The sequence below is a fragment of the Xenopus tropicalis genome, chromosome 4 (assembly GCF_000004195.4).
Source record: "Xenopus tropicalis strain Nigerian chromosome 4, UCB_Xtro_10.0, whole genome shotgun sequence".
Classification (NCBI taxonomy): Eukaryota; Metazoa; Chordata; class Amphibia; order Anura; family Pipidae; genus Xenopus; species Xenopus tropicalis.
The window spans coordinates 57983944-58056032 of NC_030680.2; the positions used below are offsets into that span (position 1 = coordinate 57983944).

The 72089-nt window shown below is 38.1% G+C and overlaps 3 protein-coding genes across 5 annotated transcripts in view; 1 reads left to right on the forward strand and 2 right to left on the reverse strand.

Annotated features, from left to right (window-relative positions):
- Positions 1–5805: 5805 nt before the first annotated feature.
- On the reverse strand, positions 5806–12764 carry LOC100498305. The gene is made up of 11 exons (XM_031900782.1): positions 12497–12764; positions 11683–11760; positions 11520–11567; positions 10943–10996; positions 10221–10271; positions 9516–9569; positions 9054–9107; positions 8507–8560; positions 7882–7935; positions 6909–6964; positions 5806–5979 (listed from the first exon to the last, which is right to left on the reverse strand). Exons 1-10 carry the CDS (start codon positions 12642–12644, stop codon positions 6951–6953), a joined length of 609 nt encoding a protein of 202 aa, XP_031756642.1. The 5' UTR covers positions 12645–12764; the 3' UTR covers positions 5806–5979; positions 6909–6950.
- A 14160-nt stretch (positions 12765–26924) lies between these two features.
- dync1li2 (dynein cytoplasmic 1 light intermediate chain 2) lies at positions 26925–58869 on the reverse strand. 2 transcript variants are annotated; one of them, XM_004913576.4, is made up of 13 exons: positions 58674–58869; positions 55051–55124; positions 50023–50139; positions 45728–45958; positions 42929–43098; positions 41605–41698; positions 40464–40599; positions 38462–38573; positions 37066–37125; positions 36123–36164; positions 34732–34849; positions 33721–33822; positions 26925–31300 (listed from the first exon to the last, which is right to left on the reverse strand). In XM_004913576.4, exons 1-13 carry the CDS (start codon positions 58757–58759, stop codon positions 31197–31199), a joined length of 1446 nt encoding a protein of 481 aa, XP_004913633.1. In that variant the 5' UTR covers positions 58760–58869; the 3' UTR covers positions 26925–31196. The 2 variants fall into 2 exon arrangements, with proteins under 2 accessions (XP_004913633.1, XP_002933697.1); XM_002933651.5 differs by having other exon boundaries at positions 33703–33822; positions 58674–58866.
- An 11525-nt stretch (positions 58870–70394) lies between these two features.
- Positions 70395–72089, forward strand: part of LOC100498624 (neurofilament heavy polypeptide) — a 7575-nt gene continuing 5880 nt past the window's right edge. The window contains exon 1 of one of the 2 annotated variants that reach the window (XM_002933652.5): positions 70395–70599. The gene's annotated coding sequence lies outside the window, so the exon portion shown is untranslated. Of the gene's footprint in view, positions 70600–71142; positions 71239–72089 lie in introns of those variants that run through there. The other variant, XM_002933653.5, reaches the window with a different exon arrangement.

Here is a 72089-nt window from a genome sequence, read left to right on the forward strand (position 1 = left end):
AATAAGTTGTTTTTTTATTACACTTTATTAGCAAATCCGTGCATAAAACATTGAAAAAAAAATAATTATCCAAAATAGAGTGCCCCTCTACATATAAACTAGAATCCCACTGTTATAATAACATTTAAATTGCATGTAGCAATATCGCTGCTCCTGACTAAAATTTTAAAATCTGCTCAGTTAATAGACTGGCTAAAATCCACAAAATTGGTCTGTGGCCTTCCACAATACTCTTATTTTAGTTTCATACTATTTGTTGTTACATGTATGGATAGCCTAACACTTTATAGCAAAACTCTGTAAGGATTTCAGAACAGTAACATTAGAGAGGTCCACATTGGAGTTTAGAAACCTGCTGCTGCGGCGAAAAACAAGAAGTGCCTTTAAAAAATTTAGGAATCCTGTAGACCCTATATTTGGCTGGTAGAGACAGAGAAATTGTGGACCCACAGTTTAATACTTATTGAGACCCATACATGACTGTGCACCAAGCTTTTTAAAAGGTGTAATGAAAGGGGCATAGCTAGAAGCCCACGGGGAACCAGTTGTAGCTCTATCAGCGAAAACCAAGATGACCTATAGATAATTTTTAATATACATTAGAATTTGGAATAGTAGTTTTTTAATGTCAGTATAATGGGAGCAGTGCATCAGACCAAAGTGAATAATTCTGTAATGATTTGTCTTCATCTGCAGTCCATTTCTTCTTTCTTTTTCATGTTAGGTGGCAACAAATGCAACTGATCTTCACCATGTAGCACTTAACTTACTTTAGGTTTTCAGTATGTCAGTACAGTCTAAAGCTGTGATCCCTACTTGCCACCAAGTCAGGAATTCAAAAATAACTACCTGGTTTGGGGGCACTGACAGCAACACCCAAGGGGTTGGTGAGCAACATGTTGCCCCCGAGCCACTGGTTGGGGATTACTGCCTTAGACTAAAGAAATCTATGGGGTCATGGATCCGGAATGGAAAGTACTGTATCTTGTTACTATTAACTGGTACTTATTTAGGCTTTCAATATACTGTATTATCAATATATGGTGTAAGGTCTAAGCTGTCTGTTACCTTAGTAAATCTTAATTCTTTTGACTTTACATATGATATAAATTTTCAATAAATCAATCCGGAACACAACTTTTGAAGTATTCCTTATATTTTTAAAAGAGTATAATGCACTGGCAAGTTCTTGTTTTTTATACAATATATCTCTTTTAATAAATTACTCCCCTGCTGCTATGTGAAACTGACTTAGTTTCCTTGCAGATCTGGGAAAGTTGAAATCAATGACTTAACCAGCCTAAAGGTTCAGAACCTATATAACAGTAGCAGTCCAGGTCTTTGAAATTTTGCAAAGGGGCTCCCAGTCTTGGATTTTGTTATTCAGTGACACTCATGTGTTTAGAGAACTTTGGGCAGCTGTTAAAAAGTTACGGTTAGGGGGTGTAGCAAATCATCAAGCAAAAAATGATGTGTACTTTCACTAAGGTAATGCTACAAGACTATTTATTAAATTCTGATGCAAATTGAGCTGCCATGTAATCAGAACCAGAATGAATTATAGGTATGGGATTCCTTATCTGAAAACATATTATCTAGAAAGCTCAAATTATAGGCCATCTGTCATAGAGTCTATTTTAAGCAAATAATTTTATTTTTTTAAAAAACGATTTTCTTTTTCTCTACAGTAATAAAACAGAAGCTTGTACTTGATTTTATCTATGTTGCATGAATCCATATTGGTGGCAAAATAATCCTATTAGGTTTATTTCATATTAGAATTATTCTTAGCAGACTTGAAGTTCGGTAATCCAAATTACAGAAATATCCCCTATCCAGAAAACCCCAATCCTGTATCTGTAATAATCAGCCTTGTTTTGTGACTTTAATATTCTACTTTTTTTCCCTAAAGCACACCTGGCCTTGAATTATAGGTAGACAGATGAAGCATGTGCCCCAGTCGCAACTTAGAGAAGGCAGGAAAAGTTAAGTAAAGACTGTCAGTGGAGAGCAAGGGTTGCAGACCTAGTGGGAGGTGGGGTTAACTTGCAGACATGGTGGAGTGGTTGGCATGCAAATCAAACAGGTGGGGTTTCTGGTGGCAAGTGGGTAGGTGCAATGAGGCAAAGTGCTGGAGCAAGTAGTATTGACTTGGGTGCCAGTATTACTTGGCCAAGCTCTGTTTGAGACAGGTGAACCTGTGCTTTTCAAGCACTTGATACTGGAGTTGATAATTGCTTTAAAAAAAATGTTTTATGTACCATATTTTGAACACTTTGAAAAGAGGCATTTTGTCCATTGCTGTTTTAAAGCTGCTGATGAAAGATGTAATCTAAGCTTGTGGTATAAATAAGAATAAATGTGATATTTCAGTTGGACATAATCAAAGGTATATTTAGAAATCTTGATTATTTAGAAATATTTTTTAAATGATGGCAAGTGGACTTTCAGCACAATTGTGTGGCGAATTGCATTAATTTTTGCACAACACCCCCTTGTCACCACAACAATGCTGGAATCCTGGGGAAAACACTGCATTATGGAAAAAAACATGACAATTGCACTTTGCTCACTGCAGTTGAGGATGTGCGTTTGAAGGGGCCCGACCATCATAATGTTGCATCATCAGATGGGGTAAAGAATTCCTTTGTCTTTACCTGAAGATGTGATGATTAAGTTCTTAACATTAGTAGAGTGAACATATGATCTGTCTTACCACCAATGGCCATAGGAGAGATCATAATTGTAGTGTGTATGTGGCTGACACTTGATATGGTGCTTAATGTGAACAAGACCCCAGTGTCTGGTCAAATTCACTCTTGAGTACTTAAGAACGTACTAGTTTAGTTTTAGCTTAACTACTTTTTATTTTCTCAGACAACATTCATCTGGTATCGTTCCTACGGATAGAGGTAAAGTTGATATGATTCTAAAATCTAAATAAGGATTCTGATTTCAGCATGGCAATTCTACAATTGACATCTGTGTTGAGCAAATTATTTGAAAGTTTGTTAAGGCATCACATTTAACTGTGGAACATTCTGTGGAATTGCATTACAACTATGGATCAGAATGGCTATATAAAAGACATATCTGTTGCAGTAGATGAGATCTCTTAGAGATGAACAGTCAAGCATAGCTTTTTTGTGTGTAAGCAAGTGTAATTTGTGTATTTTAAAGGCACTTCAGACTAATACATTACATTAACATTTATTTATAAAGCGCCAACATATTCCGCAGCGCTGTACAATAAGTGGGTTACATACATTGAACATACAGAGTAACATATAAAGCAATCAATAACCGATACAAGAGGTGAAGAGGGCCCTGCCCAAAAGAGCTTACAATCTGTTTTATAGGATGATTTATTGGATTACTTACCCTATTAAGTTTATAATTTTGGGTGGTGCTAAATAATTCAGAGGGCTAGAATGGGGTGGGTGAATTCAGTTTGTGCGTAGAATAGCATACAACACACAGAGACTTCAATAATAATAGAGGGGTGTTAATATAATATGCAGTCTTATACTATACTACACGCCCTGATATTATAATGTGGGCTCATACAATAGTATACAAACTATTGAGATTTTTTCACTACCAAAAGATCACAGTTTTAATGTGATGGCCAGCTTCATTTATACTGTGCTAAAACAGAAAAGCACACTGTAAAGTAGGTGCATAAGCACAGAAGCAGATGTAAAATAACAAATGAAAATTAGTTAGTAGTTTTTTTCACCAGTGCCAATGACTTCCATCAGAATCCATTATTTTACACCCATCCATATAATTTAAATATGTGGGATATTCAAGATCCTTAGTGGATGTTGAAAAGGTGGCTAGAATGGATAGGAAACACACTGGGTGGCAAACAACCCAAATGGAAGTGGTATCAAAATCACAGAATGGCAAAGACAATACACGGAAATCTATAGTTGTATAGAGAAGGGCACTATAATATGCAGAATTGCACTACATTATAAACTCAAGTACTGTAATATACAGGCTAGTAAATTAATATTTAGGTTGGTATAAGAATGTTTAGAATGGTGGTCTGGCCTGAAGGGCAATTAGGATAAGATTTTTGTAAAATACCTCTTAGCAATCTAAGAAAGCCCAGCTTGCAACTTTATTAATAAGAATTTTTAAGTGAACACTTACTTGCTGTCCTAGATGTTACTGAAACTATGGCTGAATGACAAATACGCCAGATTTTTCCTAAAGCTGTAGCCTTATGAGCTAAGGAGGGCCATGAAATAAGTTTGGCCCTGCAATGGGGGCTTGAACTCAAATAGTTCTCCAATATTTATATATACTTGCTATAAAAACAATATGTGTACTAATAAATAATATCAAATACAGGTAAGTTGTATGTTGGGTAGGTTGGTTTGAAAATGTGATCAAAAGTGATAATATCAGTTTGTGTGTTTTGTTCTATTACAGCAGACTGATAAAAAGTGCTAAGGCGCAAAAAGTGAGTTAATGAATAGCTTTGTAACTATTAAAGGCCAAACTATCCTGCTGTAGAGAGATTTTTGCAAGTAGAGACACTGGATATATATAGCAGAGTGTTCAACTTGCTTCAACCCCCACCTCTTCGCTTATGATTAGTCTCTAAGTAAGCTGACATCTCCCATGTTATTTCTGAGTGAGTGGTAATTGTATGAAGATGTTATAATTTCGAATGTATAATTTATCAGTTCTTGAAGTTGCGAGTAAAAAAAACTTAAATGCTTCAATTTCATATTCAAATTCATAATTTCCATTGGGTCTTCACACTCAAATAAATTCTAAAATATTGAAAAAACGTGGAAAAACTTTGGCCATTGACTTCTAAATCAACTCTTTTAGATACTGAAATTTTACATTCGAGTTTCTCTACTTTTTTTAATTTAAGTTTTGGAAACCATAATGTAAGCACCTCATTGGTTAATTCCTGTCCCCCCAGTCTGTGCACAGCTATCAAGGCATTTAGGGGAAGTTGGAATGTACTCTATTTAACAGTATTTTATACCCAATTACCATTTTTTACCACATTCTTAAAATAATTTATACAAAGCAATTATAAAGAACGTTTTAGGATTTTTTTTGATTTTGAAAACCCGACAATTACGAATGTGAAAATAGTGAATAAATTAGATAAAAAATATGCAGGTTTTTTAAAGTGCCAACTTTTTATAATCTCACTTAAAAAGAGTCTTTAAGTGAGATTATAAAAAATTGGCACTTAAAAAAAACCTGCATATTTTTTATCTAATTTATTCAGTCACCAATTGATGGTTTTTGATGAGAAATTGTGAGAATATAAAACTACAGGTATGGGATCCCTTATCCAGAAACCCGTTATCCAGAAAGCTCTGAATTAAGGAAAGCCCGTCTCCCATAGACTCCATTTTAATCAAATAATTCAGAATTTTTAAACTGATTTCCTTTTTCTTTGTAGCAATAAAACAGTACCTTGTAACTGATCCCAACTAAGATATAAATAATCCTTACTGGATGCAAAACAATCCAGAGATCCAAATTAGGGAAAGACCCCTTATCCGGAATACCCTTGGTCCCGAGCATTCTGGATAACAGGTCCTATACCTGAATAGCACTTTGTTGAATCGGATTGCTTTTTAGAAAAAGGCTTTTTTAAGTGACAGTATTGAAAAAGCTAGTACTTTGAAATAATTGCACTTTTGTTATTTATTTAGCACAAAACAATTTATTGAATCAATTAATGAACTCCTGATTGGTATTTGGAGCTGAATCAAACAGTGGGAAGCCCCCAAAATGGCAAAAATGAAATATCTTTTTTTCTTTGTGGTTTTTGGGGTTTCTTGATGCTGGCTTTTGTTGACAAGTTGAAAAAGTTGTTGTTTTCTTGACTTTTTTGCGACTTTTTCCCATTCATGCTTTTTCAGTTCAGATTTTTTGCTTAATGCCTGCCATGGAAATTCATTTCCATGGATAACGTCACATCACTGGAAGGACCTATAGGTAAATAAAGCACCAGAGATGTTAATGTATGGTCTCCTTATATATTTCTACATATTCCAAGTGATTGCTTCTTTTTACACCAGGCTACACAATCACCTAATATCAATACACAACTTGATAAACCAACAGTGCCAAATAGAGTGGGAGAGCAAAGCAGGCAGTTATTTGCTACCTGAATTTTAATAAGTTTCTCTGATTTTTAAGGGATTTTACACGTGAGCATTTCATCTGGTAGATCTTCCACCACTAGAGTAAATACAGTCCTGTATTTCTGATTAGTTTGTACTTTGGCACTGCTGGTTTATGCAGCAATTTCATTACTTGGTCTGGCCAACTTGCTAAATATTCAGAATTCTTTTGAAGTGGTGATGCCAGGAATTCAGATGGTGATGTGTGTTGTATGTGGGTGGTTCCAAATCATTTGGAGAAATGTGAGTGACTGGGCTGTGCTGACTACAAAATGAATGCATTTATAAAATGTATTTTTTCTTGCTGGATTTTATAGAAGAATCCTCAATTTTTCACCTATCTGGCAACCCTATATTACAGTCCACTCACCTCCCCCCCCCCTCCCCCCCCACTTAATATGACATTATAGATTTTTCTAGGTCATCAGAAAAGTTAAGTTTCCATAAATCCTAGCTGAATTTTGTAGCTGTCTGTGATTTTTAACTCAACCAATCATTAATGCTAGCCGGACCATTATTAAGGTGGCCATATGTGGGCCAATAAAAGTTGGTCCCCCCCCAGACCACAGAAACAAAATCAAGACTGATGGGACTCTGAAACTTTTTTTTACAACAATCTAGTTTATCAGTTGCTGGCAATTAAAGGGTTTGTTGTATATTCATGTATGTGCAAGTGACAATTTCCTTCTCTAAGTACATTAAAACGTTATCAACACAAATATATATTCTACTTACTTTATCTTGGGATGTCACATTCTTATCTTCATAAAAATATAATTATATTGTGTTTCCTTTAAAGAAAAAGAATAAAGTAATAATGATATAATAATTAAAAATAAACTTAACAAAATGATGAAAATGATGAAATAAACAATATCACATTAAGTCCTGAAATGATAAACTAGAAAGTTGTTTGTCCATAATTACTTAAGGGTAAAATCTCTTAGTTCTTTTTTTGTTTTGTTTTAAGGGAATGCAAATGTGTAGCATGAGCCATGTGAATACATTCTGCTATAAGAAGGCATCAGGAGGTGCACATGTGAATGATTGTGGCCTACATGCCTCCCCCACCAGCCCGTCATGGATAGAATGCTGCCTAACCCAAGTAGTGCTTAATCCAAGGGGAAATGGCAGAGTTCTGCTGCAACTTATACACTACAAGATGCAGTATTGCAGTATGCAAAAAACTGCTGTTTGCACTGTGTCCTGCGTTGTAAATGACTCCTTCTATCAAATATGTTCATTAAAGGTGCAAATTATATAGAAACAACAGCAGTAACAGCTACTCTTCCTACAATTCCTTACCCACCTCTTCCGTCTCTTACTGTTACTACTTTTAAAGAGGTATATAAATGCTGGATTATACAACTATTAATGTCTGCTAAACTCCAATTATGTCAGATATGGAGGTAGAAACAATGGGAATTTTACCCCTATCTGACTATTCAGCGCTTGCCTTCAACAGTGCCCAATTAAAAAAATGTTGTCCTGCCCAATTGACGAGATGACCAGTATCCAAAGCTTTGTCACTTTGTCAATCCACCATACATGCACCCAATATTCTACAAAACCATGTTTCATACCATAATATCGGTGCATGTATGGGTACCTTAACAAAAGGCTTGTGTTGAAAGAAAAGTGGACATGTGGAAGGGTGCATTTTAAGCCCTAAGCATAAATACAAAGTGTTTACAAGAGTTCTACTTACCAATTTTAAGTTGTGCCAAATATTTCTCAACCTCTGCACTTCCTTTATTTTTTACTAAAATAAAAAAGACAGAGAAATATCACTTTGGTGTTCCCATCAGTCACAGGAAAAAGTGTCCCACCTTCAGCTATTGGCTCACCCGCCTGGCGATTCTGCTATAGGGGCATTGTCAACAGCAGCAGTGACACAGCTAGTGTAACATGCTAACATTTATTTTCTGTTTTATATTTAATGAACTTTGTGGCTGTGACCTTGTGTTTGTGTGGTCAACTGAGGAGTGGTCAAAATGTAATTAAAATTTTATGACACCCTTAACGTATAAAACGGCTTTTGGGACCATAGAAATGTAAAAAATTAGCAACGACAGCAAATTCTATGCCTTTTCCACCATGCTTCCTCAGTAAAGCTGGAAATATAGGGACTCTTTACAAAACTAGCAAACTTTCTATGTTAATTATCCATCTTCTGTGTTAATGACATTGCCATGAAGCATCATTTTACTGGTCATTTTTACTAGTCACACCCAAATTGCTGTCTAATAATATTCCATATAAGTATAGGCATAAATACTTTTTTATTACAGATCTTTAGCTTTATAATAATATAAAAACTGCATTGTACTTACATATATCCATTTGCCCAGTAAATCTCATCTGTACTGCTGTTACTATTCTTTGTACTGAAAAGAAAAAATACATATATATATATATATATATATATATATATAAACTTAGCATAGTGAATATAGAATGAATAGCTCTGAAAACATTGGGGCAAATTTATTAAAGGTTTTTACTCCAGTCCCATTTCAACTAGAAATTGTAATTTTTCTCCATGTCAGTTTCTTTCACTTTTAAAAAAACATTGAAGTTTTTTTTACATTTTTTCATCAGTAGTATCATTTTTTTCCTGTGCATTTTTGTTAAAAGAATTTTTGTTTTTGCAGTGTACATGTATGGGTAATTTTTTTCAAGCATTTTTCTGCATTAAATAATTGTTTCTGATGAATAAAGGCTTTAAAAATAAAAATTTAGAGGCAGTGATAAGAAGGAAAAAAATGATCGATACAATTGCTCCATAGAGCAGCTTAAAACAGAACCAAAAATATTTTGCCCAATTTTGATTCTATTATTTTTTTTTTATTTACAACCATTCTGCAGGCTTTTACTTACATTTTTCTGGAAGATTTCCAACCTGGGATGGATCTGGACTTCCTGCTTTTTTGGCTAAATTCAAAAGGAGAAATTTTTCATTATATAAATAAAATGGTTTTATAACTAGATCTGAATTAGTTAAATACAGAGACTCCATTTAATAGTTGTTTGTTAAAGTTAAAAAAGTTAACATATGATTTAACCTCTCAGCATAAATGATTAATAATAACTAGACAATAGCTGTTTAGAGGAGCATTTGGTACTTTTGTATTGTGGGCTAGTGAGTATCCAATGAGTGCAAGTAGTTGCGGGGCTTTAAATATGACAATCAGTTTGAAGCAGAAAATATAATACATCAGAAATAAAAGCGCTGACACTAATAGATAAATACTATGGTGGCTTAGTTTAAGATGAAAAACATTTTTCTACCAATTTTTTGCTTTTTAAAATTGTAAAAAATAGAAAAAATACTCTATTCACCTTCCTCCATTGACTCTCTATAGTCTTCATATAGTTGAATTAGTTTTAATTGAACTGAAAAGAAAAATACAGAAAAATCAGTCTGATATCTTAACTATTAAATTGTGAAATACAAAGCTCATTAATATCATATTCTAAACAGCATTAACACAAGTGTTGCTATTAGTAATTAAAGCTGAGGGCGAATGGCAACATCACACCTTGGAATTCTGGATTTTTTAAAAATTACACTGGAGAAACTCATATAAATTGATTTATGCCAAAAACTTGTGTTAAAGGAAATATTTAAAATAAATGGCATATCTGTAAAGCTCTGCTGCTTTTCTTCAAATTCATGAATTAACCCCGTGCATCAGGATCACAGAAAGGTTTCAGGACAAAAAGCTAATGGCGGTTTTTATGAAGGTGTTTTTTTATTGTACAATATGTATAATTGTAATTAACCAATTATTTTAATCCATTTAAGTCAATGAAACAAATATAGGCAACACATGCTGCTTTTTACACACATTTCTTTAAGCTATCATCTCTTTTTACACCCGCTATACATATGTCAAAATGCTCTACAAGGCTTTATACATGCAGGGGATTTTACATAGGGCACTGTGGGGATGCTTGCTGTATTTTTACACAGCTTTATACATATAAGATATTTATATATTTATATAGAAATTATTTTGTAATGAAAGAAATGGAACAGCTTACTTCCCACTTTGGGACCTCCGTGTTCAAATTCATATTTCGCCTGGTCTTTAACTGAATACAAAAAAAAAGAAAATCAAAACATGAATTTTATTTTGTACAACAATTTTGTTAGTCTCATAAAGGGAAAATATATAAGAAACATCATAGTCTTTACAAGTCATTTACTTTTTTGCCACACAAAGGGCAATCTACCCTGCTCATATCTTGTGCTCGCTTTCTAACTTGCAGTGCTACCACCAAGCCGGGCACAGATAATAATAATATGCACATGACAGGTAATCTCTTTTGAGACTGCTCAGTTTTTTATCTGATCCATACCCACTATTCTCAGAACAGAATAAGGGAGTTAAAAAAAAAGTGTAGGGAAATTTGAGAGGTCAGGCATGGCTGACAAGGTGAGGTATTATATGAACAAATGCCCGCAGACAGTGATGGACAGATAGTCTGACTGAATTGCTTTAGATAAATACTGAGCTCAATATCTCCAGGGCTCAGTGTTGGATTTCTTTTGATAGATTCACAATAATTATTTTCTCTTTATTGAAACAAACCTGAACAATATTATTTTATTTTATACAACTATTTTTATTTCCCATTTATTCCTATTGATAAAAAAATATTTTTTACTGTATAACTTTTTTATTTCCAATGTATTCAGATTGATGATAAAAATAAGCTTTTCACTCACAAATATTTATTTAATACATAATAATTTCACTTACGTATCTCAAAATATTTCTGGCCAAGCATGTGATGCATTTTCATAGTTCTTTGCACTTAGAAGAAAAAAACAAAGGTAAATATCTATATAAAATTGTAAGTTGGTTACTTACAGAGATGTAAAACTACGACAGACGATAGGTTTAGCATTTATAACCCCGCAGTACACTGACTGTATTTAATTAATAGATGAGTAAATATTCCATATACACCGATATCACACGGTCCTCCAGCAACACTAAACACAACCCATAGAATTTACTTCCTATGGGTAAGAAGGGCAGTAAGGGGCTCACTATTTGTTTGCTTGCAGTGCAGCTCTGTGCCATAACTGTATGGGAATGCAGAAGTTACCTGGAGTTTATTAGAGTCTGTACCTAACAGAAATCAATGCTGAATGCAATAAAATCAGATCAAGGCCAATTTTTATTGTGGTCAGCATTTATCTCTGTTGATTTGTGATATGCCCAATGGGAAATGAAATAATTTAAAAGCATTGCTGTGCAATGAACACATAGAACAGCAAACAAGAATTGCAAAATGAACCCTGACCACCGTGTGTACATAGTTTCTACTTACTATTTGTGGCTCTTGCACGAGAGTCCACATCATGCTGGCTTAAGGTACCTGAAACACAGATAGATATTATGTCATTAACACAGCAGATAGGAATATAGAGAGGCCTGCAGGCAGTTAATAAAATGTTTATGGACCAAATATTGAAAAAAAGATATAATCCTACCATGTTCTCTCTCTGTAACCACTGTATTGCTTATCGGTTTTATTGTTGTTGCAGGTTCTGTGCTGAAGTCTTCTATATCTAAACGAACCAACAGATAAAATTTTTGTTGAATAAGACATTTTATAAAATGTATGTTAACCATTTACCAAAAAATGCAATAAATGTATTGCAGCGCTTTTGCAATTTACAATAATTTGTTATATTTAGTGTTTTTTGAGACAGTCGCAGTTGTAGACTGCTAACAGCAACCCTGTATGTGCATTTTCTCTGCACTTCCTGTTAGGTTAGTTTACCTTACCTTTTTTTTCCAATTGATTGACCCTAATTGCTCTGGGCAATCATCCAAGGTACAAGGAGTACAAACATACTAGGCCCCGTCATTTTCTTTGGTAGTGACAAGCAATATATAAAGGGGTGGTTTACCTATGTATTTTTTAATGGGTTTTATTGCTGTTGGCATGTTGTTCTTACAGTGCCCCCACGCTAGTGCCAGTAGCAGTGGTCTTAGTACTCTTAGGAGCCTATTTATTATGCTGTGTGAAATGAAATTTGCCAGAAAAACTGTGTAAAAAGCCGTGTAAAATAAAAAGTGAAGTTCGCCCTCCAAACGCCAGATTTTACGCCATTATCTTATGTAAGTTCTGGCAGAAGAAAAAAACATATAAAAAAGTAAGTCTATTTTAAACTGTTTACATGGCGAAGCCTGGTGATATGTGCCCAATTTTGTCAATGTTTTTTACACAGCATAATAAATCTGACCCATAGTCACTTCTAACAGCCTTATACATTAGTTGGTATATTATCCTCTACTTACTCTTTAATTCAAGATTTAAGTATTTGGAAATTTCAGCTGTCCCTTCTGTTCTCACTATAATAAAAAGTAAAGGAGGGTTCAGATTACTGAGCACATTATAACAACACAATTCTACTGTGACAATAATCATTGGAGTCGTGTAAATCATTGCAATTCAGTGCATTTGGGTTTGGTATTTTCCATTGTCCAGAATAATATGATACATTGTCATGTTATATTAAAAGGTAACCACACGCTCACATTTTTTATTTTAGGGTATAAATGGCTTATGTTTGGAATGCAAAATAGAGCGTGTCCTGTACTTACATTTCTGCAGTGCTTCTTTAAATTTTACATATCTTCCCTGCACTCTTTCTTTCACTATAATAATAAAGAAATAATAAAAATTAATGACATTTCCTGAACTGAAATTAAAAATAGCATTCATATCCTCAAATATTAGAAACAAATGTGGGGTTATTAATAATAATCTAATCATCATGCACATATTGAATGTAATATATTAACAATTGCACTTATATTTTCGAGAAAGCCTTATGGGGTAGACAAAATACTCACATATTCCAGGTAAAGCCGACACTGCGTTTATGTCTGGAGCTCCTATTTTTTCCACTAAAATAAAATAATATTTTAATTACATGAAGACATATTACATTTCCAAAATTCTAAATTGCAATTGTAAGATAATGTATTTCCAAAATGTGTTAATTAAAACGTCAACTATTTTAAAGCTATTTGTAAATATAATTGTGATTAACATTAGGTTGTGCCTTTTTATTCTTTGTTCTGCTCATCCTGACTACATCTACTATTGAAACAATCTGCTATCCTTCAGCAAACACTCTGACGTGGTGGAATTCCCATTGAAAAGGAGAGTTAAACAGGGCTGGACTAGGTGCCTTGGCCCTCAATTTATCATTACCAAGTGAAAGCTATTAAACTGCTATTAAAGCTATTAAATACACCCATACATTAAGAATTCCAGCTATGCCCTTTGCTTACAATTGATAGTAAAATCCCTGTAGCCATTTGGAATAAAATAAATCCTTTGTTTGTATTCTACTAGGATTATACATAGCAATATGCCTTTAAGTTTTTAATAAAAAAAAAATATATATTATTTACCATCATCCAGACTCTCTACATAATCCATTAACAAGTTTTCTAACTTTTCATTCCCTGAAAGATAACAATGCATAAACATTATTGTTATTATTCTAAGTATAAAACTGCAGAAGTAAGATTGATTAAAATTATTCAGTGGGTTTAATTGTAAATTAGTGGCCAACTGTGTCTGGTGTGATACTCGGGGTTGTACTGGCCTATCAGGATACTGAGGAAAACCCCAGTGGGCCCAGTGGCAGCTAGGCGAATGAGTGTGGCACCTCCCCACTGTGTTACCCTTAATATAGTTCTCAGAGCCAGGATACATGGAACAGCACAGAAATAAATACATCTCTGCAATAAATTCATATTTTCTCATCGATCTTTTCACTGAAAAATTATTAAGAAATGAAAATTATATAAAAATACTTAGTATCATAAACAGATCTAATCCTGTGAACTAGAAAGTAACACAGGTTGAATGAAAATGGATAAGGGAAATATTTATTTCTGTGCTCTCCCAGTACAGCTGAGTATATGGTGGGCCCTTGAGATCAGGTTCTCTGGTGGGTCTTAGCTACCCATTGTGTACACTATTAGCAATGCATTCTATATAACATCACCCAAAAAAAAAACATGGAATTTACTTACTGGTAATTTGTGAACTCTGTTCAAGTGTCACTATAAACTCCACGTGTTTAATTACTGAAATAAAACAAAATAAAATACTTTAGATTGATTCTGACAGCAATAATAAAGTAAAAGAAACATTGTTACATTAGCAATGGATACTTTTAGAGCAGTTATCATCTAATTTAAATGCAGAAGCAGCATTTGATTGTGACCAGGGATTTATAATCATGGAGTTTATATGTTCTCCCCATGCTTGCATGTGATTGCTATAGTTTCCTCACATATGCCAAAAAAACATGCAAGTTAATGGACTATTGCTTTAACAGAAAAACTTGCTTTAAAAAAAACATTAAAAAAAATTGCTCTTCCTCCATTTATCTTTATTAATGGGAGAAGAGTTTATTTACTTTTTTTGTAGGCAAATCAGCTACTGTATGTTTAACACAGTAATGAGAAGGCTATCATTTCCCAGCACCCAATGAGCAGGTCAAGTCAAAAAAGAAACCAAAAAAAAAACCCGAAAAGATGTTTGTTCTTCGAAAGTTAAAGAATAGTAAATGCTTCTTGCTGACTGATTGCTATTGGTGATTAGTAGCAACAGCTGCACCTATAAGTTTGCTATAATTTGCTAAAAGGCAATGGCTAACAAATGCTACAGTTATGAAGCCTAGCTAGTCATATAAGTTCCCTGATGGATCGCACAATCAATGTTGCCTTAAGTATCTATTCGTTAGTATCCTACTGCAGGTCTGAATATATACCTATAAACCAATATTAACTTCACCTCAGGAGAGATCTCTAACAGCCATTTCAACCCAAACTCTCCCACTGAGTATAGCAGACCAGTTCATATACACAATCACCACTGCCCAATACTGAATTTAAACCTAACTTTTATTACCAAATCAATTTTTTAAAAACACCCACCTAGATAAACTGACTGCACTCAGCATGCAAGCCAAATCTGCATGGGGGAGGGGAAATAGTTTTTTGCCAATAGAAGAAAAAAACATAATTTCAAGCAACTTCCAATGTGAATTTGTTGAAAAGTATAAGTGCTTTAAAAGTTATTTGTAAATGTAATTGCTATTAAAAGCAGCATTTGCTGGTTGTTACTTTTTAAACTAAAACTCAGTCTTCTCCAGCAAGACAGGTCTGTCAGTCTGCTGCCTTATATAACATTGTGTCAAAAGCCAGAGCCATCAGGGCAGGGAATAGAAAAGGACAGATAAACACTACTTCTAATAGTGATTGTATATACAAATACGTCAAAAATTTGTAATCAAAATAAGTCAAATATGTAATGAATGTTGCAAAGTTGCTTAGAATTATGTTTTCTTTTATTAGGCAAAAAAAATATTTTGAGTTGACGTTCCCAAAACCCAACCACCAACTTCCCCGCCTAACTGTTAACACTGGAAAGGGCTAGTCACCAGACTCAGTCCACCTATGCCAACACATTTCACTGCTGCGCAGCTTCCCTAATGGTTAAAAAACTTTCCCTGCTTGTTTTTACTTACATTGCTCATAGTACATCTCTGCAATAAATTCATATTTTCTCATGGATCTTTTCACTGAAAAATTGAAGAAATGAAAATTATATAAAAATACTTATTAGTATCATAAACAGATCTAATCCTGTGAACTAGAAAGTAAAACAGGTTGAATGAAAATTATTTAAACATTAAATATATCCAATGGGATTGTTTTACCACCAGCATGGATAAATGCAGCCTAGGTGGGGATCCAATACCATGTGACTCAACATAAACATCATAAATACTTCACATTTTTTTTATTTTCCAATCCCTTAAAACAATTCTACTTACTGTTTCTTGCAGTTATTTTATCAGAAATTACTGTAAAAAAAAAAAAGGAAAGAAAATGTCATTAAATATATATCAACATTATTAGAAAAACCTGTGTTACATTACAATTAATCTCTGGAAAAAAGGTTCTACATCTGTAAAGTTCTAGCCCTTGTAGACAAATGATCATTAGGCTGCACTGTCATTGTGGTCACAGAAATAAAATCACCATTATGCTATCTGCATAGGTGTCACCAAGCTGTCATGCTATAAAAAGTACTTGCAGCCATGATCTTAAAGTACAGGTATGGGACCCATTATCCAGAATGCTTGGGACCTGGGTTTTCCAAATAAGGGATCTTTCCGTAATTTGGATCTCCGTACTGTAAGTGTACTAAAAGATTATTTAAACATTAAATAAACCCAATAAGGGTTTGCACCCAATAAGGATTAATTATTGGTTAGTTGGGATCAAGTAGAAGGTTCTGCTTTATTATTACAGAGAAAAAGGTAATCATCTTTAAAAATTAGAATTATTTGCTTATAATGGAGTCTCTGTAATTTGGAACTTTCTGGATAACAGGTTTCCGGATAATGTATCCCATACCTGTACTTATTGATTGAAAATAAGGGGCCCTGGGCCAGAACACTAGATTCATTTCTGAATTTGTATTTTTGTGATTTCCTTTTATACTGTATATAAATCATCAATCATCATATATAATCATCAAGCTTGCTAAATGTGTCTCTTCACTTTTAATGCATTCAAACCATAAAAGGTCAGAATATTAAAGAACACACATAAAAACTGTTATACTTACAATCAGATGTTGCAAAAGAATTAAATATAAAAAAAAGAAATATAAATATAATAAAATTCAAGAAGAGCATGGTGATGCACCAACTGCCCTCTTGCTCTGCGATGTATGTTATGTCTGCACTTAAGCATGATGACATCACTGCCTGATGGTATCATGTTACAACAGGTTCACAGCAGCATTATGACATCACAATGGAATTTGCCTGCCCTTTCTATTTATGTGGACTGTTTCTCTGCTGTTAACAGTTATAGAACATTGTTAGTTGTGGTAGTGAAATAATGGTACGGTCCAACAGCAGACTTTTACGCAATCATAAGCTGCAGGGGCCTCTTATCTCTTGTATTGGTTGTTGGTTTTCTTGTATGTTCACTTTACACATCCTTTTATTGTACATTGCTGATGAATATGTTGGTGTTTTATACATATGTGTTAATAATAACTATAAAAGTCCTCTCATTTTATAAACAAGAAAACAACCATAAGAGATGTAACCCTTTCTTGGCTGTAACCAAGCCAACAGCACGGCTAGATAGGTCTAGAGCATGGGGTACATGTGACTCAATCCTTCAGGATGGGCCTTCGCTATGTGGAAGTAACCAAACGGAGCTATGGTGTAGTGCAACTACATACCACTGTACCTGTGTGCAATGCAGAATAACAAATGGGCGCCAGAAGGTTCTTGCAAATGAACAGTAGAACTGGTTTATTGTCAGAGACAATCAATTTGCAGGGTTATGCAAGATACTCACACACATCAGTTAGCATAGCATTTCTCTGAGGACAGCACAGAGAGGGTGCACACACACTCCTCCCAACTCCTCTTGAGCCTGAGCAGGATCAGTGCCACCGGTTCAGTTGCCCACTCTCTGGAACAGTCAGCTTGGATACCCCACTCCTCAGGTTGAACACCTCTAGCCTTCAGGCCCCACGGCAACTCTGGATCAGGGTTCACACACTACCTGCCTCCTATGTCTAAACCGTGGCCCTACGCTAAGGCAACAGTGCCTGTCTGGAGGGTACTCCCACAGCTACTTTCCTCTGAGCCAAACTGCTCGTGCTCTCTTCCCTCACTATCTCACTTTCCTAGAAAGTGCTCCACAAAAATTGCTATCTAACTGGTCCTCATTCACGGGGTCCCTGTCCCCGACTTCACCAGAGTAGATGACAACACTCTGGGGCACATGGCTTACTGGGGCCTAGTCCTGCGCCCAGGCTCAGTGCTCCTTCCCCTGTGAGCAAAGGCAGCCAAAGAGGCAGACCCACCCCCCCTGCTAAGCGCTATATCTGAGTGCCAAGGGGGTGGTCTACCTGTTAACCAATGAACACACACATGAAACTCAAAACTGATACATGGGTCTTTGCCCAGTAACAGCACAAAACAAGGAAGCTACAGGGTTTAAAGCCATAGGGACTAATTAACCCTATGGGTACCTACAGAGAGTATTTTAAAATATCCATATTCTCTCGTGTTGAAAACTTCAAATGTGACTTTTCTGACAAATAACATAACAAACCAGGTGTTATTTGTAATGAACTGAAGTTTGCTAAAAAAAAATTGAAGTCGTGCATGTCTATCAAATCCTCCTTAAATCTGAGCCATCGTGCATGTCTATCAAATCCTCCTTAAATCTGAGCCGTTGGCATCTCTTCTGCTGCTGCCATGCTAGGGTGTGTAGCAGACGGGCTATATTGAGGCCCAAATAAACATTATGCTTTTCTATAGTCAATCTCAGTATTAATACATATATTTAAAAACAGCAAATTTATAAGCCACAATTTAAATCTGCTTCAAGGAGAAGGAAAGGCTAAGGCTGATGCCACACCAGGCGTAGGGCTGATTTTTTCGAATGAATGGGATACGCTCGGGTGAAGGCACAAGTAGCAGGCGTAGGGCTGAATTTTCGGCAAGCGTTTTTCCGCTTGCCGAAAAAATCAGCCCTACGCCTGGTGTGGCATCAGCCTAAGACTAATGCCTCATGGAGTGGATTCTTGGCCTGCAGATAAGCACAAGCTGAAATCTGTCCCTACACCAAATCTGATTGTTGTGCCTGCACCTGGAGCCATTGCATTAGGCCAAGTGCAGGCACATAGCATAATTCAGCTTGGAACTGCTTATACAAGCAGTTAAGTGCCAAATTATTATTTTGACTGTGTACTTTTTGAGGATATGTTGTTTGTGATGGTTTTTTGGGAAGGAACTTGCACATAACCATATAATGTCTAATTGTTTTAATAAGAGGAATAAAGGGTGCCCATTTTAAACCCACATTTTTTTCTTTTTCATGAATAGAAAGGTCTACTTGCTGGGGCAGACCCACAAAAATTGTTAATAACCAAACTATCATGCCCTATCCCAAACAAAGAAGAGGATAGAGCAGGGCTCCTCAAACTTTTTTAACAGGGGGCCAGTTCTGGGTCCCTCAGACTGGGGGCCGGACTATAGATTGAAAAAAAAATAAAAAACATGAACAAATTCCCATAACTGAGCAAATAGTGGTAACTAGGGGGCCCTGCTCTAGGCCTGGCTAGCGTGACTGCGTAGTGAGGGTGACTCGGCTTGGCATGTCCTCACCCCTGGCTGGCAGACTACCTGTTTGCCTCAGTGTGGTTCTTATGTCCAGCGTCATTAGCGTAGGCCGGTACGATGCAGTGATGTGCTGGGGCTGATGACACTGAGGTAGTAGCCAGGGGTGAGGATGCAGTGGGACGGGGGCTGGGTAAATTACCTGGGGGGCTGTAGTTTGAGGACCCCTCATATCATGAACCTGGGGGACTTGCTGTAACTCCACTGAAAGACTATTTATGGGCGGTGACCTTGGAATACTGGTGGGTTAAACTCTCCTTTTAAGAGGGGAAAGGCATTGGATAAACTCAGAAGAGTCTAGACACATATTGTACACTGGTGCCCTATGGATAAACCCTCACAATGCTACAGTTGGTTATATGAGTCAACTGACACACCTTACAACAAGAAAAAGGAATAGCACCCCCTTATTAGTAAATCATTACAAAGTTCTATTAGTGAAATCTTTGAAGGTTAGAGAGGGCAAAATATCTAGGCTTAATAATGGACATAGCCATCAGCAGTACAACTTTCACAATTGTGAATGTTTATGCTCCTAATAATGGCAACAGTTCCTTTTTGTAAAAAAAATATACAAATTCAGACATTAATGCATTCACCACCATAAAGAACTGAGAAAAGTAAAGAGGTGGCCCAGCCCCTCAGCGACCAGCTGTGAACGAAACAACAAAAAAGAGGGGCAACTCTAGAAACCCATCCTTCATTCCACTACACCAGGGGTCCCCAAACTTCTAACCCAAGGGGCCGGATCAAGGGCCCCTCAGACTGTTGGGGGGCTGGTGTTTCAGGCCCACATCCTCTTTCATATCTCCCCCCCAGCGTGTCCTACCTGTACCAGTTCCCCCGGTCCGTCCTTCTCAGCCCTATGCTGCTCCCTGCTGAGTCCTCTCTATCCACTGCCAGGTGGGAGGACGCAGCGGGGGCCAGGTAAATTGGTCTAAGGGGCCGGATCCAGCACGTGGGCCGTAGTTTGGGGACCACTGCACTACACAAACCCATTCTAAAGGGACCTTTTACTCTGGGGTGCATGCAATACATTTAGGCTATATTATATATTGATAGCCCAACAAAATATGCATAGGAAATACAGACAGCTTATGCACCGGTCAGTCTTTTCCACAACCATTTTCATGAAACTTGAGATTACTAAGTTACCTAAATAAATGAAAATAAATGTAAAACATTTCTCAAAAACACCTTGGCAAATGTTCTAGTCTAGTCTAATCCTGGAACACTGGGACCAACCCCTAATATGGCTTACAGCTAAAGTAGTCATTACAGGAATAAAATATCATATGCAAGACCACCAGAAACTTTGTGGTTCAAAAGGTTGAACTTGATGGATTTAGATGTGCGACTATGATATGAACTGACAAACTTTTTACTGAAAAGCAAAGGTAACTATATAGGAAAAAGACCCTTCAACAGCTGGGGAGCCCAGGAGGTTCAGTGGCACATTCACTAATAAACAGATGCAATATATGTTTATGGAATAGGTCTTCTTCCCACAGTTAAGGGGCCATGACTGAAAAGTTAATGTAGGAGATAGCTCACATAATTTATTAAATAGATCCCAGTATAATAGCTGAAGTTATTCTATAATAACTAGCTCATATAATAGCTCAATGAATGTACCATAAAGTCAGTCAGTGGAGTTTAAACCGTATACTCCAATCTCCCCTTGTCACACTGCTCTCTATTGTTGTGGTTTTTTTTGTTACATACATTTCTGCATTTTACATAAATTGTGTAAGTTTAGGGGACCTTTGCTGTGGGGCCCAATAACTAGTGAGTTGTAGTTCATAAAAACAGTAAGAATAAGTGCTGAAATTCAGTTCTTTGGGGTTAGTGGAATTTTAGTTTTTGATCATTGGGGGAATCAGTGGATTTGTCCTAAGTTTACAGAGACATATCCTATAAAAATTATGAATGTACCAATGAATTATACTCCTCTAGATATAGAAGGATTGTGCTTAAAAAAGTTGTGTTTCTGACTGATTTATTGAGAAATTCGCCCAAACCCCACTAGCCCCGCCCATCTGTTCCACTTCCTGCTGGCTGAATTCTCTGGATGAGCTGGGGAGCCGGCGGCCCTCCGTACCCTGCACTGTAGGATAGGAACCAATCAGCAGCTAGGCTGACCTGATAGGGAACTGAAGCCTGTCTTTGCTTGTGTGACTGCAGGGCTATGATTGGCTCTCCCCCTCCTACTGTGCTTCTGGCAGGGACCGTTAGGACACGCCCACTCTCCATTTCAAACTCGGGCAGAGAAGAGATAGGATCTATAGGGAGCTCCAATAAAGGGGCCATTGTTACAGATAGGGTTAATGTTTAGCCCAAAGGGAAACCAGCACCGTATATTATTCATAATTGCCTACAGGGTTAGGGGTTTCCCATTTATCCAATATTTCTCCTTTAAACCAACCCACCTACCTGCCCCTGTCAAGCTGCTCTTTAACATTTGTCATTGCTTTATACATAGGTTTTTTAGACAAGTTGTTTGGTTAAAACAACCAACTTACAGGAATCTAAAGATAAATATCAGGAAGTCAAAAAAACATGTTTATTACTAGCCTAAAAGCTAAAACAGGTTGGGTGAAGGAAATGGAAACTGATCTTTATGATGGCTCATATGATGACCCTCTATTCCTTTAGGAAGTGGGTCTTCCATAACTTATGTTACAAAATAAAGACATATTTGATACCCCATATCCAACCTCCAAACAGAATCAACAATTAAAAAATAAATACTAACAAAACACCTGGTTCAGTGGGATTATATTCAGAAATATATATATATATATATGTTGTCCCTCCATCTCTGTTCTACATGGCACTAGTGTTTGAATGGACTAGAGGAAGTCATATACATACATTACATACATACAATTCTTTCTATTAAGAACAAAGGAAAATTGACAACGCAGAGCTCTACAATATGTGGGTGTATAAAATGAACATACATATTGCACACAAAAAGCCCACAACATTGAAAGCCAGTGCAAGAGGTAAAGCATTTCCCCCTACAGTCCAAAACCATACATATGGCTTTACTGGATATTAACTGAATTGACCCAAGTTTTTTCTTCAGTAGTGCTGTGAATAAACCTGGTTTGGTGAATGCAGAACATTTTATTTTTTTTTTATTTTTCAAATAAACCAAGTAGAAGGTCACATCAAGCTGATGCAAACAGTTGACGTGGATGACTAGGGGTTCAATGCAAAACTACTGGCTGCAGGCCAGATTCACTGTATAACACTAGCCTGGTTGGCTGAATTTTCCATCAGATTCAGTTCATATTCAAAAAAGTACTATATATAAATTGACCTGTGATCATTATGGTGCCCATACACAGGAGAGTAGGTGGAGAATAAGCTAGCATGTTTAAAGGAAAACTAAGCTTAACTAAAGACATAGGCTAGAAATGTTGTAAATTATGTTTTGTGCTTCTGTACCAGCCCAAAGATGCCCCAGTAGCTCCCCATGTAAAACAACAACAGAGCAGCTTGACAAGGAAGGTAGGTAGGGTAAAACTTAGGGCAAACTCAACAGACCCTCAATTAATCAAATAAACTAAATCACTGACAATAAACTATTTTTTTTTATTGCGCATCAAAAATTATTAGTTACATGAACTTATATTGGGCCCCACAGCAAAATATTTGGGCCCCCTTTGTGAACTTTCCAGCGGCAGAATGACTGGTTATTGGGCCCCTAAACTTTGGGAACAAGATATTCTCCACAAACCTATATTGCAGCTGCTTATCAGTCAGTGATCCTTTTTCCTAGAAAACCCTATTTATCTGCTAGTTGTTCATTTGTGAAGTGCATACAAAAGGCACAGTTAGAAATCTCAGTACTACATGATTGTGTTCATGGGAGGCCCAGATCAATAACTTGTATGGGGCTCCAAAGTTTCTGATGGCAGCTCTGTCTTCTACCAGTTAGAATTAAGAGCAAAGTAGCAGTGTAAGCAGGAACCTTGGGGGCCACAATCTGACAGAGCACAGTTGTGTTAAAATGTATGCATCCATATTGCCATCTACTTTACCACATGGTGTCCATCATCTGCTCCCTGCTCTCTTAGTAGAGGTAGCTATACCCATTAGTGGTTGCTTCCCCATTGGATCTGCAGTCAGTACTGCCACACATCCAGTAACGGAAACCAGGGTTGGAATGCTGACCATTTCAGTTATGGGGAGTGAGATTAAAGTTATGTGCTGGGGGCCTGGCGCTGTATAAGGAAAAACCAAGGGGAAGCTACAATTTTGATTTTGCACATTTTTTTTCTTGGTGGCACTAAATGTGTAGAAACAGGGGTGTCAATTTCTGGCACAACTTTAGCAGTTTGGGATCTAAGGGCCTTGCAACTGTTCCAGAATTCAGTTTTAAATAAAAATGACAAGTATATCACAGAGCATGGAATCAATGGTTGCTGGGGAACGAGGAGAAAGCTTTAATACGGTTTCTAGTATCTAAAAATGAAGATGGTCCTTCTAGAACTATGCTGAGTGGTTGTTTGGCAGGCATTGCATTTGGTGCAAAATGATACGGCTTCAATAATCCAAGCAGCAGTTTTAGAAGGCTTCCAGATGACAGACATTTCAATTTCAGAAAATGTGTTTTTTTGTTTAATCAAAAACCGATCAAATGGGCAAAGGCAAACTGGATAACCTTGCAAAAGCAGCAGGGTAACTATTGCCCCTTAAGGGCTCTGACACACAGGGAGATTAGTCACCCGCGACAAATCTCCCTTGTCATGGGCGACTAATCTCCCCGAACTACCATCCCACCGGCGAAAATGTAAGTCGCCGGTGGGATGGCACACGCTGCGCAGTCGATCTCGGCAAATGGATGCATTCCCCATTACATTTAAGAGGCAGGGTGATCTTTTTCAAAACTTTAATCTTTCCTAAACTGATTTATTCTTTAATCAACTTACCTTTACTTATTAGACACTCAGATATTTATTTGGAATGAAAAAAAAAATCGAAAATAGCTTTGTCCAAATTAAGGGGACCTGCTAAACTTGGTGGACTAAAAATACCGAATTTTAGAACATTTAACCTGTCTGCTCTAACAAGATACCTTATTGAATGGATCTTTCAAGTAACAAATACACCAACCCAGAAATAGAATTACTCCATGAACCTTATTCTGATATATTTTCTGCATGACATAGTAAATGGAGTAATTTACCAAGAGATATTAAAAGGAATCCTCTATATCGGGACACTATTTTTGTATGGAAATATCTATTCTCTAGCCATGGCTTCAGTAACTCTCAAACTCCCTTCATGCCAGTTAAACTATTCTATATTCTATTGAAAAGCTCTGACCCATTAAGGTTTTCTTCCTTTTTACTAACATCTGAGAAAGAAAACATCATATTGATGAAAGAGCCAAACAATTATTCTTTAATTCCCTGGCCATTGTTTAAAGAAAAGTTAAAGTTACTTGAAATTGATAAATACTTTTACTTAGCCTGCCAATGTGGTTTATCAGTGACTCACAATAAAGACAATTTTGTTGTCGCTAAACATAGACTGGCAGAGGCAATATTAGAATTTAAAGACAAACCACATAATATAAAAATCAACATACGTTCTGGGATGTTTTTACCCAAGATAATCATCCCTTAGAGAATGTGTCTGCTAAGTGGTCTGTTTATCTACAACACTTTATATCCCCTGTGCAATTGGTTAAAGCTGGCCATATACGCACCGATACTATCGTACGAAACCTTGTTTCGTACAATATTCGGTGCGTGTATGGCATGTCGGCGAGTCGACCGATATCACAGGAAGCTGCTGATATTGGACGACTCGCCGATCGGCCAGGTTAGAAAATTTTGATCGGGCGCCATAGAAGGCGCCTGACCAAAATCTGCCGTCAGGGCTGAATCGGCAGAAGGAGGTAGAAATCCTATTGTTTCTACCTGCTTATCTGCTGTTTCAGCCCTGACGGTGTGTGGCGAATCTGACAATGTTTAGTGCGACCAATGGTCGCACAAAACATCGTCAGATCGCCACGTGTATGGCCAGCTTAAGTCTATACATGAATTCAACAATCTGATTTTTGCTGAAAGCTGGAGCAATTCAAACTTGTCCATCTAGGCTATGGAAAACTTTTTGTTGCTAATAAGTGCTTTATAACAAACTCTTTTTTGCTCCAAATGTAATGAAACTGGAGTTAATTTATTCCACTACCTATGTTCTTGATTAAAGATTGGTAACTTCTGGAACATGGTGGAAAGATTCTTGAATCAAAGGTTGAATTTACATATAAAGTTATCTCCTAGTTTCGCTCTATTACACATAGAGGAGGTGTTATCCAGCATTTTACCTTAGCGCAAAAAATTGATAAATTATTATTTTTGTTTATGGCTGCCTCAAAAAAAAACATTATTTTATTATTGGGTAAAAGAGGAAATATAAATATTATATTTATTTCAATAACTTATGAACATATAAGCAAAATTATCCTTGATTTTGCTCTCTATGAAACTTTTCTTTTTATAGTTTATCCACTGGGCATAGTTAGTTAATTTGTTTTGTTTTTCTCTATTTTAATTACTTATTTTGTTTCTCTGTAAGCATTCTATTTTCTTCATTTCTTATCTTTTTGAAGGACAAACTGTCGAATGTGACTATTGTTGTACAACCTATAGTTGAATAATTTGTCATTATTCATCCTACATGTTTATTGTGAAACTTCAATAAAATGTAAAATAAATAAATGAGTACAGTAAATGTACACATTCTTTTAGGATTGGGGCAGCAACCTCTGCGGCTGACAGAGGAGTAAATGCCGTTTAGTAGGCACAGAAACCAAAGCAGCCCTGATACACTTACCATTATGATACAACTGACACACAGAGAAATGCTTACTCCTCAAGGCAGAGTTTAACTCAAATACCATCACTCTCTCTATTACACATGGCTGCTTTACATATCTAATTTTGCAGACCGTTAGGTTTATGTAATCGAAGGTGCAAAGTCTGCTACAGGCCAAGTTACCTAAAGCATCCAATAAGCAGACGGCATTTACTGGTCACTTGTCTTGCTACTTGCTAGGGGTTATTGCGCTTCAGTTTGTTGCTTTTATTACATATGGGGGTAGATGTGCAAAACAAGGCTGCCAGTTTAGTAAATCCATAGGGGGCAAAGCAGACAGACGTGCCAGCAACGATAAGTAACAAAACAGATTATGGCCAGTGACACTGCTGAGCCTCATTCTTATGTTTTGCCCAATCTGGACAACTTTCCTCAAAAAATTAATTAAAAATGAACCATACTAAGAAATCATATCACTGTTTTTGGACATTTTTATGGATAATAGCTGTGTCGTCATCTTCTTTATATATTGTTTCTAGAGAAAGTTGAAATACATTTGGTTGGAACCACTGATAAAGGATATCTGCTTTTTCCTCAAATGTTTAACACTGGTTAAAAAAGAAATGAAAACCACAAAAGGACCCATTTTGCAATGATGTTTATTGAAGCCAGAAACACTTCCTCTTATTCTGCCAGCATTAAGCATTCTTCATGTGACTACTGCTCACATCTGGTTACAGCTTGCAGGACAGGACAACGTGTGCTTGGGGTATTAGTCATTTGAAGGGGCATCCAACAAAGGGTGAACAATTTCCCCCATTGGACAAACTAGTTGCACGCACTGCAATATACAAGATATGCAAGCAGTAGAAGGGGGTAAACATGTTACAAGGCAGTGAATAACATTGTTACTTGGAATGCCAATAACTTATTCCATTCAGATTAAAAAAGATGTTGCTGTCACTGTTACTTTTGCCAATATTGAGAATATTGTAAAATGCAATTAATATCACCAGATGTGTCAGTGCTTCCATTCTCCATGTTAAAACAGACTTGCCCTTATGCAACATTTTTGTCCTTCTAAAAATAAAACACAGGGATCCGTAAGAGAATAGCCACAGTTCACTTACAGCAGTGATCCCCAAACAGTGGCTCGTAAGCAACATGTTGCTCCCCAACCCCTTGGATGTTGCTCCCAGTGGCCTCAAACAGGTGCTTATTTTTGTATTCCTGACTTGGAGGCAAGTTTTGGTTGCATAACAACCAGGTATACTGCAAAACAGAGCCTCATTTGGGCTGCTAATCCATATTGGGGCTACCGAACAGCCAATAACAGCCCATATCTGGCATCCTCATGAACATTTTTCATGCTTGTGTTGCTCCCAATGAGTGTGGCTCATGGGTAAGCAAGGTTGGGGATCCATGACTTACAGTGATATAGGATTAGTTTTACCCAATTAGTCAAATCTGTACCAATTAATAAAGGCAGTGATGCTAACTTTGCAGTTTCACGCCAATCTTGCCTCTGCTGCTAAAGGGGGATCATTTTTTAAGAATAAGTTAGTGTTTCTGGATGCAGCCCACCTTATGCCTTGAATTACTTGGGGGGGGGGGGGTTGAACAGCAAAGGGAGAACTGATGTTTCTGGAGTAAAGGAATAATAAAGACTTATAAAATTCAGTAGTTATAAAAGGATAATAAGTACAAGGGAAACCAGATGGTGCTAGGTATAAGCAGACCTAAAGGGTAAATTATGCACCAGTTATTGAAAGCAAAAGTTAGAAAATCTCTCCCACACATTGTGCGCAGGAGATATTCAGCTACTACCAGCTGCATGACAACACACAGCACATACCAAGAGTCCTTCATTTGGATTAAACAAGTAGAATAAAGGCCGCCTGCAGTAATGGGTTTGGTTGCACTGCTAAAAACACTTGCAAATTACAACTTAACTAAATAAGAACATGATTGTAGTTGGAACATTATGAAAGGCAATGCAATAAATCCTAATATAAAAATAAAACAAAACAATGCCTGAGGAATCTCATCAGATAGGTATCATATTTAACTAACATATAATTCCCTTTATTCTGGCAAACTTTGGGTACACGTATAATTCCTCAGCCCTGCTTATGGCAACTGAGAAGAAACGTTTTTAGGCTACCTGGCTCCATAGCATTGCACACAGGAGCTGCCTTAGAATGCATGCCTAGTCTATAGATGTATATGCTGCAACGGGCTAACTATTTAGTTTAATGCAAATACAATTAAATACATATGTTTACTTATGCTTTAAGTAATGTACATTATAGCATAGCAGCTTAGGGCTAGTTAGCTAGGAATTGCAGGCAATGTAGTTAGGAAGCAAGTGTTTCTGTGTCCCACCAGTAGGCAGATCTCTTCAGGTTTAGCATATTTCAATAAGACAATCTTATAAGCAATCCCAACGCTGTAATAAGGTGCGTAATAATTACAGAGTTTTCAGTCCTGTGGGGAAGCAAATGCTTTGTAATGTAGGCAAGAACAATGTAAAAATAATAAATACAAATCCACATGTCAAGGTGGAATGGGCACAGACCAGCTGGAGTGCGAGTATCCCAGGGATGGCTATCCTGTGGATCAGTGGCTGAGAAAGCAAGTTAGCCATCATTGCCCTATGCACTGCAGCATATACATTACTAAGTGTGGGCTGCTGCCTTCAAACCACTTGCTTGCAAACCTTCCTCTGTGCATATGTACATTACTTATTTACATACAAAACCATCCAGTAAGAGTATCAGTAAACTAGTCAGAAACACAGGTATTTCTTAGAGGTAAGTACATTTTGCAGCACATTAGATGTGTTAGATAGTGTTTTAAATACATTAAAATTGGACTTCTTACAAAAACGTAGGCTGTAAATTATATTAATATATAGTGGTCAACTGCTCTTTGTACAAAGTATTAATATGTTTTACATTCAAATCAATACACTTTCAGCACAATATTGTTTGTCATTTGAATGTAAGGACATTACAAAAAAAACAAAAGTTCATAGACTGGGTTCATAAGGGCAGATAACACTTAAGATGACAGCGCTGGCCACGTATCGAGGGAAAGGTAATAATATAACAACACTGACTAACATGAAGGCAACCTCAACAATGCAAGAGAAGACTGGTATAATGAAAATGTGGCAAGAGCTGATCTATGGTGACAGATAGTCCTCATTACCACAAAGTCATGAGGGTTATAGAGTAACGTGGGCAAAGTTTTCCCCTGGTCCATTAATCGGAAGGTATCAATCAGCAGTTACTTATACAGTCAATTCAGTTAAGAAAATGTAGCCATATACAGGCAGATAAAAGCTTCCGACTGTGCCCCTCCAAACCAAGTCAGTAGCTTAGTGACCCATATATGAGGTCCTTCCAACCTGAAAGAAAACTGGCCAGACATATCCACTGGACAGATTTAAAAATGAAGTCAATCAAGAAGCGCCATCAGTGTGTTGATACGCTTCTCTTCTGACATGTCTTCCAAGGCCCCCATTATGATCCAATTATTGGCCCAGAGGCCCCCTTTATCCTAATTTGTCCAAGCCAAAAAAGAGAAAACTGCTCATGTCATTTATGCCTAGCTTTAGATAAAGAGGCAATTGGCTGCTATGGGTTTCTGCCCATGGGTAAACACTGATCATGATACTATCAAAAACCCCCATAAAGAAAGCAGAATAATATCACAGCCTTCTGTTTCAGGTGGCAAAGGCTGGTAAATAAAAGTCCAGTATCAGACATGCTCTCTTAAATTTAAAATAAAATAATCTATAGGTAATTTGTAGGGCAAAGTAGTGTATTTAAAATGACCCAGTGTTACTCCTACTCCCTTTTTGAAAAATGTGTGTATAGATGGCACTGACATACAAAGATTCTAACTAGCCATGTAATGTGCAGAAATACCTGCAAAGGCTGACAATTTAACCGCAAATAAAATTCAGTCTGTGATTTAAAAAAAAAAAAAAATCCTAAAAACAAGTCTTTGATGTGCGGTTACCTACTAACTCCATGGAGGCGGTTTCAAGCACATCCCTCTTATCCTCCTTACACAAGCTTGTATTTTTGGAAATAAAAATATATTTAAAAAAAAACAAAAAACCCTACCTAAGTACAGAAAGGCTGTTGGTAGAGCTCTTGCAAATAATATATATGTAAAAAGTGACTGCAATTACAGTGCATAATTACTCCAAGGACCTGCGATGGCACTTTCTCACTACAGTACCAGGCACTTGGAACTGACCAAACATACTATGCTTTGCCCAGCGTTATTTCCATCAAACTTTCATATAAAATGATTTTCTTTTATCTCCAATATTTCCATATTTGCTTGGGGTGAATTCCCCCCAAACATGGTTCGGTAAATGGTCCGGCAAAGCACGTTAAAACATGAATAGCACAGAGTCTGGCTAACTGCTTCTCTAACTCTTAACAACATACGGTTATCCTCAGGGAACACTTTCAACTCACTTTCTAAAATCCCATTCTGGATTGCATATGGTTGCCTTCAAGGGCAGTGCTTACTATGTAACAAGACAGCAGGTTCATAACCAAATGGGGAATGCTGTCTAAAATACAATTTACCTTTTAGCCTCCATCAGGATGGACTAGTATGTAAGTACAACACGTTAAGTGCTTTTAGGTGCAGAAAAGTGCAGTGCTAGCCCAACCCCTGCACTTAAGGAAAAAATCATGTGGCAATTCAAGGCAAACTTCCCATAAGGGTATGTAACGCTTAAGACAAGTGAATTTGCTTGTCTCTTTCCACAAGAAAAACTACAGTATCTGCTGTGTCAGAGCAGCCTTGGTATCATCAGTTCTGTATACAATAATATTATTTGGTCATTTACATAAGTGTTGGTATTCTTTAGCTTAATAAGATGGTCAGGCCTCATTCTCCGTTAGGGAAGAATTGGCTAACACAGTGTCTGGCTGGCGGGTCATTCTGTCTAGCTCCTCTTGGACATTGGTTAATACCGGCTTCTGGCCTAAGAAAACAAAAAAGCACATAAATTAAGTCAGTACTGCAGTTTAGAACAACTACATTGTATTTTATTTTGTATTACAACTATTTACTTTTTTATCTTACAAATAGCTTTCGTTAAGAGACTCTGCTTCATATTTAGTGCACAGATGTTCGACTCAATGGCACACTAAGCTTTAAAACTGGGATGTTCTGAAAACTGGGTCAACAGAATGAGCAGCCGCAAGCATTGCCCTTCAAATGTAACACCGGTTTGTCTGCTTCTGAGTGTAGTGTAGTCTTATTTAACCATTCATTGTTTGCAGCAGTACAGTGGGGTATCTTTCAACAGTGAGTACCTGAACACTAGTGGTTGAGGGTCTTGGGTGAGTGGGAGTATAGTTCTAGGTGGTGGCCTCTATCCAATTGCTCCACACCATATCAAATTTATGGAGACAACCTCTAGGCAGATATGTAATCTGTACCAGAGGTAGCAGAGATTTGATTCTGCCAGGCAGCCAGTGTCAGGGGAGATTGTGCCATCTAGTGCAGCAATATGCAATTCCTGGCTTGAAAAAAGGAGGGTGTAATACAGTGTTTGTAATGTGGATGCGGTTGTCCCCAAACACACTGTTTTCTCTTCCCAGTCGTTATCTAGTTTGGGTATGTCCCTCTGCCTGGTGGTATGGGCTGCCCTAAACTGGGCTCTAATTAAGCATATTACAAAGGTGTACAGGGTTGTGATGGCAATGAGTTTTTTAGTGGAGGCCCCCTCAGGGCAACTTCCATATCGGTGGTTACTGTGGTTCCCTTAGAATTGTTTTGAGAAAGTTTGTGATAGTTGGAGATAGGAAAACCACGGGATTACCCTTCGGGTTAAATAGTCTGTTATCTGGTCACTAGACACCAGTCCCTTCGCTGATTATGTCCCTAATGTAAGTAGACCCCACTGGGGCCATATTCGAAATGTCACTATAGACTGGAAGTGAGGAAGATGTGGATTTCCCAAGAGTGGTAAGCTGGGGCATAAAAGTGGGGGTTTAGGATCTATTATTGGGAACTGGGGCTTTCTGGATAAGAGATCCTTCTGTAATTTGGATAGCCATACCACCATTAAGTCTGCTAAAAATAATTTAAACATTAAATAAACCCCATGAAATTGGTTTGCTTACAATAAGGATTCATTATATCTCAACTGGCAACAAGTTTTGTTTTATTACAAAGAAAAAGGAAACCATTTTAACATTTTGGAATTATTTAATTAAAATGGACAATAATGGAGATAGCTTTCCCATAATTCAGACCATTCTGGATTACAGGCTTTTAGATAATGGATCTGCATATGGAAATATTCATAACCGACAGCCCAGGACACTAAAGGAGGAGTGATCCAAGCAGCAATTTAGAGCAGAATATAGAGCTTCCATGTGCCAGTGTAGAGGCTTTTTCTAATATGAAATCTGAGTGCAGATAAGTTTTGCTCTCATGACAATGGCACTAAACTGCTAATTAGATCTCTTTCCACTAAAATGTAGATATGGTAACAACTGCTTGGTTTAGTTCTCACCTCCCCTTAGCTGGTCTTATTATGGGCCAGGCATTTCTAGTATGCACCGGGGTTAATCCTCATCTCTCATCACATTTTTAAAATTATAATGACATTATTATTTTATTTGGTTCTTGCCACTCATCTTTTTATTCCTTTGATTTTTTTGATCAATTTATTAATACAAATGACCATAAGTGAAGTATTGTATAAGAATCCTACGGTAGCCATGTTCTTGGTATTAAAGGCTCTGTGCTATGATAAAATGAACAGCATCCAGGCTTATTGGTAAAAAAAAAAAACCCAGATGGGGAACATTCCTTCACACAGGTAAAAGAAGGACAGGCAAATCTGATGTGAGCAGGACAGTCAGACTTAGGGCTCTGGCACACGGGGAGATTAGTCGCCCACGACTTGTTTGCCTTGAGAGGAAACTTCCGCAATTTCACTGAAATCGCGCCCCCGCGTATGCCATTCCACCGGTGATTTACATTTTCGCTGGTGGGATGGCATTTCGGGGAGATTAGTCGCCCGCGAACAGGGAGATTTGTCGAGGGCGACTAATCTCCCCGTGTGCCAGAGCCCTTGAGAGGAAGAAGATGTGCATACACACATACACTGGGGAAAGGAGGGGGTTTATTTACTAACACTGGGCAAACTTGCTTTGTACTGTTATCTACAGTATAGCAACACATTAGCAATTAGCTAAATACAGAACAGTAGGTACATTAAAAAGAGCCGAGTGCTAAAGAAGAAATAGCTAATACATTTATGTTCAATTCAGTCGTTTAACAATGTTAATGTTTATTCCCTATTACTGGCTTATAAGAAAGGTCTGTGACATAAGTTTGGATATACCACTCAGGAAGGCTGCTTCCTACCTGGCTTTTTGGCCACACCTTGTGTCGTGCCTCCTCCACCTGGGCTTCCAGGTGATCCTGTCTTTTTACTCAGCAGGCTGTTAAAGAAACTGGCAAGGACACCTTCACTGGCAGCAGCATCTGCAATAAAACAGCTGATGTGTAAATCTATTTTTTACAGATGGGTCGCATATAGTTATCAAGTCTAATGTATTATTATTAATATTAGCACATTATCTAAATTAATTAACTTATTCAATAAAAATAAATGATCAGATGTTACACACACAAAACTAAAGTAGGCTGATCTGACAGAACATTGCTCTTTTACCATACATACGTGATCAAAAATTTAATTACATGAACGAGATAATGAATGCTGCCCTTTGTGTGCCAAGCTGTGTTGTGTCATAGCTAAGTGGAGCATTTTATTCCTGAAAGATCATTTGGTTGAAGAAAATAAGATGAATTTGGAGAACTGTTTAAAAGTTTAGATTAGTGATAAGCTGGTCACAAAATCAGTGATCTGCAGCTGACCCAACCCCATCTTACCCCCTAGAAGGAAGTATGTATTAATTTATCTCGGGATCCCTAGGTGGCACAGAAGAGTTAACTGCTTTCCTCCAACAAGTTGAAATTTATGTTATTTTTCTCCAGTATTTGTAAAATGTTTTCTTTAAAGCAAATGACTCATTATGTAAGGATTCTTTAGCACAGTTTTAAATAAGCAACAGAAAATACACAAATATGGCATGGGCAGAAAGCCCTATAAAATGAGTAAAATAAATTCTAAAAAAAAAAAAGCTTGATAAAGAGCAATGCTGGCTTGAAACATTGATACTCTGTGCCCTAAAACTGCTGAATAAAAATCACTTTAATAATTGCAGTGCTGTCACATGGAATGTCAGAAAGCCATATACAATCATAACACAAACAAGCGCATTTTGCTACTGTTCCACCTTTTTATTTCAACTACATGAGATGGATAAATGAAAAGGGGAAACAGGGAAATGCATTTGAATGACTGTACTGGACTGAAGCACAACCTACTTTTAATGTTGGGGTCTGGCTTCTTGACAGCTGCCATAGGTGAAGAACTGGGTACAGCAGTTGGACCTGTTCTACCAGAAGTGCGGGGCGATCCTGTGGGAGCTCGAGCTGGGGACTCCTGGTAAAAAGCAAAACAGGTAAAAATAATTATGTACACACCACAACACAGCTTGTTATGTTGTGTATACCAGAACTTGTGGGATTCAGAAGATTACATTCAACAAATACAGTATACCAAGAGGTTTTCAGTTTTTGTATTAATAAAGTAGAAATTAAGCAGTATGATTACTGCACTCAAAAAAATATTTCATTAACTGGAAATATTTTTTACATCCTAAAAGTAGGTTTAAACAAACGGTTTAGACCTTTAAAATTGTGATTGTCACGCTACTTTTAGTATTCAGTGGAATTTTCCTTTACTTAACTAAACTAATCACCGAATTCAATTAAATGCTTGACTTCTCTATCATTATTGTAATCTTGTATAGTATATACATTCCGTTTTAACAGATACTTTTCTGTGGTCATAATTTTTGGCAATTGTTTCATGAGACTTCCAACTTCTATACATGACAGCTCTGCATAGCAAGGTGCAAATATTTCCCAAAATAGTACCAGGTAAATATAAGGCTTTGTACTGTTTGCGACATTAAAGAATAAGGCCATCGACACACAGAGCATTGGCTCCACAGCTCAGTTTATCTGTGCTGAAAAGTACAGCTTCCGCTTGAGTGCAGGTACATGGAGCAGAGCAGAGGTCGGCCTATAATGCCTGCTTTTGCATTTTTCAGGCTGACTACTGCTCCATGTAGCTGCAGAAAGGAGCAGATCTGCTTTCTCTCAGCCTAAAGAAAAAATGCAGGCTGAAAGCTCTGTGTACCCTTGGCCTAAATGGGTTATCCAAGACCTGGAATTGTTTTGTTGCATAGATCTTGTTTACAACACTAATCAGTAAACATAAATGCTATTCAATATGAAAGTTTTAAACTAGGGATATATTAAATCCACGTTTTTCGGATTCAGCTGAACCCCCGAATGCTTCATAAAGGATTTGGCCAAATACAGAACTGAATTCAAATTAGCATATGCTATGCAAGCCAAATATTTTCAACTTCGGTGTTTACTTGACAAAAAGTCACATGATTTTTAGGCTACTTTGTGCTACTGACAACCACACTTTCCCTATTTTGTCAAAGAATTTTAATATCTAGTTACTACTAAGAAAAGTCGTATGTCTATACAGGTCCCTAAATATAAAATTCAACAAATTAAACAGTTTAGGGTCTTGCCACATTATTTAACATCTAGTTTAACTTAAGCAAAGGCTATCAATACCAATAAATTTATTATACCAAGATAGATTCAGATAAAACATTAACAGAGTTACTCACCGAGGCTCGTGTGGGAGTGGCTGGCTGCTTTGCCAAATATGACTATATGGAAGGGAAAAAAAAAGCATTAGAAACAAGAATCGTCCACCCTTTTACATATAAAGCACAATAACGTTTAAACAGTTTATGCTGTGATCTGTGCCTGAATGCCTATTTCATTAAGAAAACACAATTGGCAGGATTACTGGCTTTTCGGTTCCTTGTGCCAAATTCTATAGTAGTTCGCTACAAAAGCCAAAATGTGGGACAGTTATTACTGCAAATATAAATCCAAACTGTTATAGGTGCAAATTAATAATATAATATAAATCCGCAACAAAACCAACAAGGTAAAAAATATTCTTCCTGTCATTTAATGGCAATGCCACATGTTTTTATTTAATGTGGAATTTAAATTGGATTAAGACAAAATTACAGTCAATACCTCAACTTCCTAAACTCTCAGCCTACCAAAAGCTATGTGAACATGACCATATAATGAAGAACTAAAGTCTGAAAATTAATATGGCTACAAATTCTGTAATATATAAGGAAGAGGTGTTATCAGCCCTATAACAATCATAATCCATAACTTTTTAAGTTGTTCAGAAGTTCCCCATCTTTTGAATGTCAGTGACACAGTGTGATCTGGGCAGCTGCAGACAAGCTAAGCTTAGAGGTTGTAGGAAATTATCAGCAAAAAAACAAGGTTTGTCCATTGTAGAAGCTGAGGCTACAGTAGCAGACACAGAAGCACAGAACTGCTTAAAAACAAATGCATTCTGCATTTGAATTTAATAAAATCCCATTAATGTGATGCTGAATTTATCACTAACTAGCTGTCTTTAATTAAAACTTTAAAGGCTAGTACCATGTTTTCTTTTATATATCTTGATATATTGAAAAAGGGGGAAGCTGAAAAGAAAATGACATATATTAACCAGGAAGTTTTGATATTTTCTACCTGTTGTTTCATTAAAAAGACTTGCTCATCCTCAGCAACAACTTCTTTGTCATGAACCAGCTGAAAATAAAGAAATAAAGAAATGAGACAACAATGTTATCTTAATGTACTTTTGGATACTGCCACTGTGTTTATTTCTAACAAGAAGCTACCTTAGATCTTTTGGGACCACTGCCACTGCAAAACAGAGCAAATGGCATAAAAGAAATATTTCAATGCAATTTGGATGGTTATCTGTGCCATACATGATATCGGTCAGTACTCCACTGTACAGAATTGTGTAGAATTTATGTTCTCTGTAATACCATAAAGGCAGGCAAAAGTGTATCTTACTCTGAAACAAATAATTCTTAATCAGCTTTCTGCTGATGGAATCATTTAGAGTGACACATTCTATTTTAGAGAGGGACAGAACTGATGTTGGCCTGTGTAATCTACTAAACATCTTTCTCCTTTTTGTTAAGTGCACACTGCCTAAACCTATCACGCCCATGGTGTTTCCTCCACTGGAGGTGCAGCCCGCACTCCGGTTGGGGGTAACAATAGTTTTTCTTAATAAATTAGCCCTGCCAGTGCTAGGTTACATACCCTGGGAGGGACCTCCTGGTGCAGGCAGCGATGTTGTGACACAAGGATGCGCATAATGAGCAAGTGCCAACACTTGTTTATTATGCCCATGTGTGTGATGTAGGAGGGGGAGTCATATCCACCGCTATGTCAGGTGCATGTACATAATGAGCGAGTGGGGGAGATTCACTCATTACGTAATTCACTAATGCATTCACTGAATTGTAGTAATTTGTGCAGGGTTTTGTATTTGACTAAATCCTTTGCAACCGGAGGACTGCAAACCCTGAACGCCACATGGCAACCTTTAGGTTACAAATTTTGTTTGCAGATAAAGCAGTTTTATCACATTAAGGTTAAGATACAGTTATGTATTCTTACAAATATTTTACGTCTCCTTTTTTAACTTATACAACTCTACGGTAAGATGTTACAAATTTAGTCCCTATACTATTTCCTTGTCTATATAACTGAAGTGTATTAAATATATCCCTATAAACTGTGCTTGGTGATGCCATCATTTATAACCAGTGCTTAGTAGTGTAGTTTGACACATGACTCACTGAAACTTGTGTATTTAATAAATAATGTACCTCATTTTGTAAAATATGAGGATATTAGAAGTCACCTTGGAGTTCCATGACCTGTATAAAAGAACTTGGCCTTCCACCCTGTGCTTTTATATGGCCATGAATGCCTTGGTAACACTGGTAATATTTTTATATTTTACAATACAGGGTACATTATTCACTATATATATATATATATTGCTTTATATTTTGTGTAGATCAATAACATAACAGATCACTAACATAGGTGGATTATTTACCTTTCTAACAGGAGGTTTAACAATAAAATCTTCATAGGCATCTTCAGGTTTTACTGTTGAAAAGTTTTCGTGCAAAATTCCTATTTTTTTATCATTGTCCCAGCCAGCAGGACTGAAATGAAACAAATGAAAGAAAATATAATACAGGCAGAATCCAATTGTACATAATACGCTCCATATTTGTACAGTGTTGGGAATAATCAGTGGCGGAAGCTCAAGATAATTATGTGAAAGGAAATTTTAAGATTTGCGGAACAATAGCCTGCAGTGGAGATTACATATGATATTACTGGCATAACTTTTCCTTCATGAAGTAATATATAGCAGACATGTATAATAGCAATATAGATAACTTTCTGAGACCTGATGCTGATGCCTAATGTTCACCAATGGGTTACAAATGCAGTCCTATACTAAATGCGAAGCCTGTTCAATATAAAGAAACCTCAGATTTTAAAGTCTAGATAACAGTAACAATTTAAAAGGCACTAAACTGAAGTTCTCCTGTAGTCTTTTTGGTGACCCCTTAGAGCTACAAAGCCACAAATGTACACTTGGGTCAAGTTGGCTTAGGGCTCTGGCACACGGGGAGATTAGTCGCCTGCAACAAAACTCCCTGTTCGCGGGCGACTAATCTCCCCGATTTGCCATCACCTGCCATCCCACCGGCGAAAATGTAAGTCGCCGTGGGATGGCACACGCGGCGGCGCGATTTCGGGAAATCCCCGAAAAAGCCTCGCGAGTTTTGTCACGGTCGACTAATCTCCCCGTGTGCCAGAGCCCTTAAACCTTGACTGCACAAAGACCATTTGTAATAATCAGCAATGCATTATCTAAAACACAGAGGTGCTGATATAGGCTCTACTGATTACTCTAGATCAGTGCTGTCCAACTTCTGTGGTACCGAGGGCCGGAATTTTTCCGACCTACGTGGTGGAGGGCCGATAATGGAAGACAGTTTTGACCACTCCCGTGTTATCACATGACCATACCCATATTAATGGTTGTAGTACAGCAAAAAACCTGCCATACTCTGCCTTCCCTACCCTGCCTGTGTGTGTGCCATACTCTGCCTTCCCTACCCTGCCTGTTTGTGCCATACTCTGCCTTCCCTACCCTGCCTGTGTGTGCCATACTCTGCCTTCCCTACCCTGCCTGTGTGTGCCATACTCTGCCTTCCCTACCCTGCCTGTGTGTGCCATACTCTGCCTTCCCTACCCTGCCTGCGTGTGCCATACTCTGCCTGCCCTATGCTGCCTGCGTGTGCCATACTCTGCCTTCCCTACTCTGCCTGCGTGTGCCATACTTTGACTGTGTGTGCCATACTTTGACTGTGTGTGCCATTCTTGGCTGGTTTGTGCCATACTTCGCCTGTGTGTGCCATACTCTGCCTGCTCTACCCTGCCTGTGTGTGCCATACTCGGCCTGTCCTACCCTACCCTGCCTGTGTGTGCCATACTCTGCCTGCCCTACCCTGCCTGTGTGTACCATACTCTTCCTGCCCTATGGCACACACAGGCAGCATACAGTAACACAATGCTGGCACTGCTCCTACAGTCTGCACAATAACTATATATTAAAAAACTTTTTAATTGCAGTACCACCTTAGTATATGTTCTTTTTGTAGTGTGCAGAGATTACTTGTGGGTTTCTACTGCTCCTACAGTCTGAGGTGTGAACAGGGGAACAATGGGGGTGATTACAGCCTGAGCCTGAGGTGTGAACACTGCAGGGGGTGAACAATGCAGAGATTAAAAGGTGTGAACAACACAGGGGATTACATATTTACACAATACAGCCTGATTACAGCCTGAATCTGAGGTGAGAACCATGCAGGGGGGGCAGTTAATCACAGTACTGATACCATTTAAAGCTTACACAAGAGTAAACCATCAAAGCAGCCAGATAGGTGGGGGGCCACACAGAGGGGGGTCACGGGCCGCCAGTTGGACAGCACTGCTCTAGATACAGAGAGCCTAAGAAGGGAATAAAACAGACTTACATAAACACGGCATCTTTCTCCACCACCACGGCAGCACAATTAAAGTGAAAACTGTATGTTTTGTGTACAATGTACTTATACAGCAAATCCAGGTTTTTTTCTTCTTTAACAGATGTATAAATTAAGGCAGCTCCATCTAAAGTTTTCATCAGGAAAAATTTTGTTTTTAGTTAAAAAATGCATTCACTGAATTGTAGTAATTGTAGTAAGTGCAGGGTTTGTATTTGACTAAATCCTTTGCAACCCTGAACGCCACATGGCAACCTTTAGGTTACAAATTTTGTTTGCAGATAAAGCAGTTTTATCACATTAAGGTTCAGATGCAGTTATGTATTCTTACAAATATTTTGTGATCTAAACATCCTATAAAACCCAGATACAAGCTAATGCATCAATATGCCTGTTAAAGGAGTTGTTCACCTATGAATTAACTTTTAGCATGTTGTAGAGAGTGCTATTCTAAGGCAATTGGTCTTTATTTTTTTTTGTGGTTTTTGTATTATTTAGCTTTTTGTTCAGCAGCTCTCCAGGAATTCCAGCAGTCTGAAATAGAGAAAGAAATATGAATAACAATTGGACTAAATTAAAAAAAAAAAAAAAAATAATAAAATTGTAGCTTCACAGAGCAATCGTTTTTTGGCTGTTGGAGTCAGTGACCCCCATTTGAAACCTGAAAAGAGTCATAACAGGAAGGCAAAAAAAAAAAACTATACAAAGTAAAAAATAAAGACCAATTGAAAAGTGGCTAAGAATCATCCATTCTATAACAAAAGTTAACCTGAAGGTAAATTACCCCTTTAACTATATGCTTGTTTTGGCTACGTCCATTAAAATTTTACCAAATGCATTCTTGTGTGTAATACATTTAAAAAATGTTTTCTAACAATGTATTTCATTTTCAATTGTCTAGACAAGATTCAGGCCTACAGCAGGCCAGGCTTATGTAAGAATGTATACTGTCATCGGGGAAATTGATAGTCAGGCTTAAAATGATGCAGGATCTGAAAGGTATAGGTTTTCAGAAACCTCAAGTATTGTAAGGACACCTTTTACTTTAAATTTGGTCAACTGTATTCATAGTGCCATTTTGCCTAGCATTTGCATGTTTGGCATGTTGCAAATGAAAATAAGAAAAGGATACACTGTAAGCAGAATCTCCGGATGTGAGACTGGATGAAGTCAAAATGCTCGTCTTTGTAGTCATGCTCCTTTTCCAAAACACTAACTGCATCACACTGAAAAGGAAGCATTACACAAGTGTTACTGTGCTGCAGACTCCTTAACGTGTTATTAGCACATATCTTTATGTCTAACAGTCTACAGTTCTTTAATTTTCTTGCTTACCTGCAACTGTAAAATCTATAGTGCCAGCTGTGAAGAGCAGACTGTCAGCTTTGTAGACTTTAGTTTTCAGGAACCTCTTTGATCAAGATTAAAATGCTCCCAAAGAATAATATCACACACAGTTTTTTTTTTCTGCTGGAGGAAAAATGCCAGCACATAAAAATGCCAATCCAGCTCACTACCAATATGGTTGTAGTAACAGGCATAAATAAGCTCTACCTGGACTGGCTTTAGAAAAACAAATTTACATGCAAGCATTTTTTGTCCAAGAGCCAACCAATCTCTAGGCATTGATAGCATAGCAACCAATCAAGATTGATTGTTCGCTACTAAATGTACACAACGTAAGACTTTTCTCAGTATTTAATAATAAAGAATGTCTGATATTACACTGCAGTTTTAAGACTGGAATGTTCTGCTTTTAAACACAAAACAATAAAAGCATAACAAAAAAACTACACTGCTGATCTCCTAGGTCAGACAACCCCCAACTACAAAAAGCAGTGTGGTACTACTTAAGTTTTTATAAATACCCAGTAGTAAATATCATATAACAGCAGTGTAACTTTATATACATCTTTTCATTACCTGTTCGTTGTGTTTAACAAGGCAAACAATTAGGATTTGGTGGAATGCAGGACTGCTGATCTAAAATAAATTTCTAAATATTAGAAATCTACTGAACAAGGTGGTTTTATTCATTTTTTTGGGAGTGCACAAATTTTTTTTAGTTGGTATGAAACTGCATTTGTGGCTTTGAAAGAGGTTTATGTTATGCATAATATATTCCTCCATTCATGACTGAGAGTAAGGACCCACGGAGAGCTTTAATCGCACACAAAAAATCACTGCTATCGCACACAACTAACCACTACGGAATGGCTTCCTATCGTATTGCTTCACCGTGACTGGGTCAGATTTAGAGCATCAACCTCACCAGCACTAAAGAGCACTATATCATCATTTTTTATTTTGCTAATAGATTTGTCTAAAATTTGCCGCAGTTTAAAGAGGCAGCATAGCCCTTCTTAAACATAAGCTTCATTAATGGATCATGGCATGACAGGCTGCCCTCTACCTTTGGTCTGACTCTTTTTTCTATTCAGTACAGAAGATCATACCTTAGTGCAAACAACCAACACAGGAATTCCAAGGTTGTGTGTTAGAATATTATCCCCAAGAGGCAAGACAATATTTTCATCCTCTATCCCAGATGATGTAGGAGCTCTTCTCTGCGGCGATCCTGAGAGTGCTTCTTCAGGTTCAATATACTCTTGAAAGTCCTTAATAACTGAAAGAGAGATTACTCTAATTGTTAGTGTTTTCAAATTGTCAACTAATTAATGAGTAGCAATGATCTATAGACTATATCCTATTTAGTGGTGGGCTGCTGTTTGATCCATTCCATTCATTGCATGGCATAGGTCAAAAAGATGGACTGGCACTTGGTCTTTTTAATGCAGAAGCTAAAGATTTATCAAGGGGGGAAGGGGTCTACACTGTGCATTTGCAAACACGAGTGACAAGGCTTGCAGGAGTGGGAAAAGGGCTGAAAGTCTGTTGCAGAATTTAAAATCATTAAGGTGGGTCACCAAGCTGTAATTTATGTGATCATTCATCCAAGTACCATGTACAATTGCTCTTAAAAAAGTGACACCTTTACTTTCCTTGAAGAATCTTTTCAATTTCTGAGGTGAGCTTACATAGAAAATAAGAATACAAATATTTTTGCAACATGCAATAAAGACTTAATAAACAGACAACAAGGTTAGGCTACATCAGCAATCCAGTGTGCCTGCAGGTGTGGGCTCCTAAATTAGATGTCAGGAAAAACACATTTGTACTCTAATATATAATATCTTGCGTCATGTCATCATAAATGATTGGGTTGTTCCTTCACAAAGCCTGTCAGTTAGGGCTCTGGCACACAGGGAGATTAGTTGCCCGCGACAAATCTCCCTTGTCGCAGGCAACTAACCTCCCCGAAATGCCTTCCCACAGGCGAAAATGTAAATCGCCGGTGGGATGGCATACGCGGCGGAAAGTTTACTCTCAAGGCAACGCATGCAATCCCACCGGCGATTTACATTTTCGCCGGTGGAATGGCATTTTGGGGAGATTAGTCGCCCGCGACAAATCTCCCCGTGTGCCAGAGCCCTTAGAATTAGGTAATGAAAAGTACACACTACCATATTAATCATTGTAATGAAGAATAACACAACTATATTAAGCTATTTAAAAGTACCAAATCTGACCCAATTGCTTCCAGTTGGACAGCCCTGTCCTAAAGCAACAGTAAAGCTATGTTACTACCAATGTTGCAAACTATTTACAAATGAAATGCTCACATATTACAGGAATCAGGAAGTAAATACACTCTGCAAATAAGTTATTGTTTTCACGAGAGAAACATGAGAATTTCTTATTGTAGTCATTGGGGACTCTGCAGTACTGAACATACCACACAAACCTTTGCTTGCACAGACTAGGTACACCAACAAAATGTGTAATAATGTTTACTTAGCTGATTGAGCAGTTCATGTTTAAACATTTTTAAAAGTTTATAAGTTCTGCCAAGATGATATTTGCACCCTCTGTTAGATGTATTGTGAAGTTTATGTGGTTTGGCTGACTTTCTGTTTTAGTTTATGAAAGCATAGCCATTATTTACCAACATGGGTGCAACTCATGCTCAATGCAATCGATACTATACCAGCCAATCACGTTTGCTTTAATTAATCTAGTGAGCTCCTTAACTTATGACAGTGTTTTAATACAGCAATAGTATGTACCTGTAAGCTTTTTATGTCACTTTCTGATGTAGTTGCTGAAAATATCTACGTAATGGTTAGCCTGGATTTCATTAATTTTCTAGATCATACTTACATGCACACCAAATCTCAGCCCATTTGGCTTTTGTGTGGGACCACACAATTGCTTTAGGCACCCATGTGGGGGCTGCCTAGTGAGTGTTCCTCTGCACATCACAGTTAAAAGTTTTTAAATTAGACACAACTAAACCAAGTTTTCACCTAAGGTAATATTATACTAGCTCTTGGTCAACAACAAAGCAGGGCAGATTACATATAAATGACTATTAGTGGCACGTTATAAAAGATGGTGCTGTAAAGCAGACACAATTAGGTAGGAAAAGGGCAGTATTTTTTATTATTAATATTAACAGCAAACTATTACTTAACCACCATTCCTAACTGCTTATTATATGTATTACTTAAGGTTAAGGGCACTCTTTCAAGCATGTGTGCAAAATGAGTGAAAAGCCAAACTTTAAACTTAGTAAAAAAAAAAGCCAAGAGTTTTTTTCACACTAAAAAGTGCATGGGTCGGCTAGGGGCCATTGCAAAACATAGAAGCGGAAGAAGAGGATCACTAAGTGGTGCTCGCTGAAAAGTACAGACTCTACGTAATCTATTAATGGAAGTTAATGGAAAAAATAAAAGGGCATGTAAGTTACAGCATGACAAAAATGTGATGGATGACTGCCATATTTTTACAAAACATTTTCAAGAGGCTGCTTTCATCTAAAGTAGATTTTTACACAGAGGTACACCATTGATAAAAATCAATAAACAACTTAATAAGTACACAGTTTTTTTTACAATGGGGTGTGTATTTGGTAGCTGTTTGCGTTTCCCTAACAGAATTGTAAATGTCTTTAATTTAATGAGAACATCATAAAAACAGAGGTACAATTTTTTTTGACAAAATGCTTTTTGCCATTAAATTATCCAAGAGACTAAAATAAGAGAAGCAAATATGGTTCTCTATGACTGGGCTGATGCAAAACATTTTTACATAATCATTGTTTTATGTCCCTTTGCTAGTATGAAAGAAAGCAAACAAAGGTAAAGCTCTCCTAAGGCTCTTGCATTGATGTAGAAAGCTCACACCCAACTTACTCTTTTGTTCTAACTCTCGCATTTCCTCTGGAGGAATTTTCAGTTTATCTATGTGCTCTCGCAGAACACTTGCCCACTTTAACAATGATTCCATAATAGTCCAGGGTCTGGACATGTCCCCAACAAACACTGCCACGGTCTCACTGATAGATTCTGCAGGCAGCGCAAATTTTAGAAGGCCTTTGTGGTACAAGTCTCCATCCAAAATCCACACATTGCAACGTGTGAGATCTGCAAAAGAAAAGGAAAAACTTATTTTGAAATCCACTGTTTACATCACTGCAGTATTTTGAGTCTTTTTTAGGATTATTTATGGCAATTAAAATGAGCAAAAAGAAAAAACAGCAGTCATTTTTTAAAAATACTCAAAATTAACACAAATATCCTGACAAATTAAAGTACAATTAATAATATATTGTTATTCCAGATTGATGACAGTTTGGCTTTCATCCATGACACTTTGCTGACAATCCACAGACTCATACAGTTGCTCAAACAGCTTTGGTTAAGGTACTGTCTTGCCAGATGAAAATGACTGAACCCATTCAAAGATCATGGCTGAAGAATCTATTTGCCAAAACAAAAGATCAGTACAGGCAAATATAGGCCCTGCAATCACACAAAACCCCAAAACAGTCAATTATAGGTGAAGTATAGCCTGTAAGCCTCCTCTGCCAGTTTACTTTACATTTTAGTGTTAGGCAAGAGTGCTGACTGTTGTGAATTAGAAACAGGTTGTTAAAAGTGGATTGATAACCACTGGAAAAAAAAACTAAACTATAAAGTGAATCTATTTTAAGAGAGCCAAATATCTATTATATACGCACACACATTTATAGAAACCTACAGCAATGTGACTCGTGCACAAGCATGGTCTGGATCAGACAGTAAAAGCAGCCATTGTTTTTGGACAATATGAGCCATAATTTGTCACACAGCTGCTGCTTGGCATCAGTGCAATGCTGTAAATAGCTGGCACTCTCCTAATGTGAGACGTCAAGGCACATATTTCAGGCTACAAATAGCCTGTCTCTTCATAACATGCCCGAGTCCTGGTTGTTTATGCAAATATCTGTCAACAAAGGAATACACTTTTGGATTAGCTGCGATCTATAGTATATAGCTTCCATAACGCCACAGGGGTCTAATCAAACATAGAACAACAGTGTTTCTCCAATTTATTTTCAACGTTTCAGCCAGGGGAAATCATAGAGGGGTCCGAAATTCACATTGTAGGTGCATTCCCACTGTGAGAGACAGCATTTAAAAAAAAACATTCAGGAAACCACATTGTATGATTTTTAAAGAATGTATTTGTATTGCCCTGCTGCAAATAAGTATTTGAACACCTGAGAAAATCAGTGTTAATATTTTGTACAGAAGCCTTTGTTTGCAATTACAGAGGTCAAACGTTTCCTGTAGTTCTTGACCAGGTTTGCACACACTGCAACAGAGATTTTGGCCCACTCCTCCACACAGATCTCCTCTAGATCTGTCAGGTTTCGGGGCTGTCACTGAGCAACAGCTCAGTTCAGTTTCAGCTCCCAAAGAATTTCTATTGTATTTAGGTTGGGAGCCTGGCTAGGCCACTCCAGAACCTTGATATGCCTCTTACAGAGCCACTCCTTGGTTATCCTGGCTGTGTGCCTCGGGTCATTGTCATGTTGGAAGACCCAGCCACGACCCATCTTCAATCCTCTGGTTGAGGGAAGGAGGTTGTTGCTCAAAATCTCACAATACATGGCCCCATTCATCCTCTCCTTAATACAGTGCAGTCGTTCTGTCCCCTTCGCAGAAAAGCACCCCCAAAGGGATGGTGTTTTTGGGATGCAACTCATCCTTATTTTTCCTCCAAACACGGCGAGTGAAGTTTAGACCAAAAAGTTCTACTTTGGTCTCATCTGACCACATGACTTTCTCCCATGCCTCCTCTGGATCATCCAGATGGTCATTGGCAAACTTCAGACAGGCCTGGACATGTGATGAGTGATGACTTGAGCAGGGGAACCTTCCGTGCAATGCATGATTTGAAACCATGACAGCGTAGTGTTCTACCGACAGTGACCTTTGAAACTGTGGTCCCAGCTCTCTTCATGTCATTGACCAGCTCCTCCCTTGTAGTTCTAGGCTGATTCCTCACCTTTCTTATCATAAGTGATACCCCATGAGGTGAGATCTTGCATGGAGCACCAGTCCTAGGGAGACTGACAGTAGTCTTTAGCCTCTTCCATTTTCTAACAGTTGCTCAAACAGTTGATCTATTTTCACCAAGCTGCTTGGCAATTGCCCCATAGCCCTTTCCAGCCTTGTGGAGGTACACAATTTTGTCTCTGGTGTCTTTTGACAGCTCTTTGGTCTTGAGCATGGTAGTAGTTGGAGTCTGACTGACTGTGGTGTGGACAGGTGTCTGTAAAGAGCTCAGACAGGTGCTACTAATTTAGATTAATAAGTGGAGTAGAGGTGGACTATTTTAGGCTAATGCCAAATGAGGAATAGGGCGGCTATTTTCCGCTTGCCGAAAATTCCACCCTACGCCTCCTACTTGTGCCTGCGCCCGAATGAATGGAATACGCCTGGGTGCAGGCACATATAGCGGAAATACGCATAAAAACGTGAGAGTTTTAAAGTCTCACGTTTTTATGCATATTTCGGCTACATTTACCTGAACCTGAGCGTATTCCATTCATTCGGGTGCAAGCACATGTAGGAGGTGTAGGGTGGAATTTTCGGCAAGCACTTTTCCTCTTGCTGAAAATTTCCGCCCTATGTCTCGTCTGGCATTAGCCTAAAGGCAGAGTAACAGGTCTTTGAGAGCCAGAATTCTTGCCGATTGCCAGGTGTTCAAATACTCAGCGCAATACAAAAAAATTCTTTAAATATCATTTCTTTCCTGAAATGCTGTCTCTCACAGTGGGAATGCACCTACCATGTGAATTTCAGACCCCTCCATGATTTCTAAGTGGGAGAACTTGCAAAATTGCAGGGTGTTCAAATACTTATGTTCCTCACTGTATATTCGTCTTAATGTATAGATAAAATTAGCAACTTGTCGAAATTCGCTTTTTAAAAAATTGCAGCAACTTATCTCTCTATGGGACATTAGCCTTAACTCACATTTTGATAAGTCTGCCCCATAGTCTATTGTTTTAATCATGACAAATCTATGTTTTTTGTTATTTCATAAGCTAATAAGGGAAACTGAAGCTACTCCATATTTGGTCCTTGTGAGGTACATAATTAGATTACCAATCCACAGATAACCCCCACTCCCCCAAGGAGAAGTGAGAGGGCTATACTAATAATCTAATTATCTACCTCACAAAATATGCTATACTAGGAGTATACTGCCCCTTTAACTTATGGCTTTAAACCAAGACACACAACAAATTGTCATCTTGGGGGCTATAAAACTGACTCAGCAATTTATTGCTCTCAAAAAAAAAAAAAGATCAAACACTGCTAACACCAGACAGTGATGTATTATTTGGCTTCTGTGCACATATTCTCAATAGTCTTTCAATATTTGCACACTGCGTGGCATATTTAGCTGTAGATACAAAGGACAAACACTGATATGAACACTGGTTAAAAATAATGTGTAATTCTGATAGAGCTCAGATGGTTCAACTACCTACCACTATGTAACTCATTTTAAATAAATATTGCAGCTTTTTACACTGAATGGGTGCTCTAATGTGAGGTCATAACATCTCCACCTGTGCATATAAATAAAGTCACATCAAACATCCTTATGGATAAACCCTAAACAAACAGAAGAGCAAATATATCTACAAGCCTAAAATAATTTATTCATCAACATACTGGTGCTCATTTAGCAGTAATCATATTTACTTTATAATATGCTATTGTTTACTGAACTGGTGCACGCTGTCAAGGAGGATTACACATATGTTAAGCAGGCATGGTACATCTGTAATCACCACAGCAGATAGTAGGATAGTATTGACATTTCTGGATCTAATGCCTAAATGGGCCTAGCATTAAAGGGAACTTCTCACAGAAGCAATTTTCAAAAGACTTTAATTAAATATGAAAATAAAAAGTTCCTTTTTTCGTTTTCGCTCCACTGTGTTACACTAAAGATTCCTCAATAGCTAAAGTAAAATCAAGATAGTAACAGAAAGAAAAATTGAAAAACGAGGCTGAATAAGTTAAACCTATTTACAGAATTATGTGTGAGCTGCCAAGGGTATAACCTTTAAATCAATGAATCACACCCAAAGATGTGTATGTGTTTTTTATTACAGAGTTTAGTTAGATTTGACAAAACTCACCATCTCTATCTTCATCATGAATGTTCAAGTATAAATATTCAAGCCCCCTTCCTTTCTTGTTGTGCTCAGCACCTTGAAGTTTTGCCATGAGTGTGGTCTTTCCTGAACCATCCTCTCCTAAAGGAAAGAAAGAAAAAACCTTTTAAAAAAATTAGAAGAAAATGGTTATTAGCATACCCATGAATATTATGCCATTATTCTAAAGCAGTGCTTTGTAACTTATTTTCCTGGGAGGACCCATATTAAAGGTAATGTTTACCTTTGGATTACTGACCAAAAATCAAATCAAATGCCTGTATAATTAAAACTGTTTGAAATTATCATTTTGACCCTAACACTTTCAATTTACATGGTAATGGAGTAGGTTTAAAAAAAAGTATCATGCATCCATCAAGTACAACCTTTTTGTCTCAATGAAATCTGCCTAACTACTAGATTTATTTTCTTACTTTGTCTCTTTTGAGACTCTCTCATGTATCTGCCAATACAACTGCTTAGAGGAGAGCATTCCACAACTTAACAGGTCTAACTGTAAATAAATGTTGTATGGTCCCATTATATATTTATAAAGTTATCATACCCCCCTAAAGTGCATCTTTTGCAACGTAAACATTCCTAATCTGAGCAGCCTTTGCTAATAATTGGGAACTTCTAAACGCTTCACTAGCTTAGTCACTCTTCTTTGGACTTCCTCTCTTTTATTATTGTCCTTTATAAACACTGGAGTCCAAAACTTCACTGCATATTCTAGATGGGGCCTTACGAATGCCTTGTAACAATGAGGGAAAAAAAAAAAAAAAGAGAGGGAACTGCAGACATCAGTCTGTACTGCACAACAATTCCTTTACATGTCATTATTCCATATGGTTAATTCATATCAGCCAAACATACAAAAAAGTGATGATCGTCCCTAATGCCTGCACTTCCCCTTCGTAACTCAGCAACTGGCTATAACCTGGCTAAGCGAAGTGTGGGAGTTTATATTGCAGCTTGAAAGTTAACAATTTTAAAAATGTTTTAAGCATACTAAGTCTATTCTGTATGTGTAGAAATGAAGTTGAAGCCCTGGTTTTTATTGCTGCATGTTGATTTTAGATCTGCCAGGTTCAGCTTTAATCTTCTGTATAAAGCAATCTCCACCCAGGCTGCTGTGTTTATATATAATTTATATTTACATAATAGATATTCTATAGTTATAAATATATCCATAAACATGTTCTATTGTATTGAATATTTTAAGAAAATGTCTTTCCATTACCCACCTCCATAACTTGAAGGAATATAAATTGCATTTTGTGATGATTTACTGAAAATTTCTCCCAGAAATTCTAGTCCGGTTTAGGACCCATTATCCAGAATACTCAGGACCAAGGGTATTCTGGATAAGGGGTCTTTCCATAATTTAGATCTCCATACCTTATGTCTACTTAAAAAATCAATAAAACATTATAATCTTAGTTGGGATCAGATACAAGATACTGTTTTATTATTACAGATAAAAAGGAAATCAATTTTAAAAATCTGAATTATTTAAGGGATAAAGTCAAATCAGAGTCCCAGGGATAGGCCACGAGGGAACTAGAAAGAAATAAAGTCAGGTTGGACCCGGATCCCAGAGAAAAGCGAAATTTGGAGAGGAGCAATGAGAAACACCCCACCCGGCATGGTTTAGTTATGGTTCAATTATAGTTTAACTAGTTAAAACCATAATGTTTTTCTACTATATGCATGTACATTTTTCCTGTATTTACCCACCACCCCCCAGCAAGTCAGGAAACTGGAAAAACAAGACCCTGACTTGCACACCCCCCCCCCTACCCAATCCCACTCCCCACCCTTTCCCCTCCCCCTCAAGGAACAATACGCAAAAAACAAACTTGATCAACAATAATGCTTTTTATTGTCATAATTGTCTACAACTGGAATTGTCATTGTACATGTCATGTATTTTACTATCTCTAATAAAAAAGTTAAAATAAAAAAAAAAAAAAAAAATCTGAATTATTTGATTAAATTGGAGTCTATGGGAGAAAGGCTTTCCGTAATTTGGAATTTTCAGGATAATGGATCCTATACCTGTAGTGCTACCTATCCATTCTACTTCCTGCTTTTTCAAGTTGTGCAGAAGAGTCTGTTTTTGGCTACCTACATCCTATCCTACTGCACTTCTGGGAAAGACCATTATGACACACACACCACTCATTTATAAGAGACCATAGATGATCTATAGAAAACTCTAATAAGTTAAAGATTATTTTTTTTAAATGAGACGCCATATGTTAATCATCCATACCTACATGAGGAGTATGATTTTAAAAAAACACAATATGTCCCCTTTAGGTTTTATTATAGGTTAGCCACTTTGTTTTATGGTGTTACTGTCTGTTTAATGCTAAGTATGCATAAATGCTAGCAGTTAAGGTTAAGCTGGCCATACACAAAGATCCATTGTTTGAACAGCTACAAATAATATTCTGTTTCAACAAGTTATATAAACATCATAGCAGAAGTTAACAGGGAACATAGATTGTAAAGGGCATTTATGTCAACCTCCCCCACAAAAAGCAAATGAAAAAAAAAAACTATACACACAATGATCTGTTTTAAGCAAATCAAGTGATTTTGTGATTTCCCTGGGGCAAACTTGACAGATAAAAAAAAGCCCCATAATGCAAAACTTTAAAAAATCAAGTTTGTGGCCTTAGTATTCTTCTTAGCATTCTTTGAGATTGCTACAGCAAATCCACCTGGACAGCAAGACTTTAAAGGACATGTAAAGTGTATTTCACAGGGGGTTGCCAAAATGTAAGGCACCCAACCAGTGAAATAGATCGCTAGGCTTTTCCTTGGGCCAGTGAAAACTGAACTGCACCAGCCCATTGAGAGGAAAAAACTTACAGATCTATACTGAGGGGTATTGACTACATTACTTAACCCCTTTGTACTATAGAACATTATTATGAAATTGTGTAAAAAAAGAAATATTTTATGCTACAGATTTCATCAGATATTTTGTCCAACTAGATATGTCCTTCAATTGCATCCTACTGTATAGATAAAGGAAAGACAAATATTGTTCTCCTTAGAATCTGATTGGTCTGTTCACACAGTGTGTAGGCTCAAAAGATAACTGGTTATTTTTCCCTCTTAGCTGGTAGGATCTGTCATGCCAGGCCATATTGCCCTGGCATGGCACAGGGTTAAACCCTATCAACATCTGGTCGCAGGCTCCCACAGAGACCCTTAAAGGACAATGAAAGTTTAATATAAATTAAAAGTAAGTCTAAAAGCATTCTTTTTAAGTACTTACTGCATATCTAAATTCCCAGATCCCTGCTTGCTTCTCTGAGATATAGTGCTGGCAGCCTACAGAACTGTGAAGACTACAGTGACATCACTGAAATATCTCTGTCCTTCCTGTAGGCTGCCAGCGGCAGCCTTCCTATTCTCTGAGCATGTGTGTAACTTGATCCTGTCTCCTGTTCTGAGCTACACATGCCCACCAGCCAATCAGAAGCAGGTCTGCCAGAGGGGAGGGAATGAAACACATGTGCAGTATGAAGCAAGGAGGGAAAGGGAGAATACCTTTTTAGAGATGGCTGCCTGTTCTAGAAAATGTGAAGTAAGTGTGACTGAGTAAATATTTGATTAGGTGAGCCAAAAGTGTGGCGTTTTTACTAAACAATAGGAGGACAATTGGGCAGTATGCTTTTTAAATTTTGACTTGCATTCTCCTTTATTAAATATGCAAGCAGGGACTCTGGGAAAGTGACAAATTCAGCATAGTGAGCAGACCATCTGAAGCCAGCCATTTGGAGGGCGGGAAACCTGAGGCTATTAGTTTCTTTGATCTGTGATCAAAGAAAGTCAGTTGTGGACCTAGAACAGCAGGGGGGGTGCAGCTATGGGAAAATATGGATTACAGAAAGGGATCCATATCTCCTTTGCATTAAGGTTCACATCCTCAGAAATCATATATTGATTATGAGGAGGCCCCATGCTTCCCAATGATACCAAACAGGGACTGCCTATACCCACCAACTAGGAGGGATAGTTTTTGGGGGACTGGAACATAAGACACCCCTCGTGTTTGGTATCATTCTGATCGCCCCCATATGGGTTAAAACAAGCCCCTATTTTCATAATAATATTGGGTACTGGCAAGTACCAATATTATATGACAAGAAACTGCCATGAGAAGTGCAGCTCTCTACAGGGGGGGGTCATGTGATAAGTTTCTGGACACTCCCCCCTCATGCATATGGTAATGAGGGAGGGGCCCAGCAGGACATAAAAAGCACGCAGGCCCAGGTATTCTTTAGCTCATATTTTGAGGTTCCAAATTTCTGTTTTCCAAACTCTTGCCTCAGGAGGACACAAAAGCTAACTCGGTAACATACTTAGGGTTTCTCTGTGTTTTATTCCCTTTTATTTTATTTTCTGTTTGTATATATATGTCTCCTTTTGTAAAACCTTTTTTGCACTGTTTACCCTTGTAATATTAAATATAACATTTTATAACTTCTGTCCTTTGGCTCTGTAAAGATCCCCATGTACCTTGTTTACATGTGAATGTATTAACTGCTTGGCTGTGTGTGCGTTGAGTAGGGGGGAAAGTTCTGTGCAAATACTAATTACCTAGTGAGCTGCTAGCAGGAAAGTGTGTTGGACTGTAATTAACTGGCTGCTAGAGCACTGTTGAATTAGTGGAAACTAACCCTAAATACAGTAAGAAAGCTTGTGTGATATATTTGTGCATTAGGTTTCGCCTGTTAATGATAGATGGTGGCAGCGAATAGTTATTTGGGGCAGTGGTGAGTTTGGGGGTGCTTGATGTTAGTCTAACCTGTGTGAAAGGTGACTGAGTGTAACCCCGTGTCATATGGCGTCTGAGAGTTGCGTGTTCCTGACAGGATCCAAAAGAAGAATGCAGCTAAAAAAGACCAGCTTAAACATGAAGAAAGTGTACAAGGTGAGGTTTTTAACTGAGCTTGTCTAGAGATATGAAGTTGTAAGAAAGATACTAACCAAATACCAATATGTTTTTCCCAGAGGGTAACTTCGATCTTGCCCTTGTTGAAACATCACTGAGAATTGAAGACCTATGAAAAAGAAGAATATTGTAGAATATTTAAATTTGCCACTCAATGTGGACAGTCATAGCAACATGCAATACAAAATATTAAGGTTAAACTTAAAGAAACTGCCACAGTGATATATATAGAGTGTTTCACACTAAATGTTTAAAAATAAAATTTTATAGATTTTGGGCTTTTTATTTTACGAGTTCCTAAAACTATTCTCCACAAAAATGGAGCCCCAAAGAACAGAGAAAAGATTGTGTGAATAAGCGGATACTTTTCTTTACATTAAAATTATACATATAATATTTGCACAAGATGATTACTTTCATATACCAGGTACTTCTATCATGTATATATAAAATATTTACATTTTTTTTTAGTACCACAGAAATTGTTTTTTTATGCAACTACTTTGCTATCAGGTCTAATGTGTCTGTCAAGAGCTTATCTTTTGTCAGCCCTAAATACAGTGTTACAGCGCTGCTTTTTTCTGTTTGTGTAGATATGCCAGTAGAAGAAAGGCAGATACCCTCCCTTTCCACCCCAGTGTATATTCCGGCACAGGGCACTTTAAGGCTAGTGTGCCACACTTTGGCCCACTAATCTGCTGTCTTCTGCCCCTTGTTCTGTGTACACAGACCACAGCAGCATTTGTAAAGTATAAGCTGAGAGAGACAGGGGGCATGTCAACAGATTTGCCCCCAGGCCATCAGTGAAGACAACTGTGTATTTTGTGAACACTGCCCATCTGGTAACCCTAATATTATGGCACTGGCTCTACCGTCTCTAATTAGCTTTCATTTAGCTATCGTATGTTTTTTAATCCTACTAATGCATAGCTGTGTTGCAATAGTATCATTTCTTAACATGGCAACACAATATTCAATGTGGCTGGTCACTTCATCTGTTTTCTACTATTCCAGTTGGGATCAGTATCTTGTGTGGGGGGACATCCTGATCACTCAAAAGTAAAAACTTCATTCAGTCAATTACTACTATTGGCATGCAAGAAGCATACATTTTGTATTTTATCTTAATATGCTGTTATAATTGCTATAAAGCAAATCATAAAGCCATACGCGCGTGTGCATGTATATGTTGAAGGACGTATGTGAGTACCAGAAAAAAAAACCCTATTCAGATTAAAAGGTACATCCTTCTAATGTTGCACCTTTACATAGAATATACAGCCTGAATTGTAATTACTGTCAACCTAATATGAAAGAACGTTTTTCAACCATGATTTCAAATGTATTACAAACTAGAGATAATACACATGAAAGTGCTATGATGCCCAGAAAGCAGAAGGTATTTCTTTTGTTCCACTTTATAGGGAACCTATCACCCACGCATAAAAAAGCTGTATAATAAAAGTTCCTTGCAAAGTAAACAAAAAACCCAAATTCCCTTTTTTATTAAAACATCTATACTTGATATAAATGTTTTTATACATCTGAGCGGTCAATCATATATTGGCTGGACTGCCTCATACATAGAGGCATGCAGTCTTTCACTTTCCATTCAGTGCTTCGTAAATGTCACAGCACATCCCACCTCCTCAATGTCCCTAATTGTGTATCCTGGGCATGGGCAATATATCCCCCATTCTAGACAAACAAGATTTTGGGGTGCCTTAATAACAGTGTCTACAAAATGGTACCTGCCTATGTGCTCTAAATGTGGATTCCCAGATTGAAGGAAACAACATTTAATAAAAGTATATAGGTCACGTACAAGTTTATTTTACTCATTTAACATAATAGAAAAGGATCTGGACTAATTTCTTATGGTAATTGGTGCCTTTTAAGAGCAGAGTCACACTACTCATAATCTGACACATAACTGAACTGCGGCATAAACAGTTGCGAAATTGCAATGTTAGTAGAGGATAATTGAATTAAGACATCATAAAAATTCTTATTGAATTACTGAATCGAAAGTACATGTGGAGGCTACTATCTTATTTGCCACCACTTACATTGCTTTTATTAATTATTACACTGGTACAAGCTGGCAATTACAAATAATGCATGGGGTAAGAAAAAAAAAAAGGGAATCTGAATTCTAATAGCCTACTTTTTCCAAATACTGCAGAATTGTTCACCGTTGTATGTTAATGAGAAATCAGCATAGGTTATAATTCAAAACATTATGTCCCATGATATTAACAAGAATTAATAAAGTTTCAAACAACAGGGTGTGGTTATTCCCAAGGCAAAAACAAGAATTGTATGAGAAGACATACACTGTTCCAATGAAAAGTACTAAAGACATCCACACTGTCTACATTATGCAAACCATCACCGTTTTATTTGAAATAACACTGTAAATATTTATTTCACATGATACAAACTTCAAAGCTAGTTTTAACTATTACATTCAGCTATTTCTGTACAGCAATAATTCAATATTAAGGCAAATTGTTATACTGCAATGGCAGCTATTTTCAGGTAATGGGATAAAAAAAATATATATTAATTCTACCCCCTAATTCTTGTACCCCCTAAGATACAAATTATCCTTATTGGATGCAGAACACCTGTATTGGGTTTATTTAATTTTTAAATGATTCTTTTTAGTAGACTTAAGGTATGGAAAAACAAATTACAGAGAGATCGCTTATCCAGAAAACATTCTGGATAATGGGTTCCATACCTGTTCTACAATTTGTATTAAAATATTAACCTGCATGATTAAGCCAACAATTTACAAGCATTTTAAAACCATTTCATAAAGCAGTGGTGGCAACAGCGCAGAATGCTGGAATCTGCTGCTAGCAATAAAATGAAAAATCTAATCCTAGATGTCACTGCAAGGGATAATTTAATGGTATGAAAAAAATGACTGTGGTTCAAGCAGTAGGAATTCAAATGAGCGAGGGAGAAGATCTTTAAATTGTAGTTTTCAATTGTCAAAGTATTGCACCACTCCCAACATTCTCCATCTGCCTGTAGAAATGCTGCTGGATGTAGCTCAAAGATGCCCAGCCTGCTTTTTTCCAGCTGTTCTTGATTCACTTACTCCCAGCACACTTTACAGCTTTCCAGTGTCAGTGAATGCTGGGAGTTGTAGTCCTACAGCCAGCAAGTTGCAAGTTACACATCCCTGTTGTAGTTTCAATAACATCTGGAGAAAAGCAGCGTGTACACCCATCAATCAAAGGGACTGCCATGCCTCTCATAAATCCCTTTGGGATAGAATTGCATTAGGGAACGTAACACAATGAGGCAAGTGGCAGTGTGTGCATGCTCTTGCATTTGCCTCACTTTGTTACACTGTCCTGTCATTCTGCCTGATTCCACTGTCAGACCCATCCGCCCAGCCAAAGCAGCGCTCAACAAGAAGGGGATACATGGAGTCAATGATGAAATTTATTTACTGTGTTCTGTCACCATTCTCATGGTCCTACCCTGACAGCAACCGCACTCGCCCCCAGTTCGGCAGTACAAACTCCTGTCAGTGAGTCAGAAGCTGAGGGAAGTTTAGCTGGGGCACTGATAAGACAGACGTATGCATTGGCTCCATGACAGCATGGCAGCCTGCGTCTAGTCCTGCTTTGCTTCTCACCATAAGCTCTGCCCTTCGTCTTCTTCAGCCCCTGCTCCGGGAGCATCCCCCCGGTCAGCGCCCAGCAGCTTCCTCTCCCCCGCCATCTTGCCACTGCAGCCACCACAAAGAATGACATCAACCGGTCCTGCCTGAGGACCCCAACTACGGAGGCGGCTCTGGGTCGCCTGAAGGCATCAAATCTCTCTTCTATTCTAGTTAGTGTTAGTTGACATAGACGCTCTATATAAACTGCGTCTGCGTTTGGCTCAACACAAAATACGAGGCGTTCAAATTCTTATTTATAAGGCAACTTCGCGGCCATCTAAAGCGTCTAGGTCTTTAGTGAAAGATGAAGTAATGGGTGGAGGAGCCGCCCTGTAGCAATAGTGCCACCTGTCGTTGTGCTTACATCATACCATTATAGGAAAACACGATTATATTGAGAAGCCACATTATTGTTCTGTCAGTTTTGTGAGACAGGTCTCTCGTTTTTACCCTCTCACTTGAAAGTTTAATTCCTGGATATATACATAGTTATAGCCTTGTAGCACGATATCCAAGCAAAATATTCTCAAATGTTAAATGTCCGATATAGTACAGAATATTCTGGGAAAGGCAATCGGGTATATGCATATTGATAAAACATTCTGATAGGGAGTGTTGGCTCTGAAATAAGACTCCCTTATCTCAGCCCTAACATATCCCATATCCTTTGAAATTAGGTAGGGAAGCCCCATAATGCATGGCAATAAAGAGGTGTTGGCCCATTAAATGAATCCACAGGATTACTATGCAGGACTGGAGAAACTGGGTGTGGTGAAATTGTAACGGCATGCTGGCCAAGCATTAAAGTAGTATTGGTGGGTGGCCATGGCTAGGATTGCTACCTTTAAAAAGAAAAAAAAAACTGGTAAGGAGGGCCTTGTGAAACCAAAGAAGCAGACAGTTTAAATCTCTTAAAAAACTTTTTTATTGTGCAAGGTACTATTCTGGAGGACCCATGTCTGGCTGGGAGTTGACACAGCAAAAGTGCAAGGGTATGCCTTTTTATGTAGATATGTGCAGGTCTGGGTTGGGATTCTAAATAGGCCCTGGCATTTCAAGTACACAGAGACCCAAACAATACCCCACCAGCCCACTATATAGTGACTGTCTATGCTCTATGGCATCTTCTGCCTGTGTCTACACACAAGCCAACCCATGCGTATCAGTACAGATAAGGTACAGATAAGAAAAGGAGCGCATGTAAGTGAATCAGCTTTTTTCTGCCTGCTTTTTCAATGATGCATAGCCCATTGTGCCATAAGCCTAAGTGGTCAGGTCAGGGATGGTACAATAGTGGGTTAAAAATGTTCTATTGATGAAAGGAGACAGGCGCAACCATAGGCATAGTCAAAAATTGTCCCTTCCACATCCCTTCAGCAGTCACTTTCCACATGCACCACAATGGAGATCAATGGAGACAGCCTTTTTCAACCAGATCCATAGGACTGAAGTTTGACCAAGTGTGATCAAGCAATGGCTCCATTCAGGTTAAGGGCTGTCCAACATTGCTGAAAAATCATTTAAATGGCTGACTCTGTTAAACATTTTGTAAACAGATTTAATGAAAGTGTTTTATTGTCAAAGTAAAACCACTGTGCCTATCTTTGGGGTAGTATGTTAAAATTTTGGCAATTCTGAAACTCTTTCTAAAACCAAAGCCCCTGCAAAGAGCGCTGGATGTTATGCCATTTTTTGATGGAATAAAAGTTAACTTTGTTTTTGAAGTTTAAGCCCAGAAACTGAAAAGCTTACTCTGAATACCTTATTTTTAATGGTACTTCCTATGACTATCAATACAATTTTAAAATCCCTGACCCTGTTGCAGTCATCAGCATTAAAGCTTCAAAAGGGTTTGGCAGCAGGAATTGGTGCCTATTAGCATATAACCATAAAGTCAATCCAGTAAATACAAATTCATAACCTTTTGCCATTAGCTGACATCTATTCTATGAAAAAAATCACCATCACCGTTTCTTACGGTGCCCCACCATGTTTTCCATTCTCATGTGTCCCTTGTGCAGCTGTGGGTTGGGCACATGCATAATGTAGTACTTCTTGGGGCTGAAAATAACAAAAAGGATACCTAGCAGATGCAAATGCATAGCAGTGCTGCTCTCTGCTGGTTAAGTCTGGTTAACATATATACATAATATATATTTTTATAAATCTACTACAGAATAGTTGAATAAGAACTCTATTTTTGCCATGTCTGTATTAAAATGATGTGATAGATTAATCTGGAAGCAACATCTCCAAAACAATGACCCATGGGAGAATGAGCCAAAGCCTGTGAGACAGACTGATCAACAGATACAGGGTATGACTAGACTCATCTCATGAAAGAGACACCTGTTTCTATTCTGATACTTTATCAACAGAAGATGTAAACATTCTATATGCATTTATATGTAATATTCTTGCCATATAGCTTTGCCATTTTGACAGTTCAAAAGCACTTCTGGATGACATGGTCATGGGCATTTTGCAATGAGGCGAGAAGAAATTACACATGCTCTCAAAGAGGGTTTGTAACATTACTCCAGGTTGTTGGTCATCTAGCTCTGCAAGGATATGCTGCCTGCTGCCCAGCCCCCAGGATGTCCAGACCCTCCACAGAATTAGGAGGAATGGTATGGGTTTCTGGGCAGTGGGGTTGCAGATGCCAAAGTAAACATACTGCAACAGATACCAAGACTTTTGCATATACATAATAGTGTGTCTGTCGAACGCCTTTCAGTTTACACAACACGTCAGGGATACCCTCTCATCCCCTCTAAAATTTTCACTAATGGTACAACCCTTAACCCAATAAATTAAATCAAACACAAACATCATAGGAATTCCAACCATGACCAGAATGCAGAAAATTATTAAAGTGCAGATGATATCCTCCTAGCTCTTGCAAACCCAAGAATATTATCAGTGGCATAATAATTAAGGAAGCAGGCCCTGTGGTCACAGGGGGCCAGGACTGGGGGGTCTGCTTTTTCCATTGCCGGTAGGAGAGCAGGCAGGGGGGCAGGGCGAGTCTACTCTGTGCGGGGTCCCTCTAAAGATTTTTTTGCACAGTGGCCTGGTGCGGAGTAGTTACGCAACTAAATAGCATTGCCAAATCTATTAAAAGAGATGTCACAATTCCATGTGGTTTCATGGCACAAAATAAAAACATCCAAAGTTCAGGCACTATCCATCAATATACCACAAAAAAAAACTTATTCAACAATTTTAGTTTGAATGGAGAGGTACATATTTACTATACCTGGATATTAAACTCCCTAAAGATCCCGAACAAATTTATCACCTAAACCACTACATGTACCAACCATTTACAAGAACTATAACACAAGATTGCATTAAGTGGCAAAAAGAATCTACATCATAGTTTGGTTGCATTGGAATTATTCAAATGAATGTATTGCTGCATATTTTGTATTTGTTTAGGATTCCACTGCCACCTCTTTCAAGCGCTTCAACACTATTAACAACTTTATATGGCAAAACAACTTCCACCAGTCTGAAATTTCAAGAAGCACAATATTCAGGAGCCTCCTTGGTAGGATTAAGAATACCATCCACAAAAGCCTACTTTACAGCCTCCCCTACTGGAAATAGCCATAATAATCCATTCTTCTTAAAGACACAAAAAATGGAAAGACCATGAAACCAGATTGGAATCAGCTCGCCCCATTATTTTTTGCTTCTGAAAAAGAGCAAACCTGCATCCACTAACTTGCTCCCTAACAAGAAACTTATACTACAAACATAGCACAAAGAGCCACTCAAATGTGACTGTTACAGTTCCATCTCCACTACTGCCACTCTCAACCTTAAATCAATTAATCCCACATATATCAATATCACTCATTACTTGCTCTTACTCATCTAAGGATTTTTACTCTGCAAATACATTTAAGTCATTCATGCAGCTCTTTGAATAATATATTCTTTAACCAGCTGACCAATATAATTACTTAGTGACACACTGTCTAGCCAAAACAACCAAAAATCACGCTTCTTCAAATCTACCAAATTAAATATACTAATCCACCAAAAAACTGCTTCCCCACATATACAACCCAGCTACCACATTAATGGCTAAGTACTAGAAAAGTTTCTATATGCTACTGGTATGAACAATATTGTTTGATAAGACAAATGCTAATATTAAATCATAGGATGTATTTGTACCTTGACTTTATTCTTGTTATGCAAATAACACTAATATAAAACAAATAGATTGTTAATCAACATTAATTTTAATAATTTGTTTCATAAACTATATAAATATATTTGCATGTGTTTAAATAGAGAGCTCTGGCCTTTCAACAAAGGTCTTGTGCCTTACGAACACAGTGATGCCAGAGGAGCTATTAGCTGATGAGATTTACAAGGAGTCAGTGGAGGATGTGAGACAACAGAAGCAAATCTGACTTTGTAAAATGAACTAAGTAACGTGCCTAGCTGATGGTATTTGTGGAATTTACATCTGCTTTTTCTTGGCAGAAAGCCATATATGGGCTCACTGAGTGCAAAATTTGTACCATGGCAGTTAGATACAGTGATCCTGGCATCTAGTACCAATGTGATTTCTAGTAAACTGGAAACAACTTACTTTGCCGACATTTGATTTAGGATGGAGAGTGGTGCAGAAGGGCTTGTTCCCCATAATGTGATATTTTATGCATGTTTATGTTTCAAGGGCCACAAAAATCCAAATTATTTTCCAGAAACTTTTGTAGTACGTTTCTTGAAGACAGATTGCTTATTACACTTTTTTTCATGAGCAAACAGACACAAGAAGCTTTTGCTCTAAGGATCTCTGAAGGTATTTCATTAACTGTTACCTAAGCTATATACACAGAGGGCCTGACTAGCAACTTACCAAGGGAGACCCAGAGATCACTTACAGTAACCTTGGGATACAATTCTGCTGTACGTGAAAGGGACACACACTTGTATACCCTCCTCATTACACAGAATTCTTAACCTTATTCAGTGTCTGTATAAACATTACCTTATGTTAAACATAGAAGGGAAAACAACTGGGAAAAAAGGCAAAAACAGGATAAGTAATATCAGTGGTTTGCTACATTCTATGGCACTCATGTCAAACACAAGGCCCGCCAGGCCTTGCAATGTGGCCCGCACCGCGCTGTCATAGGAGGCTTGTGATCTCGCCGGCCAATCTATTACGCATGCGCAGTACCGCCGCTCCCTAAGTCTTCGCCAGCGCCAGCGGCTCCTTCTCTCTTATGCCGCGGCAACAGGCCCTTTTATAAGGTTGCGCCCGTGCGTATGACGTCACACGTCAGCGACGAGGCGCAACCTTATAGTAGTGCCTGTTGCCGCGGCATAAGAGAGAAGGAGCCGCCGACATCACTGGTCTGTTGGGGCTCTGTGTGTGGGGGCTGGCTACTGTCTATGGGGGGTACTGTGTATGATGAGGCAATTGGGGGTACTTATTTTTGGGGGCACTGTTTATGGGGGAAATTGGGGGTACTTTGTATGGGGGCACTGTGTGTGGGGTCTACTGTCTATGGGGGGTACTGTGTATGAGGCAATTGGGGGCACTTTGTGTGGGGGCTACTGTCTATGGAGGGTACTGTTTATGGGGGCAATTGGGGGTACTTTCTATCGGGGCACTGTGTGTGGGGGGTACTGTCTTTGGGGGGTACTGTGTATGAGGCAATTGGGGGCACTTTGTGTGGGGGCTACTGTCTATGGGGGCAATTGGGGGCACTGTTTATGGGAGCAATTGGGGGTACTTTCTATGGGGGCACTGTGTGTGGGGGCTACTGTCTATGGGGGCAATTGGGGGCACTGTTTATGGGGGCAATTGGGGGTACTTTCTATGGGGGCACTGTGTGTGGGGTCTAACAGCACTGTTAAGGAAAAGATTGTTCCACTCATTTTAAATTCACATTTCTGGTTAACATTGTCAGTTTATGACTGTTCAGTAAACCATTCGGCCCACGATTTAGGCTGGATTTTAGATTTTGGCCCCTTCTCTGATTGAGTTCGACACCCCTGTTCTATGGGATCATGCTTTCAAAATAATCAACAAATTTAAGAGTTCATTGTTAAGTAGATTAAATTATGAAGGGTGATTAAACCCAAACCACGTCAGCAACAACATTTCCCTGCATGGGCCTACCTGATATACCCTGCTTTAGTCAACAGCAGTCTACAGATTGCATGGAGAGTGGCATGTGTGGGCAGTGAGAGGTGGGCTGGAGACATGTTGGCAAGAGTGTATACTCAGAAGGTTCTCTGTATCATGGCAATCATTAGAATTAGTCTATCACCAGCAAGGCATTTCCCTGGCAATAAGTGAGTTTCACACTACATACTTAATTCCCCATTAAGATTTTTTTGCTGCAGCATTGCTCTTGTCATAGCGTAACCCCCAACATAAAACTTTTGCAGATTTTATTGCTTAAAATGCTGCAAAAAAGTCCATCGTTTGACTCTGGCTTGAGTGAAGACCTGAGCTTACAAAGAGGAAGGCCAAGTCTTCTTCCCACTGCAACTTTTTGTGACCTTAGGCTAATCTCTCCATTAGGGTTGTCATCTGTACTGAACAGTCCAACCCAACCTGCCTATTCTCCTATATGTGCTTTACCCTAGTAAATGACACAACCGGTAAATAAATTATTTAATTTGACTGAATCTGTTATCTAACCCTCAATCCCCTAACATTAGGCTAAAGTCATACAGTGCCAACAGACAACCGAATCCTAATTAGCATATGTTAATTAGCATTCAGAAGCGTTAAATGGTAGGGGGGGGAAATTTCCCTGCGCGTCTAGCATATGCTAATTATTATTTGGATTTGGTTCGGGATTCACCAGAATCTGTCGGGTGGGTTCAAGGGTTTGGCTGAACCCAAAAAAGTGGGTTGGGTGCATCTCTAGTACATAGCCATTGCTTTATCTTTTATATACTGCAAAGAGAAATAGAACAAACAGATTTACACTTTTAAGCAATTGTCTTTAATCAAGGTAATGTAATTTATTCTTATTATTATTAGGGAAGCACTGAATCCAGGATTCTGCCTTTTTCAGCAGGATTTGGCTGAATCCAAGTGCCTGGCCCAACCGAATCCTTAAAATTATGTGACTTTTGGGGACGAGAACACCCTTCGGTAGCCTAATATGCATGTGTAAATTATGATTTGGTTCAGTATTCAGCAATTTTTTTTTTTTAAAGAGGTTAAACCCAAACATACTGGATTTGGTACATCCCTAATTATTATTGATATATAACAATATGTTTCCAAATAATTTGGGGTCCCCCTAGTAAAGTAACTATATATTTTTTTTATTACACAACATGTAATATTTTACATATTAAAGTCCTTGTTACCCCTGCTGGGGCCAGGTTTGAAACCAGGTTTCAGAGCATCACTAGTGTATTTAGCTGTTGGGGTATATTTCAGATATAAGCAACATACGGTAACTTGCATTTGAGACCCAGTAAAAGACCATAACATATGCATAAAGTTTGCAGAGGACTGATTATATCTAGGATACTAATCTGAATAATTTGAGAGGTTGTTAGAGCAGTATGTTTATGAGGTGGGCCTTGCACAGAAATTTTAAACAAAAGTTGGTCTCTGTCCCCACCAGAGTGTCAAAAAGAAGTTCCAGTGTATTAACCTACTGTAATGGAAGGGAAATATCATCTATCAGACAATATCAGTTTAGTTTATTATTGGTCATTTAACAGCAAAATGACGGCTTCCTGAAAAAATAAATTGTATGCTGGCTTGCCAAATCAGACAACATTAGATTATTGTTGACTTTTCTGTCATCTGACTAATTATAAAATGTGTAACTTCATTAAAAGGGTTGTAAACCCAGCCATGATGCTGTCCCACTGCGCCCCCTAGTTTTGCTATAGAAGTTGGCAAAAAAACAATTATAGATGCAAGAAAATTCACCAATGAAAGTTCTACTGATAAACTTCATTATAAATGCAAAAGAATTCACCAGTGGGAAGGCATCTTGGTGTTATCTTACATATATAGATAATTATGTTATTTTTCTCTTCATTATTTGACCCTGGAATCAGACATGGGGATGAGGTTTGATTAAGCAGTGCAGTGCAGCAGGGTTTACATCCCCTTTAAAACTGAGAATATCATTGTGAAGTTTGTTTTGGGATTCATACAAAGGCCATTGGGCTTAATGGTCCAGAAGCTCTATTTTTCCCCCAAACTATTACACTTTTTTAGAAAGCGTGTTCATGACATTATAACAATATAACTGAAATATCAACATGGGAAGAATGTAGAACTCAAGGAACAGGTATAGGGTTGGATCTATTATCCACAATGCTGAGGGTTTCCAGAGGAATCTCTCTGTAATTTGGATGTGCTAACAATCATTTGAACATCGAATAAACCCAACAGGATGGTTTTGCCACCAATATGGATTCATGCAACTTACAGTAGTTACAAGCCAGTTTTATTATTACAGGTATGGGACCCGTTATCCAGAATGCTTGAGACCTGGGGTTTTCCAGATAAGGGGGCTTTGCGTAATTCAGATCCCCTACCTTAAGTCTACTAAAAAAAATATTTAAACAGTAATTAAACTCAATAGGATTGTTTTGCCTCCAATAAAGGTTAAGTATATCTTAGCTGGGATCAAATACAAGGTACTGCTCTATTTTTACAGGGAAAAAGGAAGCCATTTTTAAAAATGTGAATTATTTGATTACAATGGAGTCTATGGGAAATGGCCTTTCAGTAATTTGGAACTTTCTGGATAATGGGTTTCCGGATAAGGGGGTCCTATACATGTACTGAGAAAAAGGAAATTGTTTTTAAAAAGTAGAATTATTTGCTTAAAATGGGAGATTTCTAGGACTGTCTTCTACAAAGAACCATTTAAGTGATACTCACACCAAAAAACGACTTTTTAAAAAAAATATTCATGTACATATTCATGTACCTAAACCTAACTGTTTTGCCAACCTGACTGTCCCTTCTCAGCCTGTCAGTTATAGCTTCTAATGTTAACAGACTGCTGCTGCACAAACATGGCAGCCCCCTCATAGAGGAACATGGGGGATCAGATCGGGAATGTAAAAGCTCTGGGCAGATTTGTTTAAGACAAAATTATAAAGCTCTTGCAAAGACAATGTTATGATATTTAACAAACTGTTTTATTTCTGGCGTCAGTATCTCTTTAAAGAAATTAAACCACAGTCACACGGAAACTCTCACATTTCATGAACTCTATCCTCCCAATTCTGCTAATCGGCCATGTTGGGCAGTGCATAGTTAAAGAGATGCCCATACAGTGTATGGACAGTCATATTGTATCCATCCATTTGGCCCACAGCCTGAGCGGTTGGGTACCAAAGTACCAGTGTATGGACAACTTAATGTTGGGGAATATAGGGTTATGTTTACAAATTAACCATGAACCCATGCACCAAATGCATTTTTGGGAGGGTGGGGCTGATTTAGTCACGTAAGGCAACTATTCATAAGCATATGTCTCAGCTGTTCATTAATCTGTCTGACCACATAGGGACTATTGATCACAGTTTGTGTGACTTTCTCTCTGCAATTAATTTCTCTAGGAAAAGGACCCCCTCACCCATCTGACATGGTCAAACATTCAATGAGAAACCTAAAAACTACATCTGGTTTAGGACTGAGTGGTAGCCAGGCAACAAATGATTTTGCTGGACACCAGTAATTTCAATATGACCAGGCAGGATGCATTTTTATAGCCATCTAGTGAAAGGTATGCATGCCCCATAGCTAGGCTTAAAAAAAAAATTCTACTTCCCCATGGAAACCAGGTTCCATTAAATCTATCCTGCTTATAAATGTGTTTGTTATATATATATATATATATACACACAGTATATCATTTTTTTTAATGTATTGTGCTTTAGCATTACCCAGATCATGCATATCTTACTGTGGAACAAGGGGAGAAAAAAAACATGTATTTGGTATATGCCTAATGTGCTAATGTCCGCACAGGAAATAGAAGCATTCCTGCAATATGAACAACGTATTGATTTATATTCCATTGCCATAAAAAACCCTTTTATAGTACATGAAATGGGAACAATTTATAGGACCCACCAGTGACCTTTCTCTGCCTGGGGCAATCAACAAGATCATCAACAGGGTTGCAGAATGAGCAGCATTTAATCTAAACATGTTGGACAGACTCAAGTATAAACAGCCCTTTAAACACTAGGATAAATATTTAAGTTATTGAGATTTGGGCACACACAGATTTGTGAATTTAACCTTTGGAATCCGGATTTGAGCACCGAGTCTGCACATAGCCTATGGTTTTTAAAGGGAAAGTAGCCTTGCATTTATCACCCTTACCTTTTAAGGCAACTTAGTACAGTACTGTTGACATGTCCCTAACATTTCATTAGTGGGCTTTAGTTTGCTACTATCATTATTACTTGTGCCTAGCACCCACAGTGCATCATTATACCTGTCCAGTCAACTTAACAGCAGGTCTCCCCCACAGAAATGCTTTGACAAAAGACCTCTCAACCATAAAATATGTCCATGTTGCCAGTCCTTAATAGGACGGGAGCTGGATTCAAGTCATGTGATTACCTGCAACAGGGATTGGCAACCTGTGGCTTTTGGATGTTACAGAACTACATATCCCAGCATCCTCCCACCAGCAAATTCTATCCATACCACTAAGAAAGCAAGTGAACATATAAATTAATACAAATCAGAATAAACACACTGAACAGTGCAGAGAGGATACGTTACATGGAAATCCATATCTGGTTTTCAGGTGTCAGGAGTACAGAGTGAGTACAAAACCAGACATGTTAAACACAGCAGCCGTATTTAGTGTTGTAAATTGACATTTTCTGATGACCACATTGTCTCATGAGAAATGAAAGCTCCCTTGTATGTACAGGGCTGCAAGGCAGGGCTTTGTTCTGAGTCTAGCCTGCACAGAATGGCAGAACCCAGCCACGCTCACTGGCAGCCTGGCACAAAATGGCTGGTTGAATGATTTATTCTATAGGTGTGTTTATGGTTTTGGCTTTAGAATCCTAATTAGCAAGATACTGAAGAATCACTGCATGCATTAAATGATTATGTTATGAATTGCAGCATGAAAGCAGCATCTCTGTTGCTCTGTAATCACTTCTGCCTGCCCAGCGCAGTGCGCTTTATGGGGTGCTGCTTGCTCAGGATCCTAATGACATCATTTAAGTCCGGAACTGGACTCCTATGTAAATGTGCTATGGAAATCTAGTGATTATACAGCACAGCATTCAGTGCACCAACCCATTCTGCCCCTTTTGTTCTGGGAATACCACTTGCAATGAAATTAAGACATGGCATGGCTTATGAACTGCATAGGGCTTTACATTATTGTTAACTCTTACATGACCAGAGATCACCTGATATGAGGCAGATAATGATCTACACCTTAGCAGTTTAGCATTGTTAATCTAGTGTGTGTAGATGACCTGATCCGAAGTGGGGATACAGGGGAAAATAATCATCAGAAGAAAGAGATAACAAATTGGGCTTAGAGTAGACAAATATGCCACGTTCACACCAGAACATATCATTGTTAGAGAAAGACACCATATATTCCCCGGGGCTGGCAGTGGGGGAGAGCAGTTGGCTCTTTAAATGGAGTAGTCACCCAGAGGAGGCTAGCCTGCGCTTCAATACAGCAGATGCAGAGAGGGGAGTGTATGTAAGAGGGCGAAGAAGAGGAGGAGGGGGAAGGGGAGCACCAGATTGTACCTCTGAGAGGGGAGCATCTGTCACTCTCCATCTTGCTCTCAGTTCTAGCCCAGCCCTGCTGAGGAGTGGAGATCTCCCAGCCCTAGTTCTGCCGCATCTCTCACTCCAAGACCCAAATACAAGGTAGGTACCGCACTGCTTAGGCTGGAGCCCCCCTGCTAGAGCAGCTCCATGTGCGCTATAGGGTGAGGGGAGTAGAGCCCGCAGCTGCTTCCTTTGTTCTGACTCAGGCACCACTGCAGTCTCCGCTACAAACCCACAGCCCGGGCTCTGTCTCATTGTGCCGGCTTTATACCTGCACTTTGTGTTTCATTATACACTTTCTGGGGGAGCTCGTTAAACTTACACACTTCTGCCATTTCTCATGTCTTTTATTTCCCTAGACGGAATCAATCTCGGTAAAATACAATTTTGATAAGAGATTAGTTTGTGCTACCCTCTTTCCTACAGCTGTTCACACGGTTGCTCTCTTAAAGGTTTTAGTTCAGCAGCAGGTTGTTTAACATTTTAACTGTTCGGTACTCCTTAGCTATGTCACCCCTTTAAAAGCCTCCACCCCAGTGTCCCTTTATGTATGATCTGGGGATATTTTCCCTTTAATCCAGCTGAACCGCTGTTCCTCCCCCCGTCCCCAATTAAATGAGTTTGGGGGGTGGGGGCTATACAGCTGGGAGTCTCAATGGAAGGCTGAATCATGCAGTTGGAGCCAAACGATCCGGTTCTCTTGAGTGATTGTTGCGCCCTTTTATGGGTAGATTGTTGGTAAGAGGAGTAGCACATGCAGGGCTGATAGCACAATCTACCCTGCAATTTCCTCCTCCTCCACATATTTATGTATAGTAATTATAATTAATCACTGCATCTGCTGGATCAGATGTCTAACTCGGCTGCTTTCAAGTAATTGTAACCCTTTTATTGCCGGGGGAACTAGGCACTGGGGTCTTGCCATCTCTGCGCCCCATTCTTTTCATTGTGCAGGGGATGCTTGGGAGTGTTAATGAATACCATCTATTCCTATTGTTCCAGATTAACCCCATGTGTAGATCGGATGCCTCCAGCATGTTGGAGACCCATCTACTGCCCCCATCTGGCGCATAAACCCAGCATGAAAGCTTGCTTAGTGATCTGGGGGTTTCAAAGCCAAGAAAGGCATTGCTGGAGAGTTGAATATTGATGTTTTAGTGTTTAGTTACCACTTCATGGCTATACAGTATATGCTGGTGGGGATGTAAAAGTATATGTGTATATCTGGAAGTCTTGTGTGTCACAAATCAAATAGAACACATTAAGGCGTATGTATGTATGTAACTATGAACACTATATTGGCTTCCTATCTTGGCCTGTCCAACAGAAAAAAAACATGTAACAGGCTAAAATAAAAATGGTGGTAGTTTTCTATGGGGGCATAGGTTTTAAACTGTAGGTTTGTGTTTTCTACTGCAGCACTTCATAAATGGACACATGAAATCCACCTGCTGGAGGCCTAATAAGCGGTTCATTTACAATCATTAGTCAAGCAGGGCGGGTTTTAGCCAGTGCAGCATGTGTCTACCTTATTTAAAATGTGTTTAGTGTTAAAGGACCAGTAATACCATAGAGTGCATTTCAAATGC

What these genes read in the sequence shown, in the direction of transcription:
- LOC100498305 (XM_031900782.1), bottom strand. Translation starts at nt 12,644, where the DNA reads ATGATTTACACGACTCCAATGATTATTGTCACAGTAGAATTGTGTTGT. An exon ending in TGGAAATCTTCCAGAAAAAT is followed by an intron (nt 8,561 to 9,053) that starts GTAAGTAAAAGC and finishes TTTTCTTTTCAG; the next exon opens with TACAAAGAATAGTAACAGCA. An exon ending in TACTGGGCAAATGGATATAT is followed by an intron (nt 7,936 to 8,506) that starts GTAAGTACAATG and finishes TTTTTATTTTAG; the next exon opens with TAAAAAATAAAGGAAGTGCA.
- dync1li2 (XM_002933651.5), bottom strand. Translation starts at nt 58,759, where the DNA reads ATGGCGGGGGAGAGGAAGCTGCTGGGCGCTGACCGGGGGGATGCTCCC. An exon ending in GACGAAGGGCAGAGCTTATG is followed by an intron (nt 55,125 to 58,673) that starts GTGAGAAGCAAA and finishes TCTTTTTCATAG; the next exon opens with GTCTTCAATTCTCAGTGATG. An exon ending in TTAAACCTCCTGTTAGAAAG is followed by an intron (nt 37,126 to 38,461) that starts GTAAATAATCCA and finishes CTTTATTTTCAG; the next exon opens with CTGGTTCATGACAAAGAAGT.